Source organism: Abrus precatorius, unplaced genomic scaffold (assembly GCF_003935025.1).
Source record: "Abrus precatorius isolate BTA unplaced genomic scaffold, Abrus_2018 Scaffold6, whole genome shotgun sequence".
NCBI lineage: Eukaryota > Viridiplantae > Streptophyta > Magnoliopsida > Fabales > Fabaceae > Abrus > Abrus precatorius.
In genome coordinates this window covers 22,775,832-22,847,920 of record NW_020874406.1, presented here as the reverse complement: position 1 = coordinate 22,847,920, position 72,089 = coordinate 22,775,832, and the positions used below count along the sequence as shown (strand labels likewise).

General features: G+C 32.6%; 5 protein-coding genes across 19 annotated transcripts in view; 3 read left to right on the top strand and 2 right to left on the bottom strand.

Annotated features, from left to right (window-relative positions):
* The window catches only part of LOC113868403 (paired amphipathic helix protein Sin3-like 4), a 37,226-nt gene extending 13,783 nt beyond the window's left edge, over positions 1 to 23,443 (bottom strand). For 2 of the 10 annotated variants that reach the window (XR_003505362.1, XM_027503935.1), the window contains exons 1-8: positions 23,187 to 23,443; positions 22,797 to 23,094; positions 21,928 to 22,086; positions 21,618 to 21,804; positions 21,422 to 21,520; positions 21,128 to 21,292; positions 20,271 to 20,607; positions 19,704 to 19,840 (exon numbers count right to left, since the gene is read on the bottom strand). Coding sequence is in view for 6 of the 10 variants with exons in the window: in XM_027503935.1 (XP_027359736.1) it covers positions 19,704 to 19,840; positions 20,271 to 20,607; positions 21,128 to 21,292; positions 21,422 to 21,520; positions 21,618 to 21,804; positions 21,928 to 22,086; positions 22,797 to 22,873 (1,161 nt within the window). In the remaining 4 variants the exon portion in view is untranslated. Of the gene's footprint in view, positions 1 to 5,215; positions 5,579 to 5,743; positions 5,780 to 5,851; positions 6,028 to 6,203; positions 6,310 to 13,941; positions 14,103 to 14,201; positions 14,355 to 14,431; positions 14,571 to 14,662; positions 14,764 to 15,200; positions 15,834 to 16,608; positions 16,680 to 16,803; positions 17,497 to 17,952; positions 18,208 to 18,320; positions 18,449 to 18,575; positions 18,731 to 18,840; positions 19,131 to 19,255; positions 19,289 to 19,365; positions 19,442 to 19,703; positions 19,841 to 20,270; positions 20,608 to 21,127; positions 21,293 to 21,421; positions 21,521 to 21,617; positions 21,805 to 21,927; positions 22,087 to 22,796; positions 23,095 to 23,186 lie in introns of those variants that run through there. The other 8 variants (XR_003505363.1, XR_003505365.1, XM_027503939.1 and 5 more) reach the window with 8 other exon arrangements.
* Positions 23,444 to 42,577: 19,134 nt separating this feature from the next.
* Positions 42,578 to 47,403, top strand: LOC113869800 (TORTIFOLIA1-like protein 4). Its single transcript, XM_027506280.1, has 5 exons — positions 42,578 to 43,542; positions 43,671 to 43,770; positions 44,331 to 44,902; positions 45,436 to 45,947; positions 47,156 to 47,403. Exons 1-5 carry the CDS (start codon positions 42,709 to 42,711, stop codon positions 47,166 to 47,168), a joined length of 2,031 nt encoding a protein of 676 aa, XP_027362081.1. The 5' UTR covers positions 42,578 to 42,708; the 3' UTR covers positions 47,169 to 47,403.
* Positions 47,404 to 58,149: 10,746 nt separating this feature from the next.
* Positions 58,150 to 60,590, top strand: LOC113868954 (glycosyltransferase family 92 protein RCOM_0530710-like). The gene has a single exon (XM_027504980.1). It carries the CDS (start codon positions 58,428 to 58,430, stop codon positions 60,252 to 60,254), a length of 1,827 nt encoding a protein of 608 aa, XP_027360781.1. The 5' UTR covers positions 58,150 to 58,427; the 3' UTR covers positions 60,255 to 60,590.
* A 401-nt stretch (positions 60,591 to 60,991) lies between these two features.
* On the bottom strand, positions 60,992 to 64,705 carry LOC113868955 (protein COFACTOR ASSEMBLY OF COMPLEX C SUBUNIT B CCB4, chloroplastic). 6 transcript variants are annotated; one of them, XM_027504981.1, is made up of 8 exons: positions 64,320 to 64,644; positions 64,089 to 64,188; positions 63,920 to 63,993; positions 63,161 to 63,345; positions 62,968 to 63,038; positions 61,707 to 61,790; positions 61,611 to 61,624; positions 61,206 to 61,508 (listed from the first exon to the last, which is right to left on the bottom strand). In XM_027504981.1, exons 1-8 carry the CDS (start codon positions 64,619 to 64,621, stop codon positions 61,226 to 61,228), a joined length of 1,113 nt encoding a protein of 370 aa, XP_027360782.1. In that variant the 5' UTR covers positions 64,622 to 64,644; the 3' UTR covers positions 61,206 to 61,225. The 6 variants fall into 6 exon arrangements, 5 of the variants coding, with proteins under 5 accessions (XP_027360785.1, XP_027360782.1, XP_027360783.1 ...); XM_027504984.1 differs by lacking the exon at positions 61,611 to 61,624 and having other exon boundaries at positions 60,992 to 61,380; positions 64,320 to 64,705; XM_027504982.1 differs by lacking the exon at positions 61,611 to 61,624 and having other exon boundaries at positions 61,264 to 61,508.
* A 5,118-nt stretch (positions 64,706 to 69,823) lies between these two features.
* Positions 69,824 to 71,736, top strand: LOC113868978 (transcription factor MYB1R1). The gene is made up of 4 exons (XM_027505026.1): positions 69,824 to 70,355; positions 70,475 to 70,683; positions 70,791 to 71,261; positions 71,502 to 71,736. Exons 1-3 carry the CDS (start codon positions 70,085 to 70,087, stop codon positions 71,214 to 71,216), a joined length of 906 nt encoding a protein of 301 aa, XP_027360827.1. The 5' UTR covers positions 69,824 to 70,084; the 3' UTR covers positions 71,217 to 71,261; positions 71,502 to 71,736.
* The last annotated feature ends 353 nt before the right edge of the window (positions 71,737 to 72,089 follow it).

The following is a 72,089-nucleotide window of genomic DNA, read 5'->3' as shown; positions in this document are numbered from 1 at the left end:
ATTAGGTCCAACAGATAGTGAGAGAATGATTTAAACTTTTAAATGAGAAACCTTACTATCTTTATGGTAAAAAAATAAAAAATAGTTTATTTTTGTGGATTAGATATTAGATATTTTGATTTTACAAATTAGGTAAAATTCTAGCCCTAAAATAGTTTAATGGTTTTGGTTAATAGGTTAAATAATTTAGAAATTGTGATTTGGGTGTTGAAGGCGTTACACTAATTACAAAAAATGTAATCTCTTTGTTATGAAAGAATGAGATGTGTCATTTGCTCCTTGTGGATCATGCTCGAGTTATTTAACCATAAATAAATTTTGTTAAAATAAATTGAAAGCAAATTATTCAAACAAGTTATATAAAAAATATTAAAAAATTATTAAAAATCGTAAGCAATTCTTATTAACTATTCATAAATCCTTTTAAACTGACACATTGTATTAAAAATGGCTTATTTATTATGTAAGCAGTATTATTAACAATACACACACATTCAATACAATCGAAATTAGGCATAATGGATGTGGATAGACTTGAAAACAATTAAAAATCCCTTCACAGGGTAAAGCGGAATAAATAAATAAATTATTCAGTTAATTTGGGCCTATTTACTGAAGTTGATTAGTTTTTGTAAAGTAAATAAATAAATAAATTTAATTTATACTTATGAAAATAACGTTCAAATTTTACATTTTATCATAAAAGTTTAAGTCGACTTAAATGAACAAACATATTTTGTCGGCTTCAAAAGACATTGAATTAACATTTGTTTTTTCATTATTCACACTAAAATTTAACAAAACACTTAAAATAAGTTTTTTTTTAATCTTTTTAAATAATAAGCATTCTTTAAAGAGAACCCTTCACTACTTAATCTAAAGGGTTGATAAATTTACGTAATACTCTATTGTTTTCACGTATATGTAATTGATTTGTTTAGAGAAACAAAAATTGTATTTGAATTTTACTATGTGCAAAATTTCCTATGCAAACAAAAATTTATCTTTAACCTTTTAAAAATAGGGAAACTTTATGACATTTGACGTTGAAAAAATAACTTTATGTACCTCCTTACATTATGTTTTAAATTGTTTATTTATTTTTTAAATATTAGTTAGAGCTTGTTTGATTTATTCTTAATTTTTAGTTTTTATAGACTACATTTTAAAACTTTTTAAAAATAAAATAAAATAAATTTGTTTAATAATTTAGCTTTCAAAACTGTTTTTAATTGAATTTTCATTAGTTTTATAAAGAGAAGTAGAAAAATAAAAACAAAAACACCCTAAAATTAATTATTTTTTAGTCTTAAAAACTGAAAATAAAAAATATTTTTAAAAATATTTTTTAAAACTTACATTAACAAAAAAAAATTATGTTTTTTATTTTTAAAAACAGAAAAGTATATTTAAAAAGAGAAAACAAACAAACTCTTAATTATTATTTTATATATATTTTTTCACAAATCAAGTGAAATTTGAACATATTAATAGAGTGAAAGAATACAATAAAATGATTTTTTTTAAAGAATTCTATCAATGAATTCCATAAAAATAATAAATTACGGAACAAGTAATATACTTTATTAAATGCTATAGCAATTTTATACATTTGACCACATCTTTCTATTATTTAATGTAAAAATTAAACAATAAGTTAAATACATTTAATATCTTAAATATACAAAATTTTATGATTTCCTTATTTATTATGAAGAAAGATCAGTAAGAATACCAAGTTTTAGAATTATTTCAAATGCTGTCAATTATTTGAAGGAATAATTTTTTATATTTTAATATATTTTTCATGTAATGAATATTTTTTTAAACAAAACCCCATATCAACATTCAGCGTGTCTAATAACTTTATTAAGTTAGAATTAAATGAAATTAAATATAAATGCATTTAATGTCTTTAAAATATAAAATGTATCTATTTTTTTAGTACATAGAAACACTTGTAAGAGAATTTTATAATCAATTTTTATACACAAGTTATTAAATTTAAGCGTTGAATGAATTTATTTGTATATTCATTTAATTAATCTATTAAATGAAAGTAAAATCTGTACAAAGTAACTGTATTGAAAAATAACCATGAAATATTTTATTATCCATAATATTTTCAGTAAAATAAAATAAAATAATATAAAATTTAATAATTTTAAAACTTGAAGAAATTATTTTATATTATTAAATAACGTAAAAAAATTCTCGTGATAAAATTTATATACAAAATAAATTTAATAAATAATAAATTAAATATAAAAAATTATACAATATGGAAAAATAATTTGCAATTAATTTTACATAAATAAATATATCCATATATATATATATATATATATATATACAATTAAGAATAATTAGTTTTTTTACTTTTTATATGAATTAATTTTAGTTTATACATATAACAACAAAGTATGTATTTTTATCATCTTGTTTTAATTATTTTTCCTTTTTTCAGTCAAAGTTTTATAAAATTTAATAACTATTATGCATGACGCTAGCAAGTCCAGCTCTAATCCAGCAAGCATGCGAAGGGGGGAGTAGATTCAAGCGATCGGGTTCGAAAGTAAAACCTTTTGCTAAATATATAATTGGCACACGTGTGAACGTAACAAAACTCTTAAGGTTAAATACATAAAAATATTAAAGTAGTTTGTACTTAATAATATTTATTATGGATTAAATATAATTACCTATCATTAGTAAATTTAACTCTCTCAATGTTTTTTCTTTCAATATAATAAATTCTGAAAATTATTTAAGATAAATTAAACATACATTACCTTAACTCATAACCCATTAATAAATAAAATATTTTTAGAAAAAAACTACATATAGTGCATCCCCATTAGATATTTATAGAAAAGCATATTTAATAAGGATAAAAAAAACTCTCAATTTTCATTTGTAATTTATTTCACCTTTAAGTGGTTTATTAGAATAATGATTTCACTGAATCTTATTATATAACACAAAACCTTTCAACTAATTACAACTCATATTTCTTTTTTGTTTATTTCGAAGAAAACGCGTGATCACGTTATTCATACTTTAGTGTCAAATTACGAATATGATTTTGAGTTTTGTTTTATATTACAAAAATAACCTCAATTAAAGAAAAATAGAATAGATTAAATTTTGTAATCTTTGTTTAAACAATGATTTGTTATAATTAAAATTATTTTGATAAAATAATTTAATCAGAAAATACTATCAATCAATATAAAATATATTGTTATATTATATTATTAATTTATTTAAATTTATAAATACATTAATATATAATGATTAAATAGTATTTTTATCATATTTTATTTAGAATTTATATTTAAATATTTTATAGTTCTTTATTAACTTTTTATAAAATAATAATATGTTATGTTTTTATTATATTTTAATAATTATTAAATAATGTTTTAAGATAAAACTAAAAAAAACAATTAAAATAAAGTATACTAAAGTTATACATAAATTAAAATATAAAAATTCAAACTACAATTAATTCTAAAATTAATTTAATTTACTACGACATCCTTATTTTGGGCTATACAAAAGCGCAAAAGCAAAAAGAAATCAAATTCAGAGTCGAAGCGTTGCACGCCGGAATTCGGGGAACGCCCTTCCCTACCCACCGTGGCCACCGCCGCAGCTTATGCAAAAAGTCTTTCCGCCGCTGGTCGAAGCGGGAACCACCACCGACGAACCTCTCAGAAAAGCTTGTTTCGCCAGTCGCTGCAAAAAACATCAACCACACAAGTTCAAATCTGTGGAAGATTCTCCAAACAAATTCGAAATGGAAAAAACAATTAAAATAAAAAAGGAAGAGAAAAACTGAACCTGAAACCTGTCTATGCAAACCATTGAATACTAACCATTGATTTCATCAAGATTTTAGAAACTGTAAAAGTCAAAAGCAAGATAAACAATAAGCCGTTGGATGAATCGAATGTTCAGAAATTAAAATCCTAAATTCGACTCTTTATCATTCCTAAATGCGTTATATTTTTATATATAAATATTAACTTATATCTTATTGAATGTATTTATATATTTAAAAAAAAATAAAAAGATCTAAACTTATAATTTGTAATTCAGATTACATTTTAATTTATAACGAGGTTTAATAATTTAAAACATAAATTTATGATCAATTTAAAATTTTGATAGTATTTTTAAATAACCAAAACTGAACTGTAAATTATTTTCATAAATAACTTAGATATGTCGTTTTTACTCCAAAGTTAATATAATAAACTGAAGTACAAAGATCCTTAAATGGAACGAGGAAAGGCAAAGATTCTTAAATGGAAGTAAGAGAGGCAAAGGAGAGAGAATGTGAAAATGGTGGATGTGGGGGCAAGAAATGTGAAGGGTAAAGTGGGTGGGAATGTTGAGCATTCGTGGTGATGGCCATGTCCACAGAGGACAAGTTTCACTTTGGTTGTGATTTTTCTCTTCACACTGTTTCTAAATCTGAATAAACTAATAAATTACATATAATGTTAAGTAAGGATAATTTTAAAACAATTAGAAAAAGTATAGAGTGAGATAAATAGTTAAAAAGACAGTGCAAAAACAAACTTTCCTTAGTAGTAGGCGTGACTTTTATTTTACATTAGCATTAAAGGTATGATTGAAAATACAATTTAATTAATTGTTTATTGAATAATTTTTTATCATACCGGAATTTATAAAATAAATCTGATTATTATTTTTTAAAATAAATTTTAAAAATTGATATCTATTTACAAGATAAATAAATTATTTATGTCTTCAAAACATTTTATTAACATCATTGTTAAGTAAATTTTTAGAAGATTAAGTAATTAGATTTGTCAAATTATTAAAGTGAGTTATAAAAAAATTTTAGGTGTTAATTTTTTATATAATGATAATCACAAAATAAGAATGACATGTAGTAAATATATAAAATTAAGAACAAATTCACATCTACCTACTTTTTAAAAATGATTGGATTGTATAGCTAATCCTATACTCTTTAATCAATTTCTAAATTTAAATGATTAAAATAAATAAATCAAACTTCATTTTTTTTTTCATGAATGAAACTTAACCTTCAATTATTCTTCATATGTCCAATGCGCACACAACATTCCATGATAAAATTCGACCAAAAAGAAAACGAAAGGAAAAGGGAAAAGGGAAAAGGGGATGGAGTTAGATTCTATGCACGCACTTCGTAATTGAAACGGGAGGCCAATTGTGGCCACCGAATGTTCCATAAACAATAATCTCAACATTGTAGCAGCTAAAGTAAAAGGCAAAAAAAAAAACTAAATAACAAAAATATGGATTGAATGAAATAAAAAAAGTCATCTAGTTACACCACGAATTACCTCTATTTACATTATTGTGAACCATCATTGATCATCAAATTACAAGTATACTACAATATCGTCTCCAAGCCGCGCCACCCGTTCTGTAAGCTTTATTAGGTTGCTCATAGAAATGGCCAAAAATAATTTCAGATAACATTCCTTTGATCAAATTCTCGGATGGAATGTCGTTTTCATCCGGCGTCTCTGCCAATGACGCTTGAAAAATAGTACTGAAAAGGACAATCAAACAACAATTATAAATTTGAATTTTTGTTTATTAGAAATTCAGAATAACTAGAAAAAAGAAAAAACCAAAAGGACACGAAAATTGAGTCGATTTTTATTTAATATGATATAGCAGTAAGAGAAAATCAATTATTTTTTAAAAAATCAACCATAACAACTGATCCCTGATGGAATGTGTTCTGCGTCTAGTTGAATGAAAGAAAGACATCGAGTCCCAATCACACACTTTTGCAAATGGCAATATAAGCATATCATACCTGGCTCAAAATGGACACCATCATGTAATGGGAAACAATTTTCGGAATCGTTGTACTCTGCTTGAACAAATGTTTGAAGACCTTGCCTGTTCATGGCATGAACTCTTTGGATGCAACGGTCTTCTTTTCCTTCTCATCCGAAACAAAAGGTCTTCAGTATCTAAAACATATGATACCTAACAACATGCAACATGTACCAAGAAGAAAATTTAAGAGTGGCAATTCAGAAACTCGGTCTAACAGATATCATACTCTAATCAAATGCAGGCATCAGCAAAATGTGCAAAATTAGAACTATTATTAGGTTCGCAGGAATAATGACATGTTTTACAAAATAGATGATATTAAATACCTTAGATGAACTGCAAGCTATCTTACACTCCAGACCATTAATAATTTTTACCCCTTCCATAGCCTGGCTTGAAAATTCATCATTACTGGCATATCTACATATATTCCTGAAAATATGAATAAAATAAAACAAATAAATTCATAAAAATATTACCTATAAGTATTAGTATGTGATAGAGCCCAAATAGAAGCCGGGCCTGTCCAACCTTTGGTTCAAATAGTTGAGAAGAATCCTAGTGAGTGGAAAGTATATTCCCGTAGGAAAAAAAGAGAAGGCTGACTTGGCCTTAGGATGAGAGAGAAGGGTGGTTAGAGGATAGAGGAAAATTTGGGCTGTTATTTAGGATCTTGTGCTAAGAAAAAAGGATCATTCTATTATTTCTTGCTTTTGCAATTGGGCAGAGAAACCTGGGAGGTTACTCTATTAGGAGCTAGGCTGGAAGAGAAGTCCTCCTTCTGTAATTTTCCATTTTCAGTTTGATCAAGACAAGTTCCCTCTATTTCATCAACCTTTGTGTGTGAATCACTGTTGTTGTGAAATTAATCGTATTAAGTGGTCCAACTTGCTGGATTCCTTTTGTGTGGTGAATGAAGGAGAATTAGCTGTGATGGATGCTAGGTTGGGAAACGTGTAAGGAGAGCTAGGATGGATGAGGACTTCCATTGAAGAGTTACACCTTCAGGCTACTCAAAACCAATCGGTGATGAAGGAATTGAAGAAACAATCGGAGCATCAGTCGAAGCTTATGGAGATAATGTCTCGGAGTATGGGAAAAAGCCAACATGAAGAAGCTGTGGGCTCTATGGATCCAAAGAAGAATGACCAGAATAGAGGAGTGAAAGAAAACACGAGTTCTAGAGGAGGCTTGAAATCACTTGAGGGAGAAGCCTTGGACGAGTTCCGTTAGTCCATAAAAAAGATAGAACTTCTACTGTTCAAAAGCGACGACCCTGTTGGTTGGATTACGTGAGTAGAGATTTACTTCTCTGTTCAGGAGATGAGTGAGCAGTCAAGGTGAGCTTAGCCCAACCATGTATGGAGAGTGGAACGATCCACTTCTTCAATGCTCTGTTAAACAATTAGGAAGAGCTAACATGAGAGATTCTGAAACAAGAGTTCTTAGAGAGGTATGGAAGACTGTGTTTGAGCAACTGACTATGAATGTGGAGGAGTACATTCAACGATTTGAATTTCTGATCAGACAGATACTCTATCTTCACAATGAGCAATACTATTGTTTATTTTGTCCATGGCTTACGGGATGAAATCAGGGCTTGCTTGAGAAGTCTGCACATGGCAAACCCACTCTCCAGAGGAAGGATGATGAACACCACTAGGATAGTGGAGCTGGAAATTGAGAATTGAAACAGGGGGTAGAATGAAAAAGAAGAAACGCGAACGAGAGGAGGATTTGTGTCGGGTTACAAAATCCAATTTGGAGTTTCGGGGCGATCTGGTTCAAAATAATACAGCTTAGGAAGTGGCACTAATGGACTAGGCCTAGACACAAAAAACGAGGGTGGTGACAAAAACAGAAGTGGGTTCCAAGATCGTGGGTCTAAACACTTGGCCTACCAAGATATGTTGGATCGAATGCAGTGGGGATTGTGTTTCATGTGTGGAGGGCCATATGGGTCTCTTCACCAATGTCCTGTTAAGCAACTTCGTTTGATCCTTGTTGATGATAAGTTGCAAGTCACGCGCAAAGAGGAGGGAGCTTCTGCTGGAGGTGGAGATACCGCTGAGGAACCCGATAGTGAATGCAGCCCATTAGCCTGCGTGAACTGAACGACTCGAGCCGTAATGCTCCCAGAATGATGAAGCTGCGTGGACAAGTGAGGAGAATTCCTCTTTTCATCCTTGTGGATAGTGGGGCCATACATAATTTTATTTCAAAAAAGCTGGTGGAAGCCATGGACTGGGAATGGGAAAACACTAGAGTTATGAAAATTTTGATGAGGGATGGTCATAGAACCGAGACAAAGGGCATCTATAAAGAGGTGAAAATTGAGACTTCTTCTGGAGAAATCATGCTTGACGCTTTTCTGTTTGAATTAGAAGACATAGATATGGTCCTAGGAATGATGTGACTAGCCTCATTGGAGGATATGGTGATAAATTGGGACAACAAGGTCATGAGGATAAATACACCACAGGAACCCATGATCTTGAAAGAAGTGCCACGAGGAGAGCCTCTCTTTGCATCCTTATGTGAGGCCTTCTTAGGAGAGGAAGGAGAGGAAGTGCTGGAAAAGAAGACACTGACTGGGAAGCAATAGGAGGTCCTTGATGGGGTTTTGGAGAAGTTCGGGGATGAGAGGGTTGCCTCCAAAGAGGACAAGGGAACATGCAATTGTGTTGAAATGTGACACCGTATCATTACCCATTCCATCAAAAGAACGAAATTGAGAGGAAAGTAAGGGAATTGTTTGATATGGGGCATATCTGAAGGAGTCAAAGTGAGTACTCCGGTCCTGTGATTTTAGTTAAGAAGAACCATAGTTGTTAATCTTGGATAGGAGCAAATAGCGGCTGACCCCTAAAACGCTATAGCATATTTTATAATATGCATATATAATCATGTAAAACATTACAACATGACTGTTATATTAAACAAAAATGCTTTCGTATGATAAATCACTGAGCAGACCTTGGAAAATCTAACTTTTCCGGTGAACAGAAAAACAGAGATGCCAAAAAAACTAATTTCTCCGGTGAAAAAAAAAATAAAGGATACACCTCAGAGGAGACGCGAGAAAAGCTTGTTCCTCCGGCGAAATGGAGTAGGTGAGCCGCCCGCTGGCTGCACTGCTGAGAATGGGAGTAACTGCTACTCAAGAGGCTCGGTCTTTTCGCAGAGAGAGAGGAGTGTGGCAAAGATGGGTTTCTTTTTTTTCCTCCAAATGACCTTTCTATCCTTAACAAATAATCTAAACGGTGCATTTTATAAGAAAAATAGAATAGGGTTTCTTTCTTTCCCCTAAATCACATGATCACACGTGAACACCTGCACCTGTTGCGACATGCCAAACGCCTCACAATGTGGCAGACAATGGCCGTGTCGCACCGCTCCGACGCAATAGCACCACTATAGCACGCTATTAACAAGTGTGAGAAGAATAATCAATGGCGGATGTGTGTTGATTACAAGGCCCTCAACAAGGCCACTGTTCCTGATAAGTTTCTCATTCCTGTCATAGAAGAGCTCCTGGATGAGTTGCATGGGACAAGTTTTTTCTCCAAGCTTGACCTGAAGTCAGGATATCATCAAGTGCGAATGAAGGAGGTGGACATCCACAAGATAACTTTCAGAACACACGAAGGCATTACGAATCCTTGGTAATGCCTTTTGGGCTCATGAATGCTCCGCCAACCTTTCAATCGTAAATGAACAAGATCTTTCAATCATTTTTGAGAAAATGAGTGTTGGTTTTCTTCGACGACATCTTAGTGTATAGTTGTGGATGAGATGAGCATATGAAGAAATTTGAGGCTGTATTGGAGGTCTTGAGGCAGCAACAACTGGTTGCCAATAAGGAAAAGTGCAGTTTTGGACAAAGCACTTTGGAGTATTTGGGGCATGCAATCTCTGCCTAAGAAGTTGTTGTGGATTCCATGAAGGTGAAAAGTGTAATGGAGTGGCCCATTCCAAAGAACGTTAAAGGAGTTAGAGGTTTTTTGGAGTTGACAAGATACTATCGTAAATTCATCAAAGATTACAGTAGGATAGCTAGACCTTTGATAGATTTAACAAAAAAAGATGGGTTTGGTCAGAATATGCAAGCTCAACAAGTTTTTGACCAACTAAAGGAGAAAATCACTACTGCACCAGTCTTGATGCTACCCAATTTCGAGAAAGAATTTGAGCTTGAATGTGATGCCTCTACTATAGGGATTGAGGCCATCTTGACGCAAGAGAGAAGGCCAATAGCTTACTTCAGTTAAGCATTGGGTAGTAGGAATTTGGCTAAGTCAGTGTATGAGAAGGAAGTAATGGCTATTGCCCTTGCTATTTAACATTAGCGACTGTATATCTTAGGCAAGAAGTTTAAGGTCTTTTCAGATCAGAGGAGTTCGAAGCAACTGCTCCAACAGCGGATCACCATGGGGAGTCAACAGAATTGGATAGCCAAGTTATTGGAATATGACTTTCAAATTGTGTATAAGCCTGGGCTGAAAAACAAGAGAGCAGATGCCCTTTCAAGAAGCTTAAGAGAGGCTGAATTTAAGGTGTTAGCATTTGAAATTGTTTGGCTAGGTTATCAAGAGCTATTGGTAGGGATGGCAATAAGTAAAGTACCAGATGAGCACCCGCAAAATTTACCCACAATAGGTAGGGTATTTACCCGCTATATGTGTACGGATATGAGTGTGAGTAAAAACTCGCAAATTTTAATGGAGATGGATGCAGATATGTGTATCAAAGTACCCACCTTACCCCATACCTGCATATATATATATATATATATATGCTTGAACTTTATTTTATAATTATGCATTGAATTTTTGTATTATTATATTACTTATATGAAGTTATATAAGATTAATATAAAAATATATTTAATAATAAAGTAAACCAAAAAAATTATTTTGGTTTATATTTTAATAGAAAAATTTATTTACTATTTTATATCATTTAATTAGACTAATACTATTTAATTATTACATAGTTAATATGAGATTAAATTTTTTTAAAATATTATTTATATATGACACACATAAAATATTTTTCACACAAATATTTTTATTAATAAAATCATAAAATCATAAAATAAATGATAAATAATAAATATATTGTAAATATTTTATAAATTTTACAATCACTTACTATTACCTAAAGTTATTATTTATTAATAATATTTAAATTTTATTTTTTATATTTTAATTTAAAATAATATTTTTTTTAATAACATATGTATTACCAGCATAACTATAATCTATTCAATCTAAATAATATTATTCTTACTATTTATTCACGTTCAAAGAAGTTTTTGAAAAGATATAAATATAAAAAATTATTGTTAATTTTTATTTGTTAATTTTTTTTAGATAAAAAAGTATAATTTTTTAATATACACGTATATTTCTTTATTATAAATTTTATTGTGACCATTTATCTTTTATTCAAATTCTTTCTTTTAAAATTTATATGCATTATAAATATTTAATCCATTAAAATAATTCTTCAAAAGTTTATATTTTTGATAAAATACTTTCGTATAATATATGAGTTAAAAATACTAGTATTAATATATATATATATATATATATTAATTATATTATATTATTTTAATTAAATCTATTATTTTTCTTATAATTTCAAATTCAAAAGTTTAAAAAAATATTTTATGTATCCACTTTCTGTTGTTAGTATTGAACTTCTCTACTCTAACTCTATTCTCATTCTCAATGTTTGTCTCATTAAAACCTAACATTTATGAAACATTATTTGTTAGAATTAGTTGTCAATATCGTCACAAGAGGTCACAAGTGATTTCACACGAAATGAAAACCATTGTGCAGATCTATTTCGTTGTCAGAGCAAATTTCATACAAGATAAGGTTATCACTGACAAATAACTTGTGTGTTTAACTTCGCTTATTATTTCTAAAAATTTTCGTTTAGAAAATTATTATATTAAAATACATTTAACATTTATGATATTTGAATATTTGTTTTTTATCTATGTTTGTACCTTGTTCGATAACTACATATTGAATTTTTGTATTATTATACTACTTATATGAAGTTTTATAAACATATTTTTCTTTATAAATATTTTTTTCTCAAACAAAGACAAATAATAGATACAAGATGGGTATGCGGGTACCCAGAAAGTATGGGTATGGGGATTAATGTTTATATCCACGCGGGTATGGGGTCAGTTACAACTATTTTCTTAAAACGTGAGTATGAGAATGGATATTATAGTACCCTATCCATACTTTATCCATTGTCATCCCTAGCTATTGGCTGAATTACATGCTGATGAGAAATGGGGAAAAGTTATAGAGGAGGTGCAATAAGGCAAGAGGACACATCCCGATTTTACCTATAAGCAGGGTGTGTTGTTATATCAAGGGAGGTTGGTTATTTAGGAGAAGTTTCCTTAGATTCCTAAGCTGTTAGCTGAATTTCATGCCACACCTTAGGAGAGACATTCCGGCTTCTACAAAACTTATAGGCGTTTGGCTGCAAATTTATTTTGGCAGGATATGAAAAGGGACACACAAAGGTTTGTTCAAGTGTCTGATGTCTGCCAGAGGCAAAAGTATCTCACCACAGCTCCAAGAGGTTTGTTACAACCTCTCCCAATCCCTAAAAAGGTATGGGAAGACATTACTTTAGATTTCATCACTGATCTCCCTAGATCTAAAGGATATGAAGCAATACTAGTAGTGGTGGACAGGCTTTCCAAATACAGCCATTTCGTCCCTCTTAAGCACCCCCTACTCAGCTAGGACTCTTGCTGAAATATTTGTCAAGGAAGTGGTTAGGTTGCATGGAGTCCCAAAGTCAGTGATCAGCGATAGAGACCCTTTGTTTATGAACTTGTTCTGGAAAGAATTCTTCAAGATGTAGGGGATTACGTTAAGGATAAGTACGGCTTACCATCCGCAAATGGATGGCCAAACCGAGGTTACAAACTACTGCCTTGAGACCTATTTTCGATGCTTTATCATGGACCAGCCTAAGGGGTGGGTCAATTGGCTTCCATGGGCAGAGTATTACCATGAGTCTACGGGGACAACACCTTTCAAAGTGGTTTATGGGCGCTAGCCACCAATGACTGTGAGGGGTACACCCGGGGATGTTAGAGTTGAAGCAGTTTAGAGGGAACTTCAAGAGCATGATAAAGCTTTGAGGCAACTAAAAAATCATCTTGGGAGAGTACAGAACAGGATGAAATGCCAAGCTAACATAGGCAGCACTCAGTAATGGCTAGGATAAGTGCTTTTTGAAGTGATGGAAAAGGTTGGAAGTGTTGCTTATTGCCTAAAGCTGCCACCCACTTCAAGGATACATCCAGTGTTTCATGTGTCCATGCTCAAGAAGGCCATAGGAGACTACAAAGTTGAGACAATTCTGCCTACAGGGTTGGAAGATGACAGAGCCAAGGTTATGGAGTCTGAGGCAGTCCTTGCCTCAAGAAGCATCATCAAGAGAGGAGAAAGAGTGAACCAATGGCTGGTGCATTGAAAGGGGAAACCAGCAGATGAGGCCACTTGGGAAGACAAATTCGAAGTCAATTTCCTGAGCTGAGTCTTGAGGACACGATTGTTCTTCAAGAAGAGGGCATTGATAAAGCCCAAATAGAAGCTGAACCCGTGGAACCTTTGGCCCAAATAGTTGAGAAAAACCCTAGTGAGTGGAAAGTATATTCCCGTAGGAAAAAAAGAGGAGGCTGACCTGGCCTTAGGATGAGAGAGAAAGGTGGTTAGAGGAGAGAGGAAAATCTGGACTGTTATTTAGGATCTTGTGCTAAGAAAAAAAAGGGATCATTCTGTTATTTCTTGCTTTTGCAATTGGGTAGAGAAACTTGGGAAGTTATTCTATTAGGAGCTAGGCTCTGAACAGAGGAGGAGTCCTCCTTCTGTGATTGTCCATTTTCAGTTTGATCAATACAAGTTCCCTCTATTTCATCAACCTCTGTGTGTACCACTGTTGCTGTGAAATTAATTGTATCAGTATGCAATGGAACTAATGACTCTTCTGACTAATCAAACGCTGAAATACCTCTTCAAGAAAATTCCTGACTTCTCTTTGTCAGAGACAAAAGACATGAAATCATTGTGTAGATAGGTTAAAAAATTAGGGTCCACCGACACAGCAGTCAATTCAGGCTTGTCATGTCCACTGTCCATCAGTTGAATAGACAGTTTCATTGGTCCAGGTGACTGCAATGAAACAAATTAGGTTACAGAATCTATAACACTGTTAAACTTCATTCAGAAGCAGATCTAAGTAGAAAGGAAAATAAATTAGAAAAAACTTACATATTCAATACGATATATGTTCTCATCATGAAGAAGAACACGAGCATTTTCATGATAGACTACATCCACAAATTTTCCAGGTTTTCTTGATTTTTCATATGCATATAGTTGTAGAAGCTTATTATCTATCTCATCACTGGCAACAGCTTGAAGCTAAAATAAAAGAGGGTCTACTTTAAGGATCGGAAAGATAGTATGGTATGCAAAAGATAGAAAGAGGAATATGTCACCTGTTTAACAAGTTTATAAATCAGCTTGTCTAATGTGAATAAGACATATGATTGAGTTCCAATAATAGCTCGGCAGTCATCCTCAAATTTTGTATTATCAGAAGAACCATCCAATAAATTGTAAAGGGAATTCATGAACCTGTAGCATAAAGGATTCCCCTCAGTCTTGCATAGACATGAACATGTATCTTCAAATTTGTAATATATAGTAACATTTCTAGGGCATATTACCTATTGTATTGATCCGCAGAGCTTGTATCGCTTGGAGCCTTCCATTTCCTTTCAGCAGACGATGAGTTAATCTTTGCTGATTGTATCCTCTCATACAATGTCTATCAGACATAGAAAAGGAAATATTACAAAATGAATATATCATAAGCTCTATCTATTTTGTCTATTGACCAGACATTGACAGCCCTCCAGCTTTTCAAAACTTATATAAAAGGTTCCTCAATCCCTAAAGTTTAAATTGTACTACACCTCCCTCGCCTAACAGAATCATCTGATCAGACTAAGACATTTTGGAATGAATCTAACGGTGACGGATACCAAATCACAAAGCAGTACCAGGAATTTCAAAAAGCTAAAACCAAGTGACAAATCACTCTTCATTTCTTTTGTGAACAATAAAATAACAAATAGAGTAATAATGCTAAATGAAAATTTAACTTGTATTTGTACAATTTGAAATTACAGAGATCGTCAATGTAGGTTGCAAAAATCAGAAAGGGGTGGGTAAAATGTCTGTGTAAACAGATAGTTTTTGTACCTGATGAAGTCTAAGCAGCACATAAAAGGAATCATTTCCATAAAACACTTGAGAATTCCTGTCCTTCTCATGTAACATTGGGGGGATATACTTTGCTAGAGGTTTTACAGTTAATAGAAAGCGTTCAGAATATGGCAATGATGTTCCATCTCCTTCAACATCATGGGCATCAGCCATTCCTTCGGCTTCACCTTCACTCTCAGCCTTGTTATCATGCTCCCCATCTTCCTGCTCTTCTCGAGAACACTCCTCACCATCAGCAGACTCACTTCCAGAAACATCAACATTTTCGGAAGCATTTTCACTGTCCTCTGATGACCTGTGAGGGCTTTCCTCACCTTCATCATCAGCATCAGCATCATTTTCTCCTCTGGTTTCGCCACAAACTTCTTCCCCATGTCTATTTTGGTATTGTCGACTCACACTGCTATTCTTTCCTTTATGCACTACATTCAAACCAGTACCTCCATAAACTGCAAAGTTATCTTCTTCAAAGTCTCCATTTGGAGATAACTCACCCTCTTCTCTTTCACCTTTGAAGGGTAGAACTGAGTCCTCTTGGTATCTGTGAACTTTGGCACCTCCAGTGACGGCCCCATTTGTGGATGTACTTGGTTTAGTAGAATCACCACCCTAAGCCATGATAAATAAACAGCAATTCAGTACATTACTCACAGTGTCAGAGAATGAGTCTTGAAAGGACAAAAGCATATTAACATGTAGTCAGCAATTTTGATTAAATTACGCTGAAAACACATGAAGAACAATAATAACCATGAAATTCACAAGTATGGCAATCACTTATAGTTCCATTAACACAAGTAAAAGGGAAACGGTGTTCCTCACGCTTTGTTTTGAAAAACTAACAATTTATTGCTTAGCATTTAAATCTTTGTAATTACAATATGAGAATCAATTCATTGTAGAAAGAAGCTCATACATTAGCCATTCACATGCTACGAGATGCATTAATCATGCTAACATACTTTCACAATAATCACCTTGACTAAATTCAAGGAGAGAAAATATCACATATTAGTAAAAATCTGGTTTGCAATATAACGGTACCAGATTTCTTAGTCAAATTTGTCAATTAGCATTGATGTTAAGGACTGCAAAAAGTGTCAATCAGAGAATGGTAAAATAAAAATAAGGAAAAACAGAGATTTGTCCATATATAGAGCTTTTTAATTGTACCGCATGCTGTCATATTATATAGAATTGATTGAACACAAGTATATGACTTGGAAAGTATTTAACCATATTTTCAGCATGGCATCAACTGTAATAATGAAAATGCAAAAAAACTTCAAGTTGACAGCATATTAAAATTTATCCTTCACACGAATCCAAAACAACTGCAATTTAAATTGAGACTGGCATAAGCTCCACAGAGTTAAGCTCATACCTCTGATGAAGGTAAATCAAGTCCTCTCTCAACAGTAACATTACCAGGTCTAGATGGAGCGGCAGTGATTCCTAGAACAAAAAATTGTATCTCAGTTCCATTCATTATCAGGAAGTAATAGTTTACGATAAAAGGAGAAGTCAATGGCAGGGTAAGTCTCAAACAGTATCATCATCCTTTAAAAAAGTTGCTAACCTGATGCAGTATCTAAGTTTGTCCTTCCATTACTTTGCTCCATTCCAGATGCTGCTGAGACAGTAGCATTCATTAACCGTTCGCTTGACTGATCTTGCTTATGGACTACTGATGGTTCATCGGGTGTGAATACAATACTATTCACTTTACCATGCTGGATGTTGCTGCCCAAAGTTTCCGTTTTATGTACTGTACGGTCATCAATGCACTTATCTTCTCTAACCCCACTGTCACCATTTGAATGCCATGCTTTGCTAGATGTTGATTGATCCAACGGCATACAATCATCCCCATTTCTAGAAACATTTAGATGCTTTGGATTCACAATGGTAGCACCAACAGCAGGATTACCATCACTTTCAGCAACACTTGCAATGCCACTTATGACAGAATTATTCTTAGCCTTGACAACATCTTCTGTATCCTCAGCACCCTGGGGTCTAGAAGGAACACAAAGCATGGGTTCCAAAAATGTTGTCCAAACCTTCATAACTTTATCCAACTGTTCAGTTGTGCAAAGTTCTCCACAGGAATATTTTATGAGCTGATACAAATCTTCATGAATATCTGGATCAGAATACTTAAATTCCAAATTTGGAAGAATAGGCCGTCTATTTCCAGCAGCAATAGCCAGAAGAACGTCATCTTCTTTGCGTTTCTTCTCACTAATTTCTTTTATTTCCGCCAGTAAGGCTGTAAAAAGTATTGTAAAAGAAAAGAGTCAGGAAAATAGAAAGAATTATTGTATCATGATCACCACATATACTAAATGTTTCACTGCATTCAAACAATAGCATAGCACTGACCTGGTTCTGCATGGTGTCTAGATTCTAGAGAAACCATGGTGTGATGTGATCAATATGAAAAAGTAAGTAAAATCAAGCTAAATGCACATTATGGTACATATCATTTGCATAGATTTATTTCCAACCAAGGTTAAGTGCAAAGACATGGATAAAAGAAAAGACATCAACCAAAGAAAATTCATAGGTGCATTAAAGAATAAATAAATACACCAATCAGTATATCAATAAAATGATGATATCTCAGGATGAAAATTTTTGCATCCTTTAGGAAAAAAAACTAATTTATTCAAATAATAAAAACCTCAAGAATTTGACATCACTGAAGCAAAAAATTATCTATTACCTTTGGTGCTCAAGCTTTTTGTATCCTGTTGTTTAAAGTAGAAGCTACGATGATCAAGAGATTTGTGATAGTTCTTGGAATATATTTCTGCCCAAACTTTACTAAAATCAGCACGACACCTTGCCCACTCTTCCTGTTTCTGCTTCAAGCGTGTTAATATCACTGGCAAAGCTAGAGGTGCATTCTTCCTTAGCACTTCCATCACATCTAGCCCATGGTCACCATATAATCGCTCAATACACCTAAGATTTATAGCTAAAACAACATACAGAGAAAACCACATCAGAATATGAAAAAAAAAACAAGAAATTACCACATACTACATAACTGCTTTCAGAAATTTCATTGATCAATTGAAAATCTATAACCTGTTAAGTGCTCCTCAATACGAATTGGGCTGTCTCCTTTAATTATATTACTGTTAATCTTTTCTAACAGCTCTTCCACTCGTTTGGTTGTCACATTTACAGACTCTAACAACATATCAAGTTCAAACCTGCCAGCAAAGATTAACATAAAATCAGCAAGTTTAGGGAAATAAAATCACTTAAACAACTGGAACAATATGGCAACTATGACTTTGACAATTGAAGTGCACTCAAATATAACTGCCAAGCTTTGACCTGTCATCTTCACATCTAAACAAGCTCTCTTCATACTGATTTTTGCGCATATGTTTGAAGGAATAATCCTCACTTCCAGAAGTGACGGACACCCAGTGATCATTCAACACTTCTGCACCAAGTTCTGTTTTGTGGCTAGCTACAGGTATTGGGTACTGCATAAGCCCAGACAATACACATGAAGAACCCCATCAACAAGAGAATCTCAGAGGCTCCATTAGAATAAGATAAAAAATACAAAGACATAAGCAAAATAAGTATATACATTTTTTGGTAGGAGACGGTAACTAGGGGTGCATTGGTCACAATTAGAAAGGTCCAACTCATTTATAGGTTTTGATAAATACTTATCCTTGCTGGGATACAGAGACATCTTAGGACCTAATACATCCTTGTTAGCAAACACAGTAGATTTATCCCTTTCTCGGAATTCACGATCCTTTTCTTTTATTCCTTCATCCCTATAATGGTCTCTATCTCTATCTTGGCCCCGATCTCTATCCCTGTCTTCAACCTTCATTGATTTCAGTCCATGTCCATCATTCCATAAGGACTCTGATGAACACAAAAAACCAGAAATTTAGCATCAGAAAGTTCATACAAACCAGGATCACGTTACATAAAAATAAAGGGAAGCATCCATCAGAAGATAACAGAATAGAGTAAAACATTTTACATACTTTTATTCATAACACCAGCAAGGAATCCACCATCTGCATCATAGAACCTGATTAGAAATAAATTAAAAGATTTAACTTCATAGAAAGTAATAAATTAGTTAAAATTTTACCATTCTTTTCAGATTGTAGCAAAAATTCATTAAACCCCTCCATCAGATCTGGATATTTTCCCAGTAAATCGCCCACCTGGAAGAATAAGCAATCAAGGGGGTTATTAGCTATCATATTCATCGCATGACTTGTAAAAAGAGTATACTTTGAGTGAAATATAAAACAGTGAAAGCAGGTCAAATTGACAGTTTACAATGCACCAGTCCTTTCATGAAATTAAACTCTCAAGTTTATGCAACAATAACATAGCCTAATTTGTCTTCCTTCCATATTTTACCATCACATTTTTTATTTTAGGAATTAAGGTCAATGTCCATTGCCAGCAAAACCAACATACCAAGGACTGCAATTCTTGTCTGGTAATTATTTCCCTGCTGTAAATATGTAAGCACTTCAAAAATTCCTGGTAGTTGTCAGGATTTCGTAATTTCTCTTTGACTTTTTCACAGAAAGCAAACTCTTGACTATACATACCTGAAATGACAAAATTTAAGATAAATATCAAACTATAAAAGGAAAGAAAGAGTTAAAAACACAAACAAATTTGTAATAAACTAAGTTCCTCCTTGTACATAAAACAAGGAAAATACTTACAAAGCCATAGATCATAAACATAAAATTCACAGCATTTCCTTATTATAGATAATTTTATCACCAAAAGAAATCAGATTCTTTTCTATGTAAATATTTTAGTATTGTAATTGGCAGAAAAGTGATAGATTTTATGTAGTTAATGAATCTTTAAGTTGATATATTTTTCATATTTTCAATTTATATCTTTCCTATGTGAACATGGAAGCATATGTTATTAAAACATTGTACATCACATGTTAGTGAGGAAAGGTAAAAATGTACACATATAAGTTTGTAGATTCAAGGTTAAAAGCAATGATGGCACACTCACTTTTTAGAGAATTTTTATCATCGCAGGTGGTTGACATAGGACGCATAACAAAATTTTCATCTGCATCAAGCATTGGTTCAGGTCCAGAGTCTTCAGCCTTACGATCAGATTTCCGTCTGTGGGAGAACCGCTCCCTATCTCGACCACCATCATGCTCATAATCTCTATCGTTCCTTTCCCGTTCTCTCTTTTCTCTATCATCTCTACGTTCCTTTTCCTTGTCCAAACGTCTCCTCTGCTGCTCCCTTTCTGACCTCAACAAACCTCTGTCATGATCTGGGTCTGGCCGATCAACACTGGGGTCACGATCGCCATGTGAAACCATGGTTCTTTCTCGCTGAAATGTAGAGGAGTAGAAAATTAGATTGATGATCAACCATAAAACTTAGAGGGACAAAGCAACCACTGGAGTCAAAGATGATAGGTGAGCCCGTCACACAGCAGTCTTTTAATGCTTTGGGGAAAAAGTCACCGAAGACTACTCACAACCAAACATAACATTTTCAGTAAAAAATAAATGACTAAGATGTTCAATTTACAAACCCTAGTCACCTGACAAGGGTGGTCCCAAACACTAACAATTTGTTTATTTTTTAACATCATAATTACTTTACCCAATTTAACATCCGAGTTAGCAAATTAGAGGACTGGCACTTTTTGGTTTATATTTAATTATGAGTAATATGCTAAAGATGTGCCTTGTTGAAACCACAAATGCCCTAGAGGCAAGCTCCTCCCTGAAGGGGCAACATGCACTTCAACGGGGAAGAGATGCTGACCCCTTCTTCTGGCACATCACATCAGCTTCTTAACTATGCCTTTGACCGCAAACAGGGACATAAGAACTGGAGATAAACCTTTTCTACATGCATTTGCCGTACTGTTGGCATTGCAGAGCTCCTATCACGAAGCATATGATTTCGAGCAGAACCATAATGAGTAGAGGCAGATGCAGAGGTGTCTGGAAGAAAATGAGTAAACTCATCAAGAAGATCAGGGTGATCCTGGAAAATTGCAGAAACCTGAAGAAATCCAATTTATGATTAATATGAGCACAAAAAGAAATGTTAAATCGGCTAGAGGGAAAAAAAAAAGAAAAAGGACAAAATAACAAATTCGATTGACTAGAACATGATAACACAGACACAAACCTCCTGATAGACCTCAGTGATAGACTTGTTTTCCTTTCTGTACATATTCAATATGTCAAGAAACGACTTGTACACATGATCATCACCTTGGAATCGAGTCTGCATGAGAAGGATCCATCAGACTCAAAAGCAAAACTGTCCCTTGGTTTCAAACAAATTTGCATAGAATGAACTCAACAGATTCAACAACACTTACCTTAATCTTGTTCACAAAATTTATAGCTTCTTCAAATTCCACAGGTTTCTTTAAAAGAGGTTGTTCATCCTCCAGTGGAAGTGTGATTTCATATCCCTTAGGCAAGAAGGTGTTAAATCCCAATATAAGATCTCTATGCCCTTTAAACAGTTCCTTCACTCTTGCAATCACGCCTGCAGTATCAATTCTAAAATGCACCAAAAGAAGACACAACTCAATTTAAACTAACAAAAATCCCCTTTGCAATATAAAATAGATATATAAATAAACAAATAATTGGGTGGAAGAATGTGGTACAACATGATCAAACCTTTGAGCCTTGAAATCTTTCATGACCTCCAAGAAGTCATCATACTTGTCCCTCTTATCTTGAAATATATCCTTTACTGCCTTGAGATATGCTAGGGCATCATTAGTAGTCAGTTTCTGAGCACCTCCATTCATCATCTGAGTCTGAGGTTGCCCGGACCTTTATTCCAAAAATTTTCAAACAATTTTTAGAGTGTTGGAGAAATTGATGACCACAACTCAATGCACAACTAAAAGTTAAAATTCAACTCATGATGATAACGATTCAAACACTATGGCAGATAAGAAACATCTGATCTCATGTCACAAAGTAAAACATTCCAAAAAACATAAAAATAAAAACAAAGTTAAAATACGCATTAGGTTCTTATACTTAAAACTCATTTACAAATTAATCTCTATACCAAAAAAACATACACGTTAGTTCATACAAGTCAGGCTTTAGTCCTACCATTTTAACACTGTTAGAAAAAGTTCAAGTGTATAAAGTTACCATAATTAAGTTACACTATCATTTTTTCAATGGTGTTAAATCGTAGGGACTAAATTGTTACAAAACAATTGTTTAGGGAGAAACGGGTTATGTTTAATGGGTACAAGGACTAATGTAAATGGATATCTCCTACAGGTAAAGAATGTATAGTTTAACCTAAAAAAAAATAGATGCTTCATGCATTACTAAAGCCTATGCAACAAAACAACTAGCTATTTCACATAAGGACACAAAAACACAAAATTTCACCGCAGCAAAAAAATCGAAAAACTCGAGCACTCGATTGAAGATGCAAAAGTTTGATCAAGCACGAAAAAAAAGAGAGAGCATAGTCTAACAAACGGGAAATTGAAGAGAACAAAAGCACAGGAACTTACGCTTCTCCTCGGGAAGACAACATAGGGCGTTTGAGTTGAGAAGAACTCGTGAAAACATCATCTCTTGACCTCTTCATCTCTAAAAACACCAAGCAAAGAAACAACACTATCTACCACCTCCCTTTTCAACAACAAATCACGCTTCTGAACTCTGAAACAATTCAAAATCCTCCAACCTCAAACTACTCGTTCGAACAAGACCAACGACCACACTTCAGATCTAACCGTAAGGAATCAACCCTTAGCAGGAATCCCAACCCCGACCTTAACGAAGAGATCATCACGCAGGAGCCAAATCCTGCAATAAAAAGAGAATCACAGGCAAAATTCGCATTACTTCAATGTAAAGCAACGTGAGGATGAATTAGAACCAAGGAAGCCGAAATTTACAGAGTGATCGTGACGTCTCCCAAGTGCAGAGTCCCGAGAAATAGATAAATAGAGAAAATGCTTTGTGTAACAAAGTTTTTTTCTCAAGCCTCTGTGATTCTTCAGAACGCATCAACGTTGAAGTGCTGAAGAGAACACAAAGGATTTTCCGAAGAAGTTGTAATTTTTCAGTTTGAATTGCAAAGAGAAATATTTTTTTTCTCATATATTTTCTGGGCAAACGAACAGAACAACGAGAAAAGAAGAGAACAACGAAGAAAATAAGAGAATTAAGAGTTAACAATGTGATATATGGAGAACGAGAAAAGGGGTGGCGTGGCGGTAGTAAAATTTGACCTTCGTTAACCGGTTACCGTAGTGTATTTACCGCTTATAAGCGGTTAATCCTTAAACTCGTTTTTGTGAAATTAGGGCTAACGAAGATTGTATTGCGATTTTTAAGGCAAATTTGGAAATCATGCAGTGGCGTTTTGGGCACCCCATATAGTGCTTTTATTTGACACTTTTGTGTTGATTTTAAACTTTCTAAGGTAATTAGGATCTGTTTTATTTAAATTATTTTTTTTTTGTGAGTAATTGTCGTTGGTCAATATAATGTATTGCAAGAGTTCTATAAGTAACGGACGATGACGACGATGAAACAGATCGCTAGAGAATCAAAATAACTCTTAAAGGATAATTTGTAATTATCTTTATCGTAAAAAACCTTGTTTAATTATTTTGTTTGTTAGATCTTAGATATTTTAATTTTACTAATCATGTCAAATTAGTAAATTTGTTTAGTATGTTATACCCGTAAACATAACCTGACGGGTTTGTTTAGATTTTTTAGTAAATTGTTTTGTTTTAAAATACATTTCAAATTTTATATTTTAAATATTATAAATGTTTTAAAATAATAATATTTTTTTTATTTTAAAAATAAATTAATCAAAATTAATGAGTTTAAAATTTATTAATGTAAACATTTTAAAAATATATTCTATATTATTTAATAGTCTAATAAATTTATTGATCACGATAAATATAAAAAATAAATTAAATATATTAAGTAACTTATTGCTAACACAATATATGTGTGTGGTACAGTTTTATTTATATTTTATTTATAGATAATTAAAAATTTGTATTTAAAAACAATATATTTTTATATTTTTAATTAAATACTTATATTAATTTAATAAATAAATCGATGTAAATTAATATTTTAAGAACCAATAAAAAAATTTAATGCTTTTTTAAAATACTTTTATTATATATAGATGTATGTATGTATTTGACTATTGTTTGATGTTAAATGCTAACTAAATTTTGACAGTGTAGCGTTAAATATTGTATTTAACATAAATTTAAGTTACAAGCTTATAGTAATTCTTATGTCATTTAATAATTTTTTATAAAATAATTTAATCTTACAACGAATCATTAATTTTAAAATTTTAAATTGTTCTTACAAAAATTAAGCTAATCTAAAATGATTTAATATACGACAGTTAAATTAACAAAAAATATTTATGATATATAACTGACTACATTTTGGTGTTAAATAATTTTTCATATAAATACAATTTATCTATATTATTCTATTAATATAGCATTAAATATGATATTTAATATAATTTTAATTTATAGACATATTATAAAATAAAAATATAAAAAATTATATAATATATGTAAATGGTTAATATGTATAATAATTATTTCATTTTAAACTTTACATATATAAATATATAAAAAATTATATTTGTATATTTATTTATTTTTAATAATTCTTTTTTGTTGTTTGTAATTTATTACTCAAGATATCCTTAATGGAAGTGATGGCATGTGTTTTTATTATAAAACAGTGATCGACGTAAGCCTTTTAACTTATTTTCAATTAAAAGTGAGTTTAAAAAGTATTTATAAAATTTTGACTAAGGAAATAAAAGAAAAAGTATTACAAACAAAATAATTTATATATATTAAACATATAAAAAAATTTAATATTTATTTTTCTTAAGTGAGTAGAAGTATACACTAATTTAATATCAAATATTATTAACAAGTATCTTTAAATATTTGTTTACGAGATTTTTTTTAATTATTTGTATTTTAAAGTATTAAAAATAAAGTTATTATTTTATATTCTTACAACTCTGTTTAGTGAAATAATAAAACATCAATGGAATCAAATGAAGTTATATTTTAAAAATGTATTGAGCTAGGGAATAAGTAATGCACTTTAATTATTAGTATTTTTTTTTTGTTAGATTCAATCTTATTTGAGTTGTGTAAAATAATTATGGATGCTAGTTGTTTTTTTAATATTTAACATAACTGGATTCATTGAGATTTAAAACTTGAAATTAATAGTTAAACTAAGACTTTTTAATAATTAATAAACTATAAGAGTATTTTTACTTAATTTATACCTAATTTTTTTTATTAATTTATACAAATTAAAAATATATCACACTTTTATTATATACTTACTAATTGATTATTAGATAAACTTTTGAAATAACTAATAACTTAATTAAAACAATTAAAAAGTGATAAATAAGTAAACATAAATAATTAAAAAATTAAAATCGTATATAAGTTAAAATACGATAATCAAAAGTAGAATTAAGCTTTAATATTATGGAATCACCCATGCCACAATTTTTAATAATTTATTGACAGTTGCCCTATAGAGTATAGACAATAGACAAATATTAACAAAACTGAAAATTGTTTTTTTTTAATGCTAATCAGTGCCCTAAATTAAAAATGAAAAATTAGCCTAAAAATATTATAAATGCATCCCTCCCCGTGATTCCAGTGCAGACTAATACATTCTTTAATTAAAAAAAATGCTACTTTTAATTTTTAAAATTAGTATCCAACAAAACCCTCGTTTAAAAAAGAAAGAAAAATAATTTGAAGAACAAAACCTGAAAATTATTACTGATTCTAGAACTATAAGATGCAAGTTAATATACACAGTAGAGTTCCTTTGAGAACAATTATTAATGCTAATTAAACAGATTAAAATTGGATCATGAAAATAGCAATCAACCTATATCATATTCCCGTGGTGAATAGCTCAAGGATATAGGAAACATCAATATTATTATCGATATCAAAGACAACACATCTCACAGGTAAAAAAAATTATGCAACTGTAGTTGTCATCTTTCTGTTCCAGTTCCATAGCACAAGTAAACTTTCCTCCAATTTTCTTCTGAGAATGCTTCACGGCGAATTAAGCCTTTGCCTGCCAAAAATGAAAACACAACACCTTCAAGAAATCTGAAACACAATTGGCAAGCTATGGAATTCGTTTGCATTCAACTATAAACCAAAACTAGTCCTTTTTTTTTGTCCAAAAACAAAAACCATGTTAAAAGCATTATTCTATTTCTTATTTTGGTCCAAGGAAAGGCCCAATTGGGTCCAAGGGAAGGCCCAACTGAATTCAGGAGATCAATCTCATGCACTCGCAACTCATTTTTCGTAGCTTAACCAATTAAGCCTTACAAGAGCAAGAGACAAATAATAGAGACAATAGACGATAGTTCCTGGTTAACATAATCAGAAAGAGAAGGTTGATATAATAGACACAAAAGAATTAGAAAACACATGTAACCAGGAAATGATTGACAAAAATACTTCTGCTTAAGGACTAGAAAAAGATACAACTCTACAAGCTCAATAATCCATGCATCACTAGCTGCATAGCCAGTTAAATATCTAGAATGTATCTTATCTATTTTTAGGAATTATTTTATGTAGACTTGGTATGGAAAATGTCAAAAAATAGTACATTTCAAATAGTAAAAGTGAACAAAAAATGACTGAAAATTTAACGGACATGAAAATAGAGAAATTATTTTAGACTGATATTTTATTAAACAAATGGTGTACTTTCTATATGCTATTTACTATAAACTATTACCTATTAAAAATTTTAAACAATGAGCAATTCAAAATACAAATTATAGCATGCATTAAATTAGTTTTTGGTTTAGAATTACATATCCGAAACTAATCATTAATCCATCTCGAATTTGATGTGACTCTGGTATAGAAAAAGATGAGAGGATAATCACAAGAGATGAAAGTGTTCTGCTCCCTGTCTGGGAAGTTATCAGAAGTTACGAAAAATGATCGTGTATATGAGTTAGTGCTTGATGGAATAACATATAACTGACTTCCCAGATGAGACCAGAGATCTTTCAATGGGCTTATTTAATAACTCGACTCATCATGGTTTATTAAAAGAATAATCCAAAGTAATATTATCCATCAATTGGTCAATAAATAAAAAATATAATTAAATAATAATAATAACAACAATAATAATAATTGATATTATAAATTATAAATAATTGATTATATCAATCCATAATAATAATAATCTACCAATCTCTCACTTGGATGACATAAATCAATATATGTGTCACTTACAAAGCTGTAAAAAATATCATATCAATATATCAATTATTATGTGAATATTATTTGACTAAAATAGCAGAAAATATAAGCCACGAAAGTGTAAATAAAATATCTGGTAGGGATATCATATATGTGTCACGTGCTTATACTTCATATGAAGGGTGATGGATATAAAGAAATGCATAACATTTTATTCAATTTAAAATGCAATTCCAAAGAATATTCCAAGCATTTAGAAATGCTATATATGAGATATGATAATAAAATGACGTCGTCTCAAACATACTTCACAATGATTAAAGTAGAAGAAAAAATTTCAAACTCCTACTAACCCAAAACATCAAAAGATTCAACTACACCCATGTGGGTTACATGACTTTTGAAGATTCCAACAATTAAGCCTTTAGTTAGTAGATCAGCTAACATCTTCTCTGTGGAGATGTGCACAATCTTAGTCTGAAATTCTAAAACCTTCTCTCTAACAAACAGATATTTTATGTCAAAGTATTTTGAACGAGAGGAGCTTTTGTTGTTTTGAGAGAAGTGTACAACGACAGAATTATCGCAATATAGCACAAGTGGCCTAGATATACTCTCAATGACTTGGAGTCCAGAAATTAAGTTCTTGAGCCACATGGCTTGACAAGTAGCTTCGTAGCAAGTGATATATTCTGTTTCCATGGTAGAGGTAGCTGTAAGAGTCTGCTTCATACTCTTCCAAGAAATAGTTTCTCCTGCCATTATGAAGATACAACTAGATGTAAATTTTCAATCATCAGGACAACCTGCAAAATCAGAATCAGAATAACCAATGACTTGAAGTTGATCAGACTTCTTATAGGTCAACATGTGATCTTTTGTGCCCTGCAAGTACCTCATGACCTTCTTTGCGGCTCTCCAATGACCCAAACCTGGGTCACTCAAGTATTTTTCTAAAGCATTGATAGCAAAAACAATGTCAGGACGAGTGCAAACTTGAGCATATATTAAATTGCCAATAGCAGAAGCATATGAGACTTTCTTCATTTCAGCTCTTTCATTATCATTTTTAGGACATTGAGATTTAGAAATTTTGTCCTCCTTTTGAACAGGTGCAGCACATGGGGAACAAGAATGCATGTTAAACCGTTTGAGGATTCTATCAATGTATCCTCTCTGAGATAATCCAAGGACACCACGTGACCTATCACGATAAATTTGTATGCCTAGAACAATAGAGGCATCACCTAGGTCCTTCACATCAAAGTGGTTAGTCAACATCGACTTTGTCTTAATCAAAAGTTTAACACAACTACTTGCCAAAAGAATATCATCAACATAAAGGACAAGAACAATGAAATTTCTCCCACTAGTTTTTAGATAAACACATTGATCTCAAGCATTTTCCTTGAAACCAAGGGAATTAACTACCTGATCAAATTTTAAGTACCATTGTCTAGATGTCTACTTCAATCCATAAATGGATTTCTTAAGTTTGCAAACTAAGTGTTCTTTGCCAATTTCAGCAAAGCCATCAGGCTGAACCATATAGACATTTTCATGTAAATCTCCATTCAAGAATGTTGTTTTCACATCCATCTGGTGAAGTTCTAAATCAAAGTGCGCCGCCAAAGTCATAACAACTCGGAAAGCATCTTTAGTAGATACCAGTGAGAAAGTCTCTTTATAGTCAATGCCCTCCATCTGACTATAGCCTCTAGCTACTAGTCTAACTTTGTACCTTTCAATTTCACCATCTGGATTACGTTTGATCTTAAAGACCCATTTGCATCCAACTGGCTTGCAACCAACTGGTAATTCAACAAGATTCCAAACACCATTGTGTGTCATAAAGGCTAACTCATCATGTATGGCATTTAGCCAATCAGAAGCATGAGAGCAAGAGATAACCTCTTCAAAAGAAATGGGATCATCAGCATCATTGAAATTAAATTCATGTTCCTGGATATAAACAATGTAATCATCATGTATTGAAGATCTGCGAGCTCTTTGAGATCTTCTTAAAGGAACCTCTTCAACAAGGTCATCTTGTTCTTGTTTATTCATGAAAAGAGCTACTATATCTTTGTCTTGAAGATTTTGATCAGGAACAATAGGAAAGACAATATTTGATGGTATAGGAATCGTAACCCTGTCCTCCCTAAGGATGATTAGCCGTGTTGTTTGACTCCCACTATCCAAGACATCTTCAAAGAATACAATACAATCGAATTCAATAACTTGAGTAAAGTGAGAAGGACAATAGAATTTGCTACCACGAGAACCAATGAAAAAATAACTAATAGTTTTTGGATCAAGCTTCTTCAACTGAGGATTATAAGGTCTTATTTCTGCCTTATAACTCCATATATGTATATGCTTCAAAGTCAGCTTCTTTCCAGTCATGAGCTCATAAGGAGTCTTAAGTGCAATTTGTTGGGTACTTGATTGAGAATGTACACAACAGTCCTTAAGGCATCTCCCCAAAGAAAGACTGGTAAAGAGGAATGACTCAATATACATCTCATTATGTCAAGAAGTGTCCTATTCCTTCTCTCTACAACTTCATTTTGCTCAGGTGTACCTGACATAGTATATTGGGCTTCAATGCCACATTCTTCAAGGTATCTTGCAAAAGGTCCAGGGTTTCTACCTGTTTCATCGTATCTTTCATAATATTCTCCTCTGTCAGACTTTATACATTTGATCTTCTTTCCTGTTTTCAATTCAATAATAGCTTTAAAAGATTCAAAGGCATTTAGAGATCCAGATTTCTCCTAAAAGAGTTCTATCCATCCAAACCTAGAGAAATCATTAATAAATGTGATAAAGTAACTATATCCACCCAAAGTAGCAGGTGTCATAGGCCCACACATATTTGTGTGAATCAACTGTAACAAATCATCACACCTGCCAAAAGTTTTATTTCTGACTTTGAAAGAAAACTTGTCTTTAATGCAATTAATACAAGTGTCAAAATCAGAAAAGTCTATATTATGAAGAATGCCTTCTTTAATTAATCTTTGAATCCGAGGCTTAGAAATATGCCCTAGACGTCTATGCCATAAAATAGAAAAGTTCTCATCAATTCTACCACGTTTTTGTCCAATAACAAAATTAGCAATCATGTTACTCAATGTTAACATATATAGCCCATCACACAGAACTCCAGAAGCGACAACAATGAAATTGAAAGAAACAACTAGTTTTCCATTACTAAAAGTAAAAGAATAACCGTCCTTATCCAAGGCATAAACTAAAATCAAATTCCTTCTAATGGAAGGTACATAAACAACATCCTTTAACACCAAAATATGTCCAGAAGGTAAACATAAAAAAACTACTCCTATGTCTTTCACAGCTGCTCTAGCTCTATCTCCCATGATAATCTTGGATTCTGCATCATTTGGCTTCTTCAGGCTTGTGAATCCCTGTAAAGAATTCACAACATGAATAGTGGCACCTGAGTCTAGCCACCAAGAATGGGGAGGAATATCAATGGTATTATTAGATTCAAAACATGCTAGAGCTAGAGGTATACCTTGTTTCTCAAGTTTCTTCTTTAGGAAAAAATAATCGTCTACCTTATGACCATATTTCTTGTAGTATTTGTAGCTCCTTTTAAAGAAATTCTTCTTGGGTCCCAAATTGACAGGTGCTTTCCTTTTTTTATCCCTCTCAACATGAGTTTCAAAATGAGGCTTTCCCTTATAACCTCCTTTTGTCTTATTCTTAGCACCAAAAGAGGAAGTAGCAAACTGAATAGTGTGAGACTTGGTCTTCTTCATATTTTCTTCTTCTTGAGTAACAATGGCAATCACATCATCTATCTTCTATTCTAGCTGCTTATATGCATGGTAGGATGTCTTCAACATGTCAAACTGAGAGGAGAGAGAATCCATAATCTTCCAAATTAAATAATCATCACCAATATCCACTTTCAGTGCTTTTAGTTTGTTATAATAATGGACCCGCTTCATCATATGCTCACGTACTCTACTAACACCATTATACATGGTCTTCTCAAGTAAAGACAAGTACTGACCCTTTACTGCTTTGTCATAGGTTTGAAATTTATTCCTAACAGATTTTAAAAAATCTTTAGCATTATTGCTTTCTTGGATACTCTGTCTCATAGACTTCTCCATTGTATACTTCATGACCATGAGACAGACCCTATTAAAGTGTTTTCGCTTCTCTCGAGAGGTCTTATGGGCAGTAGTGGATTCAGCACTGAGAGCTAGAGGCTCATTTTCTCTTAGGGCTAAGTCCATGTTGGTGATAGCAAGATAGAGATCCAAGGACTCTTTCCAATCCTCATAGTTTGTCCAATTCAGTGTTTTGAAGTCAATTGCATAGGCAAAGAGGCTGGAATCAAACAAGATAAGGAATCATTTAATATGCACAATTAGTCACGCAAAAGAGAGTTAAATGATTTTGTATTCACAACTAGAATATGCCTTAATAATAAAATTTCTCAATTATTATAGTTCTGCCTAAGGGTCTCGAACTATAATAAATAAGAAATTTTACAACAATATAACACACAAGTTTATGACATTAGAAAACTAACATCGATAGGATATTAGAAAATAATTGAAACAAGCAAAATAGAAATGCATTGTATTTACATGTCAATCACATCAATAATAATATATCAATAGGATATAATTATTAATAATACACCATTAAATTTATAATGAGATAAATCATGTATTTTAAATATATTATGTATAATTGTAATCCACGATAGGTGAACTAGAATTACACAAAATGACAATAATTATCATGCTCAAATATCATGAAAAATTTGTGATGCTGTAAAAGTGTATATTAATTAACATCAATAGGCATGCTTTAATACATATAGGGATCCAACAAATTAATTATTTTTTTTTGCAACATGTCGATAAGAAGATTACATAACATAATAATGTAGATACAGGATGAACATTATGCACAAAATTTCAGACCCAAATACTAAGAATACGACATAAATTAATTAATTTAAAATTTTAATTATTAATAATAAATATTTGCATATTTTAAAATCTGGAAAAATATCAAATTAATAGAATATGTGAACTTGATATTTATAAAGGGATAAACTCTTTTAAATTATTTATTATTTGGTTAACGTCATATAACTTTGTAAGGCATGAATAAAGAGTAAAATTTTCCTTCCAGCAATAAGCTATATGTTACGAGGACAGAACTTTTATATTTATGTCTTTATTTGGTATAATATTGATTTTATGGAAATTCGTACCTGAAGCACTTCCTATATGCCAATAAAATGGTGATTGCTTCAAAATTTATGGACGTAGTGGTGCAGTTTTCATTCTGAATTTTGTAAAAGGTTTCAATGGAGAGAAATATTTCTTTTTTAATAGAAACACGATTCAAGGTTGACGTCAAATATTTTTTAAATACCGGAATTAAATCTAACAAACAAAATTGATTATCAGCAAAAGGCACAAATCTCCAAATTAAGTTTGTAGGAATTTTATATCTTTTATTTGAAAGGTTTTCGATCGTGTTTATGTTAAAAAAACTCAAATCAGTTTTTCATACTATTCCATTATCAAGAATTTAAAAGAAACTTTTGGTTAGAGTTTCAACCAAATTACAAAATACATAAAAGCAATTATAATTCATATCTTAACCAGGCTCTGATGCCAATTGTTGAAAATTTTAAACAATGAGCAATTCAAGATACAAATTATAGCATACATTAAATTGGTTTTTGGTTTAGAATTACATATCCAGAACTAATCCTTCATCCATCTCAAATTTGATGTGTCTCTAGTATAGTAAAAGATGAGAGGATAACCGCAAGAGATGAAAGTGTTCTGCTCTCTATCTGAAAAGTTATCAGAAGTTACAAGAAGTGATTGTGTGTATGAGTTAGTACCTGATGAGATAGTATATAACTGACTTTCCAGATGAGACCAGGCCCTTTCAATGGGCTTATTTAATAACCTGACCCATCACAATTTATTAAAAGAATAACCCAAAGTAATATTATCCATCGATTGGTCAATAAATAAAAAATATAATTAAATAATAATAATAATAATAATTGATATTATAAATTATAAATAATTGATTATGTCAATCTATTATAATAATAATCTAACATTACCATTACCATTATGCCCTAAGCAATGATATCAACATTGGTAAACACCGAGGCTGTCAAATAACAGTGACAAACTGTCTTAGCCTCATCTAAACTGCATTGAGGAAAGTCTTTTTGAAGCTTTCCTATTGATGTTGAATGAGAAAAAGGCCCTTCCATCATATCATCATGCATCATTGAGGTAACTTTCTTCATTGAACGTCTCTCTGTCTTGCTAAATATACTCCCAAAGCATTAGGAAAAGAGAGAGTGAGAAAGCACTAAAGAAATGAAAGAGATGACAGAAAGGCCTTCTCATTCTTTCCATATGAACTTCTTTTGGTATGATTCTTCACTAGTTCATACTAGTTTTTCTCAACACAAATTTATCTAAACTAAAAAAACAGTGTTATGATCATTGATCCTTTCTTTGCATGCTATGCTATATCTATATACACTAAAATGTTGATGTTATAATGAATGTTGGGAAAAAGGGAAGAGGCTAATGGTTTTTAAGCATCTTATGATTTTGTTGTTTAAATTTTGAGGATGCATCGCAGAATATTATTAATAAAGTCTACGAAATATGCGTCGTTACCTAAAATATGAAAAGATTAGAAAAACAAATTTGACACCATGCCTCATTTGTAATCGTGCATTTTTCTTCTTTTTCTAGCATGTTTTACTTCTTTGGTTACATTGAATTTATATTGACATTTTAGGCACAAAACTTCAGTCTCAAGGCATTTGTTGCTCGTTGTGATGCTAGAGTGGCAATTTAGAACAGATTGTATTGCAACTATACAAACACCTGAAAAATAATTTTAACATTGTTCTCTATAATGTTGTACACGACACTGCAACGTTGACATTAAACCTTTGGTTTTTGTTTTGGAATTGAAGTCATTTGCAATGTATAAACCTGAAACTGCTTGGAGGATATGGGTTGCATTTATACGATTGGAGGAGTTCAAATGGTAAATCGAACAAAAAAGGAACGAGACAATTAAGTTTTTGGTCTGTCCTCCATTAAAGATTCTTTGATCTAGTAGCGAAGTTATGACTTGGTCTGTCCTGCAAACGTGCAAAAAAATTATATCCCTAATATATTAAATTATTAAATCAATATATTACAAAATTAATGAATAATAAGTTTTTATTAAAAATTGTACTGTTTAATATTAGTAATACATTGAATTCTGTAATATTTAAAAAAAATTTAATAAAATTTGACTATAAATACATATTTATTATCTACCCTGGAATATATTAAAAGACCCGTTTGTGTATTATTATATATAGGGTTAATAGAAATATAACCTAGGGCATGGGTGCGCACCCTTTTTAGGTTGGAGCATGGCCCATTCTTCAATATTGGATAGAACCACATCACCACACAGTTAGTCCAAAGAGCCAAAGTCCATGTTATGTAGCAATGGATCTCATCAAGCCATCATCGTATCTAATATATGATCTCCAATTCATCCAAGAGAAAAAACAGAGCCGAAAAGGTCTTAGCTCAAGAAAAACAGACTTAACACTTCAAAATCTTAATACAGCAAATTTGCATGAGAAAAAGATTTGCCTTCCCTAGCTAATTAGAAAATGTATGTATATGTGTTTGTGCCAGGCAAGTTTAAAGAGTAGACCACTGCATCATCTCTATGAATGTTTTCTAATAATTTTAAGCTATTTATAAATGAAACATTTGATAAAACCATACACCACCTTATCTTTCCATTAAAAAAAATTATAGCTTTCATCTAGATTCATTATCATTGTCTTTTTAATGATTAAAAGAATAATATAGTTGATTCCTATCACATCGCAAACGATTTTCAGGTCGTCTTCCTTATCACGTACAGCTTTCTCGGTATGTATTATAAAAGGACAGAACAATGATAATCATATTTGATGGGTTCTCAAACTGATTTTGAATTTTAAAAACTTTTTCAAGTTAGTGACGAAGACAAAAACCAACCTATGATTGTTGTGCGGCTTCCATGTGGAATTATGAAGGTTAGCTGATATATAATATAATGCAATATATAAAATGCAAACTAATTATTCAGTACCATGTTTCTTGGCAGAATATGGACAAAGCTAACACCTAAGTATGACAGACCAAGGACCATCATCGCTGAGATCCAAAGATGCAAGTGATAAACAAATTTCATTATTTGTCTTAAATTAATTATTGGTTGCAGCGCAATCATTCTAAATCCTATTTAAATTATAATACTGCGTACACAATTATTTAAAGAATTAAATTAAAATGTATGGTGAATGTAAATGTTTTTTTCTTAATTATTCATTGTTATATTATTAAGAATTATTGACTTTTATAATAATTATTTTAAAATTCTTATAACCAACTTAAAAATCAGATGGCATAGTTAAAAAAAGGACAAGCTCAAATTGATTCTTAACATAATGAGGACTTCAGTTCATCTTTTAGGATTAGTATTCAAATTTATTTGGCCAATTTATGAAAAACTAACCAAAGTATCGTTTTCTCGTTGAAAATCACCCTTTGCATGACATGTTAAGCATCGTGAACCCCTCTTCCTACTGTTTTGTATTTTTTTTCCCACTGTTCTTATCACATGAAAACGATATATAATACCCGTACACCAAACAACAGTGCTGATTACTATACAATTATTGAAGTTTGATTTTAACATTTGTTCAATTGAAAAAACACAAATGTAAAAGGCACACATATGTTCCATGATTGTGCTTAGCTATACAAGTAGAATATTACTACACAAATGGCGTTATCGATAAGGACAGATTATCCAAATTTATTGGGCACATGCCAAGTGTCACGTGGCAGAAGGGCCATAGTGGAAGGAAGGGAATGTTTTCAGGGAGATGCTCCCTCTGCACCAAATTTCTCTCCCCAATTAATAATGAAATAATGGGCCATATCACCCCATGCCGGTGTTAAATTTTCTTCTTCCCCAAGCAGAGGATGCATGTGGAGGTGTCGCTTGAGAAGGAAAACACACATGAAGCAAGCGCAGTGATATGCTAAGTGTTCCATGGTTTTGGTCTACTTTTTGGCCTTCCCCATGTGAACTCATGCCCTTTGGATATCCAAGTTTAAGTTTAATAGATGGGGTCTTGCCTCTCAGTCAAACAACACAATGCTCATCATAAACACATTCATCAAGCCCCTACAACTTACATCCCACTTCCTGTTTATCCACCCCTTCTTGTTCCCCATATTTTTATCATCTCTTCCAAGACTTCTCCTTACCTACTTTTTTAACTCAAGGGAAAACAAAAAGGGAAATTATGTATTGAAAAAAAAATGAATTTAATTTTGATATTATATCTTTTCATTATTAACTATTTAAAAATTACTTTAAATATAAAAATTAATAATATTATAAATTTTTTACTTTTTAAAGTCTAAACCATAAATATTTTTTATTAAAGACAATTTAGTTTGAGGAAAAAAAATACTGCTATTGGCTACAAAACTTTAATATCAAAGTATTTACTACAATTGCATTTATTTGAACTCAATATCATATATTAAGTTAGAACAATCCTTTAATTAATGTATTTGATAATATAATTTTTTTTTTACAAAAGATTTTATTATCTCTTCAAAGAGTGTTATTTTATTCTCATCACTTCTTTTAATTTTTGAACTCAAAGAGACAATAAAAAAAAAATAACTTCTAAGAATAACCTTACATACATAGTGATAAAAATTAAAAATTACTCTAAATATGAAAATTAATATTTTTTAATTATATGAAAATTTATGGTTGAATGACAGTATTATTATTATTATTATTTTAAAATTCTGGCAGAGGACTCCATTGCTTTAATAAAATTGAAGCAAACATTCACACACGTGTATTGTACACGTACATATATACTTTTGAGAGTAACTAGGTTCTTTAGAGCTCATATTTTTCATACTAATTTATCCTTCATCAATGCTTGTTGTCTTCCTCTAATCACTTACTCGTTAAGGTTTTTCCCCCCGTTAAGTGAATCGCTTAATCCCACTAGTTTTCATCGTTCGTAGAGTGGAAGACGAAGAAATATACAATTGTTAGTGCCATGATGCATTGTATGTGCCCATGCCAGTTTTTCACACAATGCCCTGTGTTCAAAATAAGTTTAAAAACATATAATCAAAACTAAGTGAGGGTATCTTGATGGGAATAGCTTTAATTAAATAGTTAAAATTAGTATTAAAGGGATTTCTAAAGTTGTTCCAAGTGTCTAAAGAGAATTCCCTGACCTCGTACAACAACAATCCTGTACTTTTATTTAAATGCATGGCGGGGCACATAAGGTTTCATACTTCAAAGCTTTCATTAGTTTTTTTAATTTGAATCTCTATGAGTTGTTTAATTTAACCCCCTTTCTACGCTAAGGAAAATAAAGCAAAAGTTTATTCCAACCCAATGCTACAGCTCACTACTAGAAAAGCGCTATTTAAGACAGATTTTACAGACAGATTTGTGAATTATTTTTTTATTTTATTTTTGAAAAATTCATCTGTATTACAGACGTATTTTTAATCCGTTTGTAAAATCTGTCTATAATTTGCCCACCATTTCCACTATTTGGCGCGAAATGGTATAGATAGGAATTACAGACAGATTTTTCCATCTATAAATATGACCGTTTTTAACCGACCTTTTAGGTGGCAAATTACTGACGAATTTTTTCGTCTGTAAATGGACTTGAAATGCATCGTTTCATTAAACCCTTTACAGATGTATTTTTCTGTCTGTAATGATTGAAACCCATAAAACGGCGCCTCTCCCTTCTCCTTCCTCATTTTTTCATAACTCTCTCTCGCCCCTCTCTCTCTAGGAACTTTTAATCGGTTTAATTTTTTATATCTTTTAGAGACTTAATATTTCTAAGATAGAGTTGTAAGATTGGAGATTATATGACTGGGGAAAGACGTAGAGGTTCTCTCTGAACCTGATTATTGTGTGCTGTGGAATTGTTTGTATTTGTGAAATTTGTAGAATATGCATGTTGTGGAGTTATAAGGGGATGTGTTCTATAATGGTTTAGGATGGTGATGTGTTTGTGTTTGTGTTTGATGTATCAATTAATATATTGTTATATAATATATTAGTTATGTGTGGTAAAATTTTAATTTTTGTAAAAAAGTGATAAACAAATATAAGGAAATTAACATGTATTAGAAAAAATTCTGCCAAAATTTATATTAAAATTTAGTGTAACCTATAATAGAAGGTTGATACCATATTGTATATTTGTATATGATCTTCAAACATATATCCAAATAAGATAAGCTGAAAATATTTTATATGCAGAGTTCTTTTTATCTTTAATTTATATATTAAATTTAACGATATCATGTAATTTTGAATAAAAAAGTTACTATATATCCTTGTACGTAGATTAAAAAAATCATTATATGAAATTGGTAATAATTTAAAACTATCAAGTAGGGAGATTGTTCTATATATGGTTCGTCTAATTATGGTGGCCGCACCCGCTATGTGATAACTACAGCACAAGGCCAAGAACAGCCAAGTCTTTATCACGAAAATGAAACGCAAATGGTCACATGGATTCATCAACTTATTCTTTGTCCTTTTCTTATTCCATGAATTATGGGGTATTTGATGTGTAAGCTTCTGTGTATAATAATGAGAGACTCTTTGTAGGTTCTCGTAGATACCAATCAAGTTACCTTTGCCCACTCTTCGTGCTTTAAATCATCACTGCCTCTTAACTTAAATCACGGAGAAGCAGATAACCTCTTTAGTCTCTTTCCACTGCATGCAAGTAGCTACAGTGGTAGTTAGAATTATAACACTTTTTGGCCTTTTTGTTTCTTTCCTTCTTGATTCCTCCTCTTTTACTTGTTTTTTTTCTTTCTATATCATTTTCACCTTTCATAACTGTGGCTTAATTTTTGGGCAGTTAGATTTAGTCACCAACAGCACCACTATTCTTTGGTTGGGTCCTTGCTTATGTAAAGATAATTGATGGTTCAGTTGGTGAATATTACATATAAGGAATATCTACTAAAGAGACAAAGAAATAGATTTTTCTCTAATTGAGGGGCAGCAACAAAGTTATATGAAATTAATTTGAGAGAAAAAGAGTACCCTCTCTCCATAGCCAATCCAATTGTTTTGTTTCGCTTTTACAAGAAAATAAATAAATAAATAGGTACAATTCAATGAATATCCATTTTCAAGGGGTCACGTGACTGCTATACAAGTTGAATCCTGTGGGCTCATTGTGAAGTTTTACCAGCATATGATAACAAAATATATATCTTCTCCTTACCTCCTTCACATGCTCCACATTTAGGCCTCCATAATTAAATTTGCTAGATACTTTCCTGATTCTTATGAAGTGAGTGAGTGAGAGAGAGAGAGAGAAATAGTATTTTTATCTAATGTTTTGCTGTCAATTAATTTCAACTCTCACATGAAGCTATAGATGCTCTTCTGTAATGGGTAGTATTACATCTTACATTGCATGTGGTTGGTCATGTGCTACTATCCTCTTATTACATGCTGACCATTGTTAGTATTTGATTATAAAATAAATTATGAGGTATATAGTCAAATCATCTGAATGTTGGGGAACTGGGTATCCAAATTAAGATTAAACACGCAATAATTAAGTTCTTATCACCTCCTGCTAATTATTCCACTTCTATTCTATTGCTACTGCTACATCTACGTGGCCTTTGATGCATGTGACAACCAAACTCTTATAGCTAGAACTTGAGTTAGACACGCAGATATCAATAACTTGGGGGTAAACACAAGAATGTGAATCATGCTATTTAATTTGATAACTTCCATATCTTAATTATGTATAAAATAAACTATTGTATTCCCCTCACAAACATTTTTTTTTTTTTTACTTTGGAATTAATCTTTTCATGAGATTGATATCTCTCAAAATAATAAAGAATTAATTCATTATCTTTCTTAGTTGCTGTTGATGTGCAACTATCTTAAATTATGAGTATTTGAAACGAAAGAAATACAATAATTATTTAGGATTCATTTTATAATATATTGTTGAATTATATCAACTAACATTAAGTTTAGGGTTTAGGATTTAGGGTTTTAAAGTCCAACATATTAATGCCATGAAACGTGCTTAGAAAATAATTGCATTTTCTATAATATTCACTCACACGTAATTAGCCTAAAATCACGGTTTCTTTTTACTTTTCATTCTTGTAAAATATAGCGGTTTAGGTCTTTTAATATCAACAAATTTCATTTTCACAAAAAAACAAAACTCTTTTATCTTATCTTTTAATTGAACTTGAATCTGGTTTGATTTGAGTTAAGACAAGTGATTTCTTTTAAGCGGACAAAATATTTTTAATAACTTTTTTATTTATAAATTTTGAACTTAAAAATCTATCTAGATTTATATTTAACTGACTTATTTACATCTATATATATATATATATATATATATATATATATATATATATATAAAATTTAAACCTAAATAATTTAATAAAAATATTTTAATAATATTTATTTAACTTGATTTTTTATATTTAGTTAAAATATTTCTGTTTTTAGTTATACTAATAGCATAATCATATAATGCATCAGAATTTTATAAATAGATATAAAATATAACAAGTTTAACATAAATCTAATATAATACACATGGTACAGTTTATTTTTTTAATTAATAAAATTATGATAAAAGTTGGAATATTTTATTGGATTTTAATTAAAATAACTAAAAATTAGTGAAATATAAGTATTTAAACTTTATTAATCTAATAGTAATAGATATTAGGTTATCTAACAATCAGCTATCAAGTTCAGAAGCAATTGTTCATAAGATTTTACTAATGAAATAATCACTAGAGTTATATGACCATGTTTTATGTTTATTTATTATTATTATTATAAGATATAAAAGTCAATTTTTTATGCATAAAATATTGATATCACTATTTTAATAACATTTAAAGGATTTAAATTATATTTAAATAAGTAACTTAATTAAATATTTATTCAATTAGTAGAGTATATAAATTATTTTTACAAAGGTAAATAAGTGTTACATATAAATTCTTTCTGACGCTAATTTATTTGATATCACAGTTTTCTTAAATAACTAATTTAATGTCAATAAGATTTTGAAGACACACTAAATAAGTTATTAATTAATAGCAAAAAAAAGTTATTAATTTAAATAATGATAACTTAGTTAATGTTACCATCATCAATAAATTTAAAATTTTTAACCATGTAAGGATAAATTATTAAATTACTTATATTACAAACTCATGCATGATACGCATACAAATTTAAAATTTACTTAAAACGAATTAAATCATTGTCATTTTAAAGAAGAGCCATTAGTACTACGAATTTAATCGAAAAATTAGGATATAAATTAATTTAAAAAATTATGAAAAGTTAAAAGATGATAGATTAGTTAATTAAGCTAAAAATAGTAAAATGAGCAGTCGAATTAAGTATAAAATAACATAAAAATGTAATAAATAACAATTATAAGTTCAAACATTATCTAATACTTCATTAAAAAAACAAAAATATTACAAATTACTAAAATAAACTTTTGTTATTAAGTTTTTAAGCCAGTAAAATAGTTATTAAAAAAAAAAACTCTAAAACACTTTTACTCAAACGACATATAATTTATCCATTTCCATACTTAGTTCAATAGAATTATATTTCCATATATAATGATAATAGTTAAAAAAAAAAAATAAAATCCAAACTCCAGCATACATGCATCCATGCGCACCGCACAGCTCGAAGTGCATTGATATAAAATCCCAACGATAACGAAACTTCCTTGAAGCAACACCCAACTCTTCCAAACTCTACCGCCAAAATCATTCTCAACTCACCGTTTAGACGGTTACTCACTTTCGTCTCCGTCACCGCCGCTTCTCGAATGCCGAGTCACTGACTCGCCGCCGCCGGAACCAGAAAAGGAAAATAAAACACAGCAATGTCCTCCAGGCGCCACTCGCTCAGCGGCCCTCCCCAACTCGCCGCCACCGGGTCGACTCAGGACCTCCGGCAACGAGTCATTACTTGCCTCAACAAGCTTTCCGACCGCGACACCCTCGCCGGCGCCGCCGCGGAGCTAGAGTACATCGCCCGAACCCTAAGCCACGACTCATTCTCCTCTTTTCTCTCCTGCATTCACAACACTGATTCCTCTTCCAAATCGCCGGTTCGCAAACAATGCGTTCACCTCTTGAACCTTCTCTCGCGCTTCCACGGCAACGCTCTTTCCCCTTTCATTTCCAAGATGATCGCCACCGTCCTCCGCCGCCTCCGCGACCCCGACTCCGCCGTCCGATCCGCATGCGTCGACGCCGTCGCCTCCATGTCCTCGCGGATCACCCGGCCGCCGTTCTCCGCCGCGTTCCTGAGGCCGCTCATGGACGCACTGGCGCAGGAGCAGGACGCCAATGCACAGATCGGTGCCGCGCTGTGCCTCGCGGCGGCGGTTGATGCGGCGCCGGACCCGGACGTTGACGCGCTCCGGAGGAGCGCGCTGCCGAAGCTTGGGAAGCTCGTGAAGAACGACGCGTGCAGAGCAAGGGCGGCGCTGCTGGTGCTGATCGGAAGTGTGGTCGCCGCCGGCGGCGCTTCGAGTCGCGGAGCGATGAATTGGTTGGTGCCGTGCCTCGTTGAGTTCCTCGGCAATGAGGATTGGACGGTGAGAAAAGCTTCGGCCGAGGCGCTGGGGAAGGTGGCTTCGGTGGAGAAAGATTTGGCAGTGCAGCATAGGGTTCTGTGTTTGGATTCATTGCAGAATCGAAGGTTTGATAAGGTAAATTTAACTTAGTAAGATTATAATTATACATTTTTCAAGGTAGTGAAATTGAAAAGAACTAGAAGTAAGAAATGGAAATAATAATGCTGAATGTTGATATGATTGAAGTGGTACTGTTGTTGCAGATCAAAGTAGTTCGTGAGACTATGAATCGTGCTTTGGAGATGTGGAAGGATGTGTCTGAGGATGTTCCTGCTTCGGCTAAGTCTGAATGTGCTTCAGTTGGTAAGGCTTGTTTTTCGCATTGTGTTAGGTTCGGATGTTAATTTCTAAATAGTGACTGATGTGAATCTACTTGTTGGGCTTTCCTTCAGTTCGAGTTTGGCTGAATTGAGTTTACTTTCCAAAGAGTGTGAATGGTACGGGAATTATTGTGATTGCGAGTCTGTTGGTTTGGTTTTCCCTTCAAGTTGGCTGTGAAAAAATCTAGGGATGGATTTTTCATGAAAATTCCTGGATATAAACTTACCCCGTGATTTTTTTCATCGTGTTAAAACCCCTAACTGACCGAAAATTGTTCCATTTCAGAATTTGAAGTTTAGGTCTCTTTTCATTTGTTTTTTGTTCCTGTATCTTTTTCAGTTTTATTAACGTTAGTATTTACAACATTGGAAATTTAAGATTATAGTGAATACTTTTTTTTTCCTCTATAAAACCTTCCATTTTAGTTGCTTAAAATCAAACCATGTTTTCCTTTATGTTTTAACCATTTGAGGGAGTGAAGCTTTCATATCTGCTGGTGAACTAATCTCGTCCTTTTTTATGTTGTTGGCCGTTTCTTACAGGCACAGATAATGGTGAAGGTCAGGTGCTCCCTATAAGTTCTCCTAATGTTGGCTTTAAATCTTCTCAATCAAAGAAAACAGTCCCTGCTAACAGGTCCCCTCCATCTTCGGTTTCATTCATATCCAACATGAAAAGAGAGAGTTCTCTAAAGAGTAATGACAAAAATTCAAGAATAGGGACATTGCATCAGCAGGATCGTGAGAAATCCTTAGATGAAAAACTTGAAACCCCAGTAAGGTCCTCCCCCTCGAATATGTCTAGGGAGGATGATATTAAAAGGTGTGATTTTGAAGTTTCTAAGCCAATCCCATACAAAAATGGGGTATATTCGAGGGCAGATATAAAGCGTGTTCTCTTTAGCAAGATGTCAGATGAAAAAATGAGGAGATTCAGTGGTTCAAAATCTCGTGTGGTTCCATGTTATGGTGACGACAATCTTGATGTAGATGTTATAGTCAACAATGTACATGATGTTTGTGAGAACCTACAAGATGTGGAGGATTTTTCTTTGATCCGTGAACAACTTATTCAAATTGAAAACCAACAGTCAAATCTATTAGACCTTCTCCAGGTATACTATCATACTTTGATAAACATTTTATTAAATCTTATTTAGGCAGTTCTATTCCTGTCTAAGTTGACTTTTCCATATTGAGCTTTTGAATTATTCTTCATTTGTGTAGGCTTGGTAAATTGAATATATGTTCCATTTTTTTTTCTGAAATTTATGAACCTGTTTATGAATTTTCTTCCTGAATCAGAATAATTTTTTTCCTTCTTGGGCTGGTAATTTCATAATATAGACAAGATGCATATATTAATGGCAAACATGTTGACGTAATTGAGTTTCGTCCTCCCTTATGACACAATGTAGAATGAATAAAGCATGCTTAATTATTTGAAGATATGGTTATGACTGTATTGGGAATGAAATATATAGCTGATCTCTGATGTTCTCCCCCATATGGCCGGGCTCCACCCCCAACACCTCCCCCCCCGGTTCCCTTTTTAATACCCCATACCCTTGCTTAAAAGCTTATCTAATAGATTTTCAAAAGAATAATTATATATTTCTGACTCATGTCTTTGTAAATTTGAATATAGAGATTTATTGGAAGCTCCCAAAGTGGTATGAATTCCCTGGAGACACGTGTACATGGCCTAGAGATGGCCCTGGATGAAATATCATATGATTTGGCAGTTTCAAGTGGCAGGATTCCCAATACTGATGCCACAGAAGACACGTGTTGCAAGCTACCTGGTACTGACTTCTTGAGTTCTAAATTCTGGAAGAAGACAGAAGGTCGATATTCAGCATCAAGGTTCTCTTTCGGAGGCATAGCATCTACAAATGTTGTGCATAATGCAATCGACAAAGATGGAAGCAAAGAAATATTAGCTGCAAATAACAAAAGATTGCAGCTTGGTAAGGGTGCATATTTTGTGAACCCGTTGGCAGAAGTTCAAAGCGATTTGAAGGGGTATTCAGGGCATCATTCGTATAAAATGTCTAAAAACATGGTCCAAGATGCGGAGAGAGCACAAAGTAACAATGCCAGCAGCAGATATGATGGGATTCAACCAGCTAGTGAAGCACCGCGAAACCAGAATATCAGGTAACCACGTTTCTGATTTTACAGCAAGTTAACATGTCATTTTAGGGTGTGATTGGGAGTCGAGTATTAGAGGGAAAAGGAGGGAAGGACGGACTTTTTATTTCTAATAAACATTCTCTAATTTCATTTTTTTTTAAATTAAAGGAAATAAACTGATAGATTGTATAAATTTAATGTGTTAATTTTTATTTACTTTTATAAAGATTATATAACTTTTTTAATTTAAAATAAAATACTTTCCCGCCCCTTTCTTATCCCAAAACTCGATTCACTCTTGTCCGCGAGTATAATATTTTGATGCTTTGTTTATTTCAATTATTTAACTGAATTATGTGGGCTGTGGCCAATTAACAGGGCTGGCCTTAGGGTAAGGGGCCTAAAGCCCTTGCTTTCAGCCTAAAAATATTTTTACATATTAATATATTTTTATAAAAAATTAAAACAAGTTAGTAACTACTTTTAATAAATGGTATTTTTTTTTTTTTCAAAAGAGGGCCCCTCGTCGTACTTTTCATGAATTTCTCTCTTCTCATAAAAAAAAGTTTCATTTGTTTCTTCATTCTCATTACGAACATCATTCTTTATTCTCTTCACACCATTCTCATTAGTTTAAAAGGTCTCATCTTAAAATTCATTTTAGGCTTAAATGAACATTTAATTTTGTTAATTGAACTACTAAAAATTGATACTCTATACCATTATTTCTTTCTCTCACTTTTATTTTTTACTTTTTTGTATAAACGTATTTTAAAAATACATCTAAAATATAAGAGGACTCCTTTAGGTATTTCCCTAAGTGTAACTTTGTTGTAAGTCATTTTAAATGCTATGTTAAAACTGGTAAATCATTCTCTCTGTAATTCAACAATGGTAATCGTGGATTTAAAAAGTTAAAATTTGTGTTGCTAGTACACTACAACATGTACAATTACACTAATGACCTTGTTTTGTGTAAGTTAGACGCCTGCTATTTGTGCAAAGGGCTAATTAATGATCCTCTTTTGACATTAGAAAATCACCATCGTGGTTTAAAGCCAGCCTAGTTTGTGACTCTATCTGGGTAGACTAGGTTGTAATGTTAGTATTCACTTTCTTCTTTGGGCAGTCATTCATCATTAACTGCATCCTTTCTGCCAAATGATTTGAAGTTCTGTGAATTGTAAATTTAAGAGAGAACTTACGATTTTGTTTTCCTTGCACTTCATCAGGTCATCCGTGTAGTGAAGACAGCACGTGTCAATGGTTATTTTATTGCAGCAAACATCACAAGACTCAGATCACTAATTGTTAGATGAACTCACGAAAGTCAATCATCTTGCTTTGTGACCAGGTTGCAGTGCAGGAGAGTTATTTAATTTAAAGCAATTATTAGTAAATTATTATTTAGGAAAGGCTATTCTCTTCAACATTGTCCATATTGAGGCATAGTTAGCGGCGTGTGGATTCGGAAGTAATACAGGCGCAGTGAGTTTTCTTGGTGTGTAGCTAAAATGAAGAAGTGTGATGCAGGCGTAGGAGTTCTCTTGATGTGTATCATAATTATATTTGTCTTTGCCATACTTATTAGAAAGGGGAAAAAATGCTGGGCTTTTCAGAATGAATTCCGAGCCTCTCCCATAATTGAAGTAGAGAATGGGCTTTGTGTGCTATGGACAATATTTTAAGCGAAAAGTAGATAATGATAACCACAGAATATAAATTTATAGAGAAAAGGGATATGCAACTATGTAAATATTAATTTATTTTATGATAATATTATATTGACACATTCTAATTTTTAGGTGTGGTTTGCGTAACGATGACTTTGAAATTCAAATATCTCGAGTATAAGGAACGACGACAGCGAGTAAATAAAAATATTTCAGACATGAGAGAATGCTTACATATAAAAATGATTAATTTACAACGTAAGTTTTATTTTCTAAAATAAATGAATCAATCAGAGTGTATTGAATAATCGATTTAAAGAAAATTGTGCAAATAATGTTTTTCATTAAGTTAACTACATGCCGAATAAGATAGGAAGGTTTTATTGGAAACATGGCCAGGAATTTCTCAGGTTGAAGCGCCAGGTAATCAAACTTGAGAAGATTTTAATCCCCAAAGTTTTCAACGTGAAAGTTTTGATTATAAAATATTATTACTGCACTGCTCTCATGGTATTCAGTATATCTTAATGTAATTTTTAATAATTTTTCTACTTTTATTTTGTAAAGGGGATTGGTTAATATATTTTTTTTCTAATCTTAGGTTTATATTATTCTCTTTTTTATCCAGTCCTTTGATATGGAGTATTAAATATTAGGAGTGTAACTAGAATAAATTGGTTGGAGTTTAGGTGAAAAATATGTCCAAACCAATCAAAAGCTTTGGGTTTGGTTTGGTTCAAATTAGGTGTAATTTTTCCAAGCAATTGGTTTGAGTGATCAGGTATTTTACTTTTTTAGAAGTAGAAAACATTAAGAAAAAGGAAAATTTGTAAAAAAAAATGTGAAGTTAAAATAATAAGTGTAGTTTATCTATTGTAACTTTCAAACTTATAGGATGTAGTTCAAAGCTTATCAAATAAGAGACAAGAATACTTAAAATCCATCAAATAGGAGGCAATGTATCACATATCATGTAAAAGCATAACTCATAACAAACAAGTAAAAATTCAACTAAATTAAAAGTATAATGTGCACTATTTATGTGTTCATACGTGAATTAGCAACCAATCAAAATATTAACTATCAGCCAACAACATAATTAGTTCTATGGAAGTCTCAATAACTCCAACATAACCAAATAAATAAACTAAATTTTGATGGGTTGAGTCCATTGGACTTTTATTTTAAAAATCCAAGACCTAAACTAATTAAATCAGGGATGTTATTGTTTGAATCAAACTAAACCAACAATTTGAACCAATCAGCACTTTTATGTTTAGTTTGGATTGATTTTATTGGGTCATCAGATCTACTTACAGCCCATATTCAATATTGTTGAACATATGAAAAAGGAAGCCATTGATTATAGATTCCTTCTTAACAATTAACATGGTCCTTTTAACTTTTATTGACCCTCTTTTTCTTTGGTCCAGAATTTACATTGGCGGACAAGTTCCTTCAAACAAAATATGGAGAGAATTTCTTTTTACACTTCATTTTTTTTATTTGGAAATTTAATTTCAGAACTCTTCGGGAAATTAGATTTGAAATCAATTTATAAATCACTTTTCATAATTTAATCTCTAATATGTACTAAAATTTCGTCTAAATAGATTCTAAAAACAATTTATAAAACACTTCTAAAATTTAATCTTTGAATTTAATAAAGAAATTTCCTTCATTGTTCCAAAATAAAGGAGGTAATTTCTTTCCACGGAGGACGAACCCAATCCTATATGCTAATTTTTCAGTCGTCCAATCCTATCAATGGACCAAAAAAGTCCTGCATACTCCAAAGTGGCCCATAATAACTAATGGATTAGTAATGATGCAATAAATATGGGGTTGCTTTTTAATACCACTTTTTTGGTCTAGAATTTAATTTTTGAAAGTAACTAATACATTTTAGGTTTTGTTTTTAAAAAATAGGGTGGTTAAAATAAAGGGTGATATAAAAAGAAGAAAATGTAAAAGGTTTGTTAATCTTAACCTTTAGAGTTGAATTTAAGCATTCAAAAATAATAATTTTTTTTAAAAAAAATTATTATATTAAACTTATAAGAATATAACAAATACGTATTTTTAATAAAATTGTTACTATTATTATTTGCCTAAAGATGCGTATCTGGTGTCAACGAAATACAAGGAACAAATCATTCATCCTGGAACAAAAACCCCACTCCTCATTTTTCAAAAAGAAAAGATAAAGCTCATCATAAGCCTTTCTGACATATTGAGACAAAGGAAAGATCATCTATCTAATTTATCACAAAAAACAGTTATTGATTCACCATAACACTCCAAAGTTCCCAACCTCAAACCTCAAAACTTCAGCTTCTGGTAAACTAGTAGAGATGCTAAGGAACTAGTTATGTAACAATATTTTGACAATTCACTTCTCTATATGCTATTCCCATTTTTCTTAAGGTTAAAAGGGTGTGAAGAAAACAAATTTATAATAAACTTTGGCACTACAATTGGGAGTAAGTTCATTCTTATAAACTAATAAGGCTGGTTGGTTTTGTTTTCACGTTCTCAGCGGAGGTTAAATAGTAATACTTCTTTGCTGTGTTAAGACTCCCTTGTTCATACTATTTTTATTTTTTAAAGCGTAAATTGCGGACAAGATAATAGTGTATTCAGAGTAAAGCAAAAGAATTTCTACCCAAAAGGAGTTAAAAGTAAAAAGAATGAAATGAATCAAAACATAAATGTATTATGTGTGGACTCCAAAAACAACTCACCAAAAACAAAGTTTTCCTGTTATCCTAACTCGTAAGCTTGAAGAAAGATTTTATTATGATTATTATTGTTATCCTATATCTTGCTCTCTGTCGTTTCTCTTTTTATTGGGTCTTGTATTCTCTTTCTTTCTACGATGATCAAAACATTGACGTATGTCTTCCACATTGCAAATGGATGTGATTTTTTGAGGGAAAGATGTTTGGCCAAAACCCACTTTGATTTTCAGCACCTCCCATTTAGGAAATGATCAAAACTTTGGTAGAGGCACAAGGAAGAGGAATTTTTGTCTTTGTGCTCATTGTTATTTTCTTTGAATTATTTTTAAAGTGTCTTTTTTTTTTCTAATAAAAGGAGCTTACCACCAGTCCAAACAACCAAGACCCTTAACTCAGGGGTCTAAAATAGCAACAGGTACAAGAATTTATGGTGAACAGAGAAACACGGAAAGAGGGAGGGGACTTAAACTGATAAAGGGGGAACATGAGATCAAGATTCATTTTAGCCATAGAATCAGCACAGAGGTTCGCCTCTCTACAAATATGATTTAACCTAACAAATCTAATACTTCTAAGGAACTCTATAATATTACATAGAAGATCAAACAAAGAGTGAGAAAGAGACTGAATATTTAAGATAACATTGATTACTTCCTTAGAATCACTTTCAATCCAAATATATTGAATATTTTCTTGAACAACCAGTTGAATACCCATACACAAGCCCCATAGTTCTGGAGACAAAGAGGAACAAGGATTGAGAATAGAGCATAAACCAGCTCTGGAATTTCCAAGGTTGTCCTAGATTAGCCCTCCACAAGCAGAAGCTCCACTGGACTAAGACACAGCACCATCAACATTCAACTTTAATTGGCTAGAAGGAGGAGGGATCCAATTCACCTTTCTTTGATCCAAAATCATGTTGGATAGAGACCAAAAAAATAACTAGCATCAAATAAGGCTTTGTGGGCAAGATTCATGGGTTGGGCAGAATGCCGTTGGAAGATAAAATCATTTATATTGTTCCACATATGCTAAATCACCACACCAAATATCATAGACAAATTAGGAAAATTATTCATACAAGAATTTGTTAAATTAGTGCTAAAAAACTGAACCCAGTCAACAAGTAAAATAAAAAAATTCCAAACATATCTAGCATAGTAACAATATCTCAAAATATGTATAATAGACTCAGAGTCATTACCACACCTAGGACAACTTTGGAAAAATTAGTCATGTCTCTCTTAACTGTTTCCTCATTAGTTAGGATTTTACCATGAGTAATTTTCCAGAGAAGGAAAGCAAATTTTGGCGAACCATCTCAGGCCCAAATAACTTTAAACAAATCATAGGCCATATTAAAAAGAGGGGCAGGGGAACAAGGAGTTGGTAAGCATATTTAATGGAGAAATTTCCATTATTAGAGAGATTCCAAAACATAGGGTCAAGACCATTGTTCTTGTTAGGCGGATTAATCTGAGCAATGGAGTTACATATAGGGTTTGGCAAAAAGGGCCAAATTTTGCCCCAGTCCTAGGCTCCATTGGCAGCAAATAGAGCCACTGGAGTATTTAGATCAAGATTAGAAAGAGGAATACTACAATAACTTAACAACTTACCAAAGTTAGAGAGCTAGTAATCAGTCCAAAACCTGATAAACCAGTCATCTTTAATCTGCCAGCCCAGACCTTGAGAGAATAAAGGCCAAACCAACATAAGGTTCTTCCAAAGGTGAGACTTTCTAGTGGGTCTCCTGAATCTAATAAAGTTACTAAGGTTAAAATTATACTTATGAATTAGAATCTGAACTCAAAGATCAAATGGGTTAAAGATCAATCTCCAACACAGCTTAATAGCATAGGCTTTATTAAGTGTATGCAGATCCCTATACCCCAGCCCTCCTCAGATTTGGGTTTACAAATATGGTTTCAGCCAATCAAATGACATTTATTATTTCTCAAAGACTCTCAGATAAACTTCTTACAAATATTTTTAATTTGATTACAAATTGAAGAGGGAATTATCAAAGATTGCATTAGATAGGAAGTGATACTCATTATGCAAGATTGAACTAAAGTGACCCGTCCGGTCAATGAGAGAGAATTCATTTTCTATAAAGATAATTTTTGTCTGACTTTATCTATAAGAAAAAAAAACTGAGACCTAGAAGATTTGTGCTGAAATATTGGAATGCCCAGATATTTTCCAAACTGGGTTATTATTTAAGCATTGACTGATGGATTCCCTAAGAGAAGGGTCAATATTATTAAAAAAAAAATAGAGAAGAATTAGCATAATTAATTTTAAGGTTAGATGCCATACATAAGTATTTTTAAAGTGCCTTTGGACACATAATAAAAATTTATGTATATTGAAAGTTATATTTTTAATAAAAATATATTATTTATTCAATCTTTTAATATATATTCTTTGCATTGTTTGATGTTAGGTAGATAAAAAATTAAAATAAAGTAAAGATAAGAAACAGTTCGTTGCATCATAAAAGCCAACATCTCCAAAAAAGTTACTGGTAAACATTTAAGAGAAAATTATCAAACCCTTATTATTATTTTTAATAACAAAATCCTTAAAATATTAACTGTATGCTGAAGCAACACTTGTGTACCTGTAAAAGTAACTTTCCTAGCCCCAAAAAAAAAGATACATCTAATTGGTAGAAATTAGTCCCGTATTCAATTATGGTGTTTCTTAATGCTGAGATACAAAAACTAAGTGATATAACACTAATCATCCATAAGAATAAGATAAATAAACAGTGAACCTATATGAGCAGTAAGGTTTATCGGATACCCCTTCTTAGGGTCAAAAGGTTTGAATATTGGTTGCTAATAAGGCCAAACAATACGCCAAATACGTTAATTATGAATTTCTTTTTAAGTACATTGTTAATGTTAATGTTATTGTTACTGTTATAATTGTCTTCTTTCTCGAGTCTTGACGATGACCCTTTTTTGAAATTGATATCTGTCATTATCTATAGACCCTTTGGTGAGTGCACATATACTGGAGAATCTGGGGTCATTTCTTTCACTGTCTCTTGGTCCGTTCATCATTCTTCTAGAGTTGATGTCTCAATCAATGTTTTCCTCTTCTCATGAAACTCTTTTTTTCTTCTTGGTGGCAATGATAAATATATGATAATATTTGGAAATTATGTCATATCCTTTTTATTAATTCGAAGCCATGCACCTATCCCTTTTCTCAACCACACTCAAAAAATTTGGTTGCTGAAACCAACAAAGTAGAAAAGCAAAAGCCCATCTAACTCAAGAAAACAAAAGCAAAGGTCTTTTCGTAAAGCAAGTTCAATTAAAGTGGATCACACTAAAAATTTGCCACGGCTGAGAACACCTAGTGCGTTTCTTCTTCTACTTTCGTGATAATGATAAGGTTTTTGTATCTTCATTTGGAATTTATTGTTAATTCCCATCCCCTCCTCCCAAACCCTTCTTTTATTTTTTTTATTATTTAGTATCTATCAATTAATCAATGAGTTCATATTTCGTATATTCTTTTAAATACTTTAAAATTTATCTCCAAATTATATATAAAAAAACTTCAATGTTAATCTACATTCATATCATAGAAATCTGCGGCTAAAAGTTAGCCATGCCTTGGCTTGGAAGTCGTCGTAATTGATTACAGTCACAGTTTCTTCCATATATTTAATTATACAATTTAATTAAATATTTACTTAATGTTTTTTAAATAATAACTTGAAAAAATCTATTATTATTTCTTAAAATAATGATAATTATTATGTATTATGTTTTTAAATCCTCTACGAAATCATTAGATTTTTTTGTTATAAATTTTAAAAAGAAAAAGAGAAAGATGAGACAGGAATCCATACTGTAATTTAACATACATTAGTCTTTTATGACTACGGTGGATCTGACAGCAATTCATCAGATTATGATGACAGATATTAAGGTTAAATATGAAACTATGTCACAAGTAAATAAGATGGAAGTAATTAACATGAAAATCTGAATTCTAAGTAGACAATTTTATGGCGAAATGCATCACTATTTATATATATATATATATAGACAGAGCACATGGGCACAACATGCGTTTTTCGTAGTATAAAACAGAAGTTGCCACATGACATTCCTAGTTTCCTTTGATTTTCCGGTTCTATCTTCAAAAGTAGCAAAACAAAAGCATCATCAGCTACAAAACCATTTTTTGCTTGGTCATAATCATACCACTAATGCTAATTAATAACTCATTCCAATTCACTTAATGTGACATTACATGTTTCTACAAGTTAGGCACCCATATGTCCAATTCTTTCAACGTAACTTTGTCTTTACAAAAATAGTACGCTATTTAGACCAATTTCGACAAAGGTAATAAAGATCATTATTTTTTATACCATAATAGTAACAGCGTATTAACATATTGGAAGGTCAAATGCAACTCCTTAGCGGAAGAGAAATTGCAACCACATATAAAATAGTTGGTTGTATACATCAGTTAGATGAGAAAAATTTTTTGGAAGAATTGAAAAGGAAAATTAGACGCTGAATTCATTAAAATGAGAAGAGATGTGTATACCAAGCTAACTATAAGCGATTCATATACAAGTGAGAAAGTAATTAACTTGTAACTAATCACTATTTCAATTAATTTCATCGATTATAAACATGTATCTAATAATCTTAAAAAACTATAATCTCTAATAGCTTTCTCACAGGCTGGAGGATGCATAGTTAATTTATATTTTTAGTTAAGGATGAATTATACAATATTTTCAAACAAATAAAAATATAAGTAAATTAAGTGATTTAAAAAAAAAAGAATAACGATGTATCAAAATTTGAGTCATGTTTCTTAGTGAATATCCCTCCCTAAAAAAATCTTTTAGTAGCTAGAGGCTAATTAAATAACTGCAATGGGGTAAATCAAATTGCAATTCAGGTTATGCAGTAATTGTCTGATAATGGTGCCTTGTCTAGTAGTAAAATTGAAGGTGTCATCTCCTTCCCACCTCTTTTTCCTAAACAATATAAAAACATAATAACAACTGAAGTGCAGAGTCCTACACATTTACGACTCTCGTCTAAATCAAATGAAGTTTGGCAAAAATGACTTCCAAAATATCTTTGCAGTGGAGAAAGACAAAAGTCATTGCTTTGATATTAGAAATCATGGTTTATAATCGATAAATAGAAGAGTTGAGAGAGAAAATCATAAGCTGAATTCATTAAAAACATGTACATCAGGATAATTACATGATTTTATATGCAAGTGAGACAGTAACTATCTCACAACTATTGACTAACTATTTTAATTAATATCGTTAACTCTTAACCTGATTTCTCGAGATTTTAACAGGAAAATTGAGATTGATTGATCATGTTCTTATATATACTTAGGGACAAAAAATTGGCGTTACCTCAAAATAAAGGAAAGAATTTGCCAGAGGCTTTATCCATTTTAGAGAATCTATCATAATTCTAACCCTTATGTGGCAGTGGAAAGAGAAAATAATCAGTGATTCTGGCATGTGGACAATATCCCTAGCAGGGAAACTGAGAAAGAAGAAACAAAAGCTAAGGAAAACTTGTCCCAATTGTGTTGTCCTTTCAATATCGTTGCATTCTTAAAAATGGTATTACCAACAGCAAATGGTAATCTTGTTGGTTGAATAAAAAAAAGACAAAATTATCATGTCATATATAAACGGCGCTACCAAGTCATAATTGGCTGGAAAGGACATAAGCCACCTATTTTTGGGTATTTATTTGAACAAGTTGGCCATAGTTCCAAGTATAATAGTGCATATACTGTACCATAAAAAAAATTAGTGCATGTAATTGTTTTGGTAGACAAGAGTAGACCCTGAATGTTCTGTTTAATTTGTTTATCTTGGGTTACATTTTGTTAGTGAGTAAAGAGGATCAAGTATCCAAATTATGATAATTTTTTGTCTGTCTTGTCTTTAAAGAAATTAAAAAGAAGCAATTGGTGAAAAAATTAGGCATGCCAATAGCCACCTTAATCCATTAATTAAGTGTGAAATTTAAAATATTAATCAAAATTTATTAAAACGAATTTGCATCTGTGAAGGGAAACTTTAAAGCCAAATCCTGTTTTAATTGGATGAGGAGCCATTGTCTTGTTTAAATCCACTACATTGATCAATATTTGTTTGCAAAGAATCAACAAGTCCGTCAACAATTATGAAGGGATTTTATGTCGAATAATTGGGTTTTTTTTTCATAAATAAAGTTTGTAAATAAATAATTTTCTGTACGGATTTTTTTACTCTATTTTTTTTTGACAATTTAGTAATTTTTTATTTTTAATTATTGTATTATACACTTAATGAATAATTAATTTTTATATTATATTTTAAATAATTGATATTTGTTAAATAAAAGATAAATATTAATTAATATAATAAGAGCATAATAGGAAGTTAATTAATATTTTTTATGAAAATTAAGATTTTTTTTTTTTTGCAAAACTGTAAACATAAAAAATTAGAAAAAAATTATTGTAATTAAATAATATCCCCTGAAATTTTATATACGACCTTGCATTACAACCCCTTTCAATGATTTTATACGACGGCTAATATTTCAACAAAAACTACATTGAAAATAATATCTAGTTTTTTTTATTAATGAAAATAATAATGATGATCAAGCTACATTTTGTTTACATTTATATTATCTTCTTTTTTTTAATATATTTTCTTTACTTTTCATCTCTATTTTATCTACTACAATTTTATGCTTTTTTTTACAGGTGGTAAAAATATTATTATTCTTATCTCCAACTTCAATTGATTTAGACATGAAATACTAAAATAATAAGATCCGTAACTGATTTAGAATACGTGTATGTTAGAGTGACCCGTAACAGAAAATTTCGCCTTACGCGCTTGATCACACTGCATCACCCTGGTCAAGCACTTGATTGAAGGGTGTTTACTTGTTGACAAAAAAAATGGTCTTATAACTTCCAAAGAAAATGAAAAAACATTTCATCTTCCTTATTTTACAAATTTTAAAACCAAATAAAGTAAATTTAAGAAAAAAACAGTTTACCAATTTTTTTTAGGAAAATAGATAAAATTGTCATTTCTTTAGCTTTGAAACAATTATTTACTTTAAACTCAGTGAGAAAAGGTCTTAGGTTGCAAATAGTCATTTTTTCAACATTATTTAAATATACTTTCCTAAAATTAATTAAATTTCTCTTAAAAATTGACATACATAGTACGTGATTTATAATTTCAAATTTAATCTTTTAATCTAATTCAAATACATTTATAATGGATATAGTTTACTAATTTATTTGAAGTTACGTGACCTCCAATCAAATGATTATTTCTCACACGGAAGCAACCCTTATCTCCCAAATCTCCCTTTCTTTTCTATTGGCACATCCGTCAATCTCTTTTCATGATTCTCTTCATTGTTGGCCATAAATTAGTATTGTTTTTCTTGTCTTGGGTACCCATATCATATTAATAATACACAACATATATGAGTGAGTATGTGTGTAAAAAATAACGAGCAGAAAGTACGGCATTCGCTTCACGCGCTATAATGAGCGTAACTGATAATAGTAAATGCAAAAACACTTCAATAACTATGAATAGAGTTTTGTTATATTTTTTATTTACTTTTTAATAATTGTTTATTTTGTAAAATGTTTATAAAATAAAAATATATATTGTTAACATAAATTAATTAAAAAAATTGATAAGAATAAAGAGTAATAAAATGATTCTGAAGAGTAATCCAATCCAGTATTCTCACCACGGTCCAAGATCAGACCAGCCAGAATCTCAGGTCAGTAGTTTTGGACCTTTTAACTCACTAATTAAACATTATTCCATCAGAGAGAGAAGCTTCACACCTCTTTCTTTTCATTCCTCTTTGACGACACAATCCTTCCGCGTCAAATTTCTAAATCCAGCCTCCTTCAACTCTCTCTTCACATTATTTCTTCGTCTCCAACACCAACTTCTTCCATTATCATATTCTTCTTCTTTCATCCACCGATTCAAATAAGAATTGAAAAAACCAAACGGAGAAAGCAAAATGGATACAGAGCAACGGCGGAAGAGGAAACGTGCAGTGGGAAGGCACCTTCATATCTCATCAAGATCATTCTTCCTTTGCTTTTCCTTCTTAATCTTCCTCCTCTTCTTGTCCTCACACCATCGTTTCTTCTTCTCCTTTTTCACTAATTCCACCTTCAAACCCCCTCTAACAGCCTCCACCGTGTCACTCCTCTACTCTTCCGCAAGCCACTCTATTATTGACCCTCCGCAACCCACCTCTTCCTTCACCCTCCAACACCGTATCCTCTTCCCCGACCACCACCTTCTCATCCTAACCCACCAACAGCATGCCCAACTTCGCGAACTAGAGTGCGTGTACTACACGCTCCTCCCCAACGGTTCCTCTCTCCGTTCACCCGAACCGGTCCTCGATGTTCAGGTTCGACCTGTTATGTCCGTGGACCGGTACGACGAATCTCGATCCATCGTTAGGTGCCCATTTCACCGGACGAACTCCTCCACCTCCGGCGACTCCCAAGCCGTCGATTTGCGGCGGCGCGGCGAGGTGGGTCGCCGGCGTTTGACTTTTTTGATGAACCAAACGGCTCAGTCTTGGGATAGGGTGGCGTATGAGGCGACCCTGGATGGAGACACCGTTGTGGTGTTCGTGAAGGGGCTGAATCTGCGACCGCACAAGATATCGGATCCGACCCGGATCCGGTGCCATTTCGGCCTGAAGAGTTTTCACAAAGACGGTGCTCTTTTGCTCACCACGAGAGCGGTTTCGATGGCTCAGGAAGTTGTGAGGTGTATGTTGCCGCAGAGCATAAAGAACAACCCGGGTAAGGCTCGAGGGGTTCGGGTCACGGTGAGTTATTTGAGTGGCAATGTGAGGCATCCGGTTCGTGCTCTTGTGCCTTCTGTGGCTAGGGTTGGTGGCACTAGTAGAAGTAGTAGCTCTGGTGGTGCTAGAGTTCAGAAGAGGAATAGAAGGAAGTATGAGTTGTGCGTGTGTACTATGGTTTGGAACCAAGCTTCTGCGCTTAGGGAGTGGGTAATGTACCATGCTTGGCTTGGAGTGGAGCGTTGGTTTATCTATGATAACAACAGTGATGATGATATTGAGAAGGTTGTTGAGGAGCTTGATCTTCAAGGATTTAATGTCAGTAGACAGACCTGGCCTTGGATTAAGACTCAAGAAGCAGGGTTTTCCCACTGTGCTTTGAGGGCTAGGGAGGAGTGCAAGTGGGTGGGGTTCTTTGATGTTGATGAGTTCTTCTACTTCCCCAATGAGTTCCATCAACAACTGGGGGTAGGTGTTCCTGGTGAGAATTCTCTGAGATCGGTGGTTGCCAATTTCTCATCTTCAAAATCCATTGCAGAGATAAGAACAACTTGTCATAGCTTTGGGCCTTCTGGATTGAACTCTCCCCCTAAACAAGGGGTTACCGTAGGGTACACGTGCCGGCTTCAGAGCCCCGAGCGGCACAAATCCATTGTGCGGCCGGATTTGCTTGATATTAGTCTCCTGAATGTGGTGCATCATTTTCAGCTCAGAGAGGGGTTCAGGTACCGCAACATGCCTGAAGGTACTGCTATAATAAACCACTACAAGTACCAGGTATGGGAAACCTTTAAAGCCAAGTTCTTCAGAAGGGTTGCTACCTATGTTGTGGACTGGCAGGAGGACCAGAACAAAGGATCAAAGGATAGAGCACCGGGACTAGGAACAGAAGCCATTGAACCACCTAACTGGCGGCTACAGTTTTGTGAGGTTTGGGATACTGGCCTGAAGGACTTCCTTCTGTCTTATTTTGCTGATCCTACAACTGGGTTGATGCCCTGGGAAAGGTCTTTTCTATAATGGATACTAATCAGGGTGCTAACATCTTGGTAGCTGGGTACCCATGTAAAGCGCGATGATCATACTTGTTAGGCATTCATTCTTTTTTGGGGGGGCTTTCTGTTACAGAAATTTTTGTTTTTCGTATTTTTTTTATATGATTTTATAGATATGAAACAGACTCATACAGATGTATATTTGCAGCAATATGAATGAATTCCCTACCATTTTTTTAGTTAACTATATAGCATCCAGTGGGCTAAATATTATTCATGCCTACAAAGCCTAGATATATCAAACTTACTTGTTATGCCTTTAGCAATTTAGAACAGGAAATATAATCACACAAGTTTGAACTTCGTTCTCGTACCGTACTTGTTCAATGGAGTAGCTCCCTTGGCGCCCTCTTGATAAATTTTAATTGCCCAAGAAAAGGTGGGGCTTGGTTTATTACATTAATTTGGGCCCTCTATTATTCCACGAGCTCATTACAATAATTTATGCCCCCTATTTTACTAGCCGGCAAGTCGTAGATAGTAACCAATCAAACGTATTTCAACTCAATTTTCAGCTATGGTAAACTGCATGTCAATTTATTCTATGCAACTGCAAGCTATAAATAGAAAAACAGCTAACAGAATACGTCCTCTACCAAATTAATTTTGTGCCGCGAGAAGGGCACAACGTAAATAGATGTTTAGGAATGACGTCGTGATTACGTGACCTCTGGACTCTGGTCTTGTATGTTCGTGCAGGTGCTAAAAGCATTATTAAATGGATTTTTTTTTTCTGTTGAAGAGGGGCGGGGGTTTACAACTTACAAATGGAAATATCAGAACTGAAAGAGCAAAATCAACCACTAAATGCTGCTAACAAAATACGCTGAAGTATAAAATAAGTTATTAAGACTAATAATTTGAGCGTTGCCTTGAGATGGATAACGTGTACATGGGATCAACTATTTACCTCTCTGCCAGAACTCTCGGCGGAAACTAGTAGGATTTATTTCCATTAAAATCGGGTAAAAACAAACACGATAGGCTACCTCGCAAACCTTTGAAACTTAATCTTGTGAAATCAGAGGATGTTGTTTCACATATTTTGCAAGGGTAGAATCCAGCTTCTCTCCAATATATGTAATCCATGCCTGTAGTCATTTCAATATTTATACCACTAACCCACAGATATATGCATCTCATTGAGTTTTGAAATTGGAAATAATTTCCAGGATATACAAAATGTACTGGTACTATTGTCATGCCTGAAATACAGAAACTGATATTCGACATTTTAATAGCGGTTTTTTTTCCCTTTTTTGGTTCCATGACGTGTTAAATAGGGGTTGAAGTGATGCTTTAGGAAACAAAGGAAACTAACCTAATTTCCGCATGCTGTATAGAATCCAAGGATTTCGACAAATTCAGATGTAACATTAGAAATAAAAAAATGATAAAATTGAAGGCTGAAATTTACCTGATCAGAAGCAGTGAAACCTCGTATTGTGTCGCCCCCAATAATTGCAATCCCTTTATCTCCAAGTGGTTGTAAAATTACTGCCTAGCAAAATAAAAATTGTATGAATAAATTATGTTATTAGATAATAGACAATTTTGTAATCTTCAACTAAGTCATTGATCACAAAGGAGGTCAAGGATGCAGCCCCAAGAGAAGCTGGAAACACAACCTCCTCCAAAAAAAAAGGAAAATGAAAAGACAGAAGACTATATAAACAAAAAAAAAAATTCAAATCACAAGAAATACAGAGTAACTTCTCTAAGTTCGAGGAAAGGGAATGATGAGTGGAAACACCTAACAGATTTTACAGTTTCTTTTTCCCAACTTCTTTTTTCTCATAATTCCACTCTATATCATTTGAACATGATTAACGCATTATATGATCTTTTACATGTATGTCAGCCAAATAATTTGGGTTGCCAAAAATATGCGTGGTAATTTTTCTGCCACAAATGAAACTTGTATCCGTTAACAAAACATAAAAAGATGCAAGATCACTGGCCTGAAGGTCACCACATTACTATACACCATATAATAAGCCTCAGATAAATGATCCATCATATAATTTTTCTTGTAATCCAATAGCTATGTTAGGATATTTAATAATGGGTGAAATTAGAAGAAATGGAATGGGATGGAATAAAATTACCATACCATTGTTTTGGATGTTTTATGGTGGAATGGAGGAGAATTTCGATTCTGTTGTTTAGGAAATGGATGTTATAGGAGCCAAGACACAAGAATGAAAGATGTGGAGACAAAGCAGTTAGAGTAGTCACAAATACATACATTAATTAGGATGTTAAGAGTATATTGCAATTTCTCTCTTCTTTATTTTGCTCAACTCTCTATTTGAAATCTCTGGTTCTGTTTCTGGGTTTATAAACAGAACGGAATTGTAAGGAAAAAGTTGATTCCTGCTTGACTCCCACAGGGGGAGGGGGGGGGGGGGGAGTTGGATGGAGTAGATTCCAACAATTTTCACCTATTTTAAATACTTAAAACAGTGACAACTAATGTCATTTCATTCCATCCTTTTCCATCAATACACTCATAGCCTAAGAGAACAGATTAGTTACTGATGGAATTTTGTGGAATGTTTTATCTCTAGGGAATTCAGACATGCTTCAACAATTAATTAGAACACACAGTAATGATGAAATGCATAGACATATGTCATTAGTTAAGTGGACAGCTTCAACACAAAGACACACGATACCTGAGTATTTGAAGGTAGAAATGGCAGCTCAGATTTCCCAGGATAAAGAGATAGATTAGCCAGGTAACTCTCTGAACAAGTGTAAAAGATTCAGGATGCTTTAATCAATATCAGAGCACATCTTCATGAAAAGCACAGTACTGAAGTAGCAGCAACGGTGATAGATAGTTGACATATATGGTTAGAAACTTACGAGCTCCAGATTTCATTACATCCTTATATAGTGATCCTTGCATCAATTTATCCACGTCCACACTTACAGCGTCACCATCCCCAGGAGAAGATTCTGCAGCATAACCAATTTGGAGTACACAACTGCTCTCATAAACAATAACAAGTGAACGACAGCAAGTGACATCTGATAGAGACTCCCATGCCCTGAGACAGAATATCAAAGGTGCTATCAATAAACCAGCGGAAAAAACTAATTATTTAAAAAATCAGTAACTTCCATACTTGCTTATCACAAAACATGTATTTTTCCTGTTACACTGCAATCATATCTCTTTTATTAACAGCATAAGAACAAACCTCAACATCTATTTTCTTATTTCAGATGATGCATATTTGACTATCTGATAACAATGAACGGAAGCCATAATCATGATCCAAATTTTTAATCTTTAACTTCTGTACAGGAAACCGAAAGCCACTGACCAAGCGGGGAAAAGCCAATGAAGCAAACAAGTGCCGAGAGTTTACACACAGTTTTTTTGAGCTTATCAAAGTATTGTATGAGTTACCTATAAACTCCTTTTTATCTTACTTCAATAAACTTTAGGGTCTTGCTAATCAGTGAAGGACGCTGGTTAAAGAATCAATAAATAGTTTTTTTTTTTAATTTACGCGTTGAAAATCACGATGGTAAGGTTCTTTTTACGTTTTTCTAAATTTTGTAATAAAACTTATAATATAAGCACTTAATTAAGTTATTTTACCCAAATGCACCTACCAGAGCAACTCACTATTTGCAACATCAGGGAGGGTACTGCACAATCTCTTGCATTCAACTCCTTGAGGATTAACCTAGACCCAAAAAACATGTCTATTAAAAACGAATTCTGAAGGCAGAACAACAATCAGATTCAAAACGACGAAAAAGAGCAATGCAAAGAGCTTACCACAGTTATAGATTTAGGTCTTATGGACAGCCAAACAAGACCAGTCAAAATATTGGTAACGGCCAATCCTAAAGTCAACAGGTCAGCTCTAGACTGTGAACTGCAAAAAGAGGTACAACAATTATTGCAGATATAAATAATTCCAGTTGTAATTCAGTTAGATAGGTTTTTTTATTATTATTATTACTCGAACATGACAATTAACGAAGCTAAGCATAGAAAGAAGAGTGCCTGCCGGCGTCGGCGACGGGGGCGATACCGGACAGGGCGCGGTTGAAGAGGACGGCGAAGAGGGAGGCGGAGCCGACGTAGATGGGGAGGGTGCGAACGGCGTCGTCGTTTTGGGAGACCCAATCGGCGAGGAAGTCGCGTTTTGGTTTGGGGCCTCTGTAACTGTAAGTGGAAAAGGAAGAAGCAGATGAAAGAGTGAATCGAGGTTGGAAATGGAAAAACGAATTCGAATTGGCAGAGCGAAATGGAATAACAAGAATGTGAGTGTTGAGTGGGACACAGAGAGCAGTTCCCGCTTCCATGAAAGTTTGTTATCAGTGGTGCCTTTGGAGCTCGATGGGATGGATGACGTGGACTTTTCTAGATGAGGAAGACAAGGTACGCACAGTTACTATGCACTCGCGTGTTTTTTTTATTATTATTATTATTGCTATCTATCTGTTTCTTTACTGAGTAATGTTATTTTTAGGGTTTAGGGTTTAATGATGTTAAAATCTTTTTGATTGAAACTGTTGTTCTCCTTTCTTTTTTATCCGAGTTACAAATATTTTCTAATTTTTCTTAAAAAAGGTAACACAGTGTTACGGATTTTCATCTTACCCCAAAAAAAAAAAAAAAAAAAGGATTCGCTTAGGTTTTTATTCTTTGTAGTGTTTGGTTGTTTTGGATCCATATTCTTGGTATAGTTATATTCCTTTCCCTTGTGCTCCTTTATTTTTTTGGGTCCAACATTTGTCTCCTTATTTTAGGGAAGACTTTCAAGAGGTTTCTTTTCTTCGCACTCTAGTTTTGGGCTTTAGGCCCATTCAAACATAAAAATATGGTTAACTATTAATTATTAAATTAATTAAACATTATCTTTATTCTTTAAAAAAATAATTAATGATTTTATAAATATTAACATTACTTAAAAATATTATTTTATAAAACTATTTTCCTTTAAAGAAAACAATAGACTAAACCTCAATTACAACTTATAATTCTAGAACAAATAACAATCAAAGTGGAGTAAGATAGATAGTGGGTTGTAAGACTCTCAACCCAGAAAAACTGGGCTCAACCCACAAATACAAAGATAGAACCAAAAGTAATTATAAAATACGAAGAATGCTCAAGTGGGTTTTCTTCTCCTTAAAAGGGTTATCATTAGGGTTGAAAGCTTGGAAGCGAGCAAGCTTTGTGTGAAGGCGCTCACCTAGCAACTATCTAAACCTTGACCCTTCAGTCTTCAAAACTGCACAAAAGTACTCAATTTCAAAATTTCAACAATCATCCCAACTTATTAAGATGAAATAAGGTTTTGGTTCATAATCACTGTTTTATTTGTTTGTGTTTTAATTATTAGAGATTATATTTTCCAACCGTGCCTCGTTTAACTATGTAATTGTTTTAAATTCATTTGAGGCATTAACTATTTTTAGGTCATAATTAATGATATGTTATTTGTTAGGTTTGCGTTTGACACTTGAAATATTTATTTAATTTACCCCTAGTCATATGTTAAAAAAAATTGAAAATTTGCTTTTATAGTTGAATAAGTTTGTATAATAAATTCGCATTCTGTACGATCCTATTTGCTATGTGTAAGTTGGGTTGATTAAGGTCAGAGATTTTTTTTTAAAACCCAACCAAATTCACTTCTGTGAGGAGCATATTGTATAAATAGCATCCAAAATGCACTATAAAAATGGCAAAAGAACAAAAAATAAACAAAAAAGAGAAAGAACACCCTAAAACTCACTACGCTCAAGTCGTGTTTACGCTAATTCGAATGTCATATTGCTTATTTTAGACTGCACTTGTGTCGTCAAATTATTTATTAAAATAGGGTAATGAGGTTGTTGAAAAGACGAAAAAATGTTAAAGTGCACCTAAAAGCAATTTGACATATTTTATAAGAGATTTAAAAAAAAATACCTATTAGATTAAAGCCATTTATTGTTCATCCTTTTAATTTGCATATGAATCTCAACTCTTGTGGCTAGTTTGGTAAGGAATTAGGTGTAAAAATTTCATCCATCAAATTTCTATACAAATTATCGAATAAAATTTATCATTGAGTCTTTCATATTAATCTTAGAAGTTTACTAAGTTGACTAAAATTAATTTTAATAACATTGATTTTGTGTACATAAATTAATCAAAATTATTCTTTTCATTGATTTTTTTTATCGAAAAGAACGATAATTAATTTTTTAACTGTCAAATAATTTGTTTTCAAATTTTAATTTTCACAGTGACGCTTCATTCAAATAATTAAACTGACGTATTTTGATTTTTCTGTGATTAAAAAATATTATATCATAACTCAAAAATAATTTGAATATGATTTTTTGAAAAACTTAAAAAGGGTCAGAAATATTTACATAAAAAACATCAAATTGAGAAAGAGCGGAACTCAAACACTTAACATATTGATTGGCAGAGTCCTTGTTAAGTTAGGTCTTAATTAGTTTTCTTTTATGATGCAACCATAAAGTATATAAAATAAAAATAGTGAAAACGAGGAGAACTTTTTGACAATGTTGATAATAGGCACCCTTATGGACAATGCTGGTGAACCAAAAACATTGGCGGCCACAGGTTTGTGCGGTGGTACCAAAGCAGTTTAACAATGTACGATAAAAAACCATGTTGGCATAGAATGAGGCCCAACATCATGCAACAGACACCATTACACGGCACACATGCAAACAAACAAAATAACTCTGTCTTTGTGGACCGCTACATTCATTCACTTTCATTTCAAGTTTTTAACTCCTCTCAGATAATGAAACACGTGCTCCATAAACATTCTCCCCAAGTAACCCACCAAAGCATTTCATTTTTAATTACTATTATTATCTAATCATGTATTATATTATTATCATTATACGTATATATAGCAGAAAAGTCACCCAAAATCAAAAGAGATCATGAAATTGTCTCACCTTTTTTGTATAAATAAAAATTTTCTGATAACAAATAATTGAATGTTTGTCCTTTTATATTGATAATATGCAAAGCAACAATCAAACAGTCTCATAAAACTGTGGGAAAAAAAGACTGTTCATAGATATTTTTTGAACAAAAATTCAGATTAGGAAAAAATTTGTCCATAAAGTAATGTTAGGGCAAATTAGCTACCAATCTCAAGAAAAATATTATGAGAGCGTTAGATATCTGTTAAGTACTAATTAGTAAATTGCTTTCAGATCGAATTAATTAAGTCCTAATTGTGTAAGAGAAAAAGGTTGACTCGGTGAATTGAATCAACACTATTGACATACATAAATTTGAATTCTTTAATCTGGCACAATCTTTAAAACACTTTCGAGGGATACCAAATTGACCAAAAAAAAGTTATCGTAGTTATTATGAAAGCATTTTAGGAACTAAGCAACTGACTATATACTGATAGGCATTTTAATTATTTTAATCAACTCCTAATTAATTAAGTGACATTGAATTGGATTTGAAAGCCATTCTTCTCCCAGGCTAACAGCACCACCTCAACTACTTTCAAGTTATGACAAAAAAAGACGCACTTTAAGACACAAAAATTGATAGTAGCAAACTATAATATTAATCAAGCTTTCATGAAATTTTCGATCCTCCAAATAAGCTCCAGATGTTGCTGCACGTTTTTCTTAACAGTTTTATTATTTAAATAATTTAAAACTAATATCGTATATAATATTATATAAATATTTTTATCTTTATCATATGCATGCAAAAAAATTTTAAAAAAAACTGAAAGGTATCGCTCCAAGTTGTTAATATTTTTTTTTCCCGATTTGTTTTCATACCCTAAATGCGTTCTTTGTAGCAGTTTTGTTTAACGGTTTAAACGCTACGTGAACCTTCCAAAAAGAAAGTATAAAAATAATAATTTTACAAAAAATTACTTGCTTATTAGAGATGCGCGCACTTAATAAATGAGACAAATCTAAAATTACTTGTTCTATTTAAAGAACTTTCTTACATATGTTTGCAACTTTAATAAAACAGTAATTATACTATTTTCCTTTCAATCATTCATTTAACATGTTCTTAGTTTAGACGACTTTATTTGACTTTTGATGCTGAAATACACAATCATACCACTCAACTTTCAACGCCATTGATACCTTATCAAAGTTGAAAACGTGAAAGCTCTTAAAAAAGGTGCCAACCACATACCCACCATTACCAACGAGTCACTACCACAGCCACATAGAAAGGCTGAGGTGAATAGAAAGATGTGTAGGTGATGAGTGGGGTCCATGTTTGCTTATCCTATGCAAGCATACGACCACACCCACAACTTTGGATGATTAAACGAAAGGCAAAATGCTAATATTTAAAACGTACGAGACAACCAAATCTTTATCAAAGGAACAGCGAATATGCCCAATTCACGGTGCAGAAACACCCTGATTCTCCACCATCCCCCTCTTTTTCTTTATAATAATTATTTTTGTAAAGCATTATTTGCTTGCATTGCTGATTAAATATTCAACTTATTACTTTTAGAAAAGCTTTTCCATTAACACGCTGACATTTCCTACCAATTATATCTCTAGCAACTTCAACATCAAGGATCACCGGATCAGAGATATTTAAGTTTCTTAATCTTGTAAGTTTAGTCTTTCATGATTGTTAGGTTTTCGTAGCCCTACCCATAGTTTTGAATTTGATTAGGTCAATCATATATTGCGCTTACTTATAAGAATAATTTAAATTCTCTCTCTCTCTTTATATCTATAAATATTTTTAATTACTAAATGACAAATATTATTTTTTTAATATTTCAAGACAATAATATATGTACTTTTTTTAATTTAATATAAAAAAATATTACAAGACTACTCCAGTTAAAAATGCCTGAGTGTCGATATATACTTGATCCCCGCCTACAGTGTACACCAACCAAGAGCCCGTTAGTTGGAAGAGCCTTTCTGCTAGCTAGGTAGACATGCATTTTCTTCAAAAACAAATCACAACGTGTGGCATTATCGGTATTATTAAATATTAACTTGTTATTTATTTAATAAGGATGCAGCGTTTTTCTTTTGTGAATACAATACTAATTATTTTTATTTTAATAGTTTACATTGATCATATAAAATGAATAATCTAAACAAAGATTTGATTAAGAATAAACACGTTAATTTTGTTCAATCAAGAAAATCAATATTAAAAATAGATAAAAAAATATTCGAGAGAATTACAAGTTTCCAATGGACGGATATTACATTTCCAAATTTGAATTGTGTCCATAATTATTATCGGACATTGAACGCTAAACAAACGTAGGACACACATTTTGAGTCTTGTGCTTACCGAGGCAACATTAGATGGCACAAAAGTGGACGGTCCTGATTGACGGATATTGTCCCCCAAACGAAACAGCACCACCCAATACTACATCGACAACAATGTATGTCTATGATTACAAGTGAGAAACACTCTCTTTTCTTCCGCACAGGGACAGCATGTGTAAGCAAACACAGTAATATAGGAGTAACCCTAGTAACTTCATCGTACGGCAGCGCCCACCACAAAACAGACACAAACAGCACAGTTAATTAAACCCTAGCAAACCAAACCCCCTCTCTATATATCACCCAAACCTCCCCAAGTCTCTCTCTCTTTCTCTCTATCAGATTAGAGAGAGAAACACAACACCCCTCCCTATTCTTTACTCTCCATTTTCTTCTCTCATCATATCTTAATCTATAAATATATAGAAGAGACATAGATATATTCTATTATCTTCTTTGTTCCTTGCATGGACTGTTAAGATGTCTCGCACGTGCTCACAGTGCGGCAACAACGGCCACAACTCTCGGACATGCACCGACGGCGCCGCTGCCGCTTCCGGCGGAGGGTCTCCGAGAGAGAACGGCATCATGCTGTTCGGTGTGCGATTGATGGAAGGAAACTCATCGTTCAGGAAGAGTGCTAGCATGAACAACCTCTCCCAGTACGAGCCGGACTCCAACGGCGCAGACGCCGGCTATGCCTCCGACGACGTCGTTCATGCCTCCGGTCGCACCCGGGAGCGCAAGCGAGGTAAGTAACAGTAAATGGATGATGTGTTTTTTCTTTTGTTTTTTTTTTTTGCTTTTTCATCTTCAGTATTGTTTGTTTGTGAGATTGAGTGTGTCGTGTGTTTGGTTTGGTGGATAAAGGCGTTCCTTGGACTGAGGAAGAACACAGGTTGTTCCTGTTGGGATTGCATAAGGTGGGTAAAGGAGATTGGAGAGGAATTTCTAGAAACTTCGTTAAGACTCGCACTCCAACTCAGGTTGCTAGTCATGCTCAAAAGTACTTCCTCCGCCGCCATAATCAGAACCGTCGCCGGAGGAGATCTAGCCTTTTCGACATCACCACTGATACAGTAATTTTAATTTCATCATCTTTCATTTCATAATAATAATAATAATAATAATAATATGATTTTATCATTAGATCTAATTTTGATTGAATTTTTTGGTTGACTTTTAGGTGATGGAATCTTCTACTATAATGGAAGAAGAACAAGATCAGCAAGAAACGATGGCACCGCCTACTCCAGCAGCATATCCACCAGCACATTACGGTGGCTTTCCTAGCTCGGGTTTTCCGATGAGTCTGGCTCCGGCGGTGTTGCCGGCTGCTAGTGGCGAGAGACTGGCCAAACCGATTAGGCCAACACCTATTTTGCCAGTGCCTCCGTCCTCCAAGATGGCTAATTTGAACTTGAAAGAGAAAGCTTCTCCTACTAATCTCATTGAGCCTTTACCGTTGTCGTTAAATCTGCCGCCGCCGTCTCAAGATCAGTCGCCGGCAAGTAGTAGCCACTCCTCCTCATCGTCATCGGCGGCGGCTTTTCAGGCTATGTCCGCAGGAAAGTTCAGCGGTGGTGGGGACAGTATTATCAGTGTTGCTTGAAAAGAAGAAGGAAGCCAAAAAAAAATAGTGTGGTTAAGTTATTAAGTATGGTCTTAGTTAATTTATGTTTGTAAATTAATGATATAAAGTCGAAATGTACTGGAAAGGGGAAAAAAATTGAAGATGGGAAAGAGATTTATTAATTACTAAAGATAATTAATATAGGTAGGAGAGAGGGGGATATATGAATTAATTAATGATTATGATCGTGCTTATGATGTGGAAAAAAATGGTTAGGTTATGTAGGTGATTAGGCAAATTTTAATGGCTGGTTTTGGTGTACAGGTTTTGATAGATGGAGAAAGAGAAGATGGGTTGTCATATTCTCTAGCTGTTGGGGGATTCTTGTTTCTATTTGTGTGGGGAAATGTGACCGTGAAATGATAGGGCACCCGGTACTCTTCGTATGCTATTGGTCTTTTTATGGGTCTTTCAAATATTAGCTTAGAGAAAAGAGGAATATATTATGCTAGCTGTTCTATTCTTGCCCATATATATGCCATTAATTGTGTTTTTTCTTTCTTTCTTGTGTTTGGGTGAATCCGTTGGGTAACTATTTTTGCTGACATGTCAAATCCAATTCTAATTCCATTATAAGTTCATGATGGGAAAGGATCGAGTTGCCTTGTTAAATTTAGTGCAACAAAAAAATAATAATTCTTTTTTTAAATGGAGATAATGTATTATAGAAATACAAAGGGAGTAAGAGGAGCAAAATTTGGTAACATACGATGCACACTTTAATTGCGCGCAGCATTCTCTGTCAGTACTTTCTATTTTAATCTCTTAACTGGGATTTTTAATTTGACATTAGTTAATTTTAAAGTAGTACTATAATAGGTAGATGTTGGTTACGTGAAACATTTATTATTA

Bases quoted from the DNA above. Each gene is read 5' to 3' on its own strand.
- LOC113869800 (XM_027506280.1), top strand. From the start codon at position 42,709: ATGTCCTCCAGGCGCCACTCGCTCAGCGGCCCTCCCCAACTCGCCGCC. The intron at 43,771-44,330 runs GTAAGGCTTGTT...CGTTTCTTACAG, and splicing joins GTCTGAATGTGCTTCAGTTG to GCACAGATAATGGTGAAGGT. The intron at 44,903-45,435 runs GTATACTATCAT...ATTTGAATATAG, and splicing joins ATCTATTAGACCTTCTCCAG to AGATTTATTGGAAGCTCCCA.
- LOC113868954 (XM_027504980.1), top strand. From the start codon at position 58,428: ATGGATACAGAGCAACGGCGGAAGAGGAAACGTGCAGTGGGAAGGCAC.
- LOC113868955 (XM_027504981.1), bottom strand. From the start codon at position 64,621: ATGGAAGCGGGAACTGCTCTCTGTGTCCCACTCAACACTCACATTCTT. The intron at 64,189-64,319 runs GCACTCTTCTTT...CTCTTTTTGCAG, and splicing joins CCCGTCGCCGACGCCGGCAG to TTCACAGTCTAGAGCTGACC. The intron at 61,791-62,967 runs GTATCGTGTGTC...TTATTTTGCTAG, and splicing joins TTCTACCTTCAAATACTCAG to GCAGTAATTTTACAACCACT.
- LOC113868978 (XM_027505026.1), top strand. From the start codon at position 70,085: ATGTCTCGCACGTGCTCACAGTGCGGCAACAACGGCCACAACTCTCGG. The intron at 70,356-70,474 runs GTAAGTAACAGT...TGGTGGATAAAG, and splicing joins CACCCGGGAGCGCAAGCGAG to GCGTTCCTTGGACTGAGGAA. The intron at 70,684-70,790 runs GTAATTTTAATT...GTTGACTTTTAG, and splicing joins TCGACATCACCACTGATACA to GTGATGGAATCTTCTACTAT.